The following is a 72,089-nucleotide window of genomic DNA, read 5'->3' as shown; positions in this document are numbered from 1 at the left end:
GTTTGCAGGGGATTTACCTACATGTTGCTGCCTTTTGCAGCCCTCTAGCTCTTTCCTGGGCTGTTTTACAGCCTTTTTAGTGCCGAAAAGTTCGGGTCCCCATTGACTTCAATGGGGTTCGGGTTCGGGACGAAGTTCGGATCGGGTTCGGATCCCGAACCCGAACATTTCCGGGATGTTCGGCCGAACTTCTCGAACCCGAACATCCAGGTGTTCGCTCAACTCTACTAGGAATTTTAATAAACAGCAAACTAAGCTGAAAAAAACAGTGTCAGGCAGCTGCTGCCAAGGCAAATAAGATAATGGGTTGCATCAAAAGGGGCATAGATGCCCGTGATGAGAACATAGTCCTACCACCTTACAAATCATTAGTCAGACCACACATGAAGTACTGTGTACAGTTCTGGGCTCCAGTGAACAAAGCAGACATAGCAGAGCTGGAGAGGGTCCAGAGGAGGGCAACTAAAGTAATAACTGGAATGGGGCAACTACAGTACCCTGAAAGATTATCAAAATTAGGGTTATTCACTTTAGAAAAAAGACGACTGAGAGGAGATCTAATTAATATGTATAAATATATCAGGGGTCAGTACAGAGATCTATCCCATCATCTGTTTATTCCCAGGACGGTGACTGTGACGAGGGGACATCCTCTGCGTCTGGAGGAAAGAAGGTTTCTACACAAACATAGAAGAAGATTCTTTACGGTAAGAGCAGTGAGACTATGGAACTCTCTGTCTGAGGAGGTGGTGATGGTGAGTACAATAACGGAATTCAAAAGGGGCCTGGATGTATTTCTGGAGCATAACAATATTACAGGCTATAGCTACTAGAGAGGGGTCGTTGATCCAGGGATTTATTCTGATTGCCTGATTGGAGTCGGGAAGGAATTTTTATTCCCCTAAAGTGAGGAAAATTGGCTTCTACCTCACAGGTTTTTTTTGCCTTCCTCTGGATCAACTTGCAGGATGACAGGCCGAACTGGATGGACAAATGTCTTTTTACGGCCTTATGTACTATGTTACTATGTTAATCCTTGCTCTGCTACTGGAAAAAATGGATTAAAGTGTAAAATCTGCCCAAAAAGTTAAATTCTGAAATTTCATCTCCATTTTCCATTAATTCTTGTGGAACACCTAATGGGTTAACAAAGTTTGTAAAATCTGTTTTGTATACCTAGTTTCTAAAGTGGGGTCATTTTTGGGTGGTTTCTATTATGTAAGCCTCACAAAGTGACTTTAGACCTGAACTGGTCCTTAAAAAGTGGGTTTTTGAAATTTTCTAAAAAATTTCAAGATTTGCTTCTAAACTTCTAAGCCTTCTAACGTCCCCAAAAAATAAAATGTAATTTTCAAAATGATACAAACATGTAGTAGACATATGGGAAATGTAAAGTAATAACTATTATATGAGGTATCACTATCTATTATAAAAGTAGAGAAATTGAAATTTGAAAATTTGGGAATTTCTCAAAGTTTTGGGTAAATTTGGGATTTTTTCACAAATAAAGGTGAAATATATTGACTCAGGTTTATGACTATCATGAAGTACAATGTGTCAAGAGAAAACAATCTCAGAATGGCTTGGATAAGTAAAAGTGCTCCAAAGCTATTAACACATAAAGTAACACATGTCAGATTTGCAAAAAATGGCCTGGGCAGGAAGGTGAAAACAGGCCCGGGGTTGAAGGGGTTAATCTTAGGTCGCTAACAGAACAGAGAGCACGAGTAGGGTGGTAGATGGAAGATGAGGGAGGAGATATATGGAGGTGCAGAGCTTTGTGGGCGAGGGTGAGAAGTTTGAACTGTATTCTGTGGTGGATGGGCAACCAGAGAAGTGACTGGCACAGACTAGAAGCATCAGTGTAGCGGTTGGATGGATAGATGAGCCTGGCTGCAGCATTTAGGACAGACTGAAGGGGGGAGAGTTTAGAGAGAGGGAGACCGATTAGTAATGCATTGCAGTAGTCGAGACGGGAATGAATCAAGTCAACAACAAGAGTTTTTGCCATTTCCACCGTAAGAAAAGGACGGATTCTGGAGATATTCTTGAGGTGCAGACGACAAGAGCGTGTGATTGAATATGGGGAACAAAGGAAAGATCAGAGTCAAATGTGGCCCCAAGACATTGCACAGGAGATATGATAGTGATGCAGCGTCCCACATATGTGTGTAAATGGGACGCTTTAAACTACTGTAATTGTAATGTATGGTATTCTTTATTTTCTGGCTGGTAATGTCATTACATCCATTCGCCCCGAGGTGATGCTGGCACAGGTGATGGGGTGTCTCTAGCTGAAAGAGTTTAGAAAGTAGTTAGTGAGAGGTGGAGAAGCAAGTTTATGAGATATGAAATTAAGTTAACATGATTTATAGAATACATTAGAGATAGTTTGATTATGGTTTAGTACGCCCATAACTTAATTACATTTAATTAGGCTTTCACCTTCTTGACTCTTCACATTAAATGTAATTGAGACACATACAGTGTGACCGTGCTCCCCCCCCCCCCCCCCCCCTTTTTTGATAGGAGATACAGCCTTTTTGGACAGCAAATTAAATGATATACAGTATCAATGGCCCTAATAGTTATGATTGTATGAGTTAAAAAGACCAGAGGACATCATGTTGTGGTGGTAATAAATAATGCATAATTGTTATGATCGTGAACATGATGAATAAATGATCAATAAATATATAAATCATGAACATATAAACAAATAAATAACTTAATTTAATTTAAATTAATGTTAGTTGCAATATAGTGGCATGTATTATGGATTTATATAGGGACTTTGGGAAGCATCATTACTGTGGGGGGCGTCCTGGCGCAGTATCAGCTCAATTAGTACAATTATTTTTAGGGGACACTATGTTTATGGCACTATTAGTGTCAGGGGCCCTATTTGCTGGGTGCAGTTATTTTTTAGGGCACTGTTGGTCAATAACTATGGAAGGGGCCAGTATCTGTGTGGTACTAGTATTTCCAGGGGGACTGTTTCTGCAGTATAGTATTGGGGAGCACAGCGGGCACAGTATTGGGGGTGCAGGATGGGGTGTTCACGAGATGGGAGTATGATGGAAAAGTAAGAAACTAAGATGTCTGTTTGTTAAACTCTGCAGAGACAAGAGATGGCTGAAAGAAATCATCATGGCGGTCTGGCCTGAAAGAAGATGAGGAAAGAGAACATCTACAGCAAAGGAAACATCAATGTGGTGTTGTACTGTATTACCCTGTATGTTTTGTAGTAATCTTTTCCAAGTATGTCTTTAAGGTAGGGCTATAGGAAGAGGTTAGCTTGAGAATTTGAATTTGGCATGGGGAAGGGGCTGTTTTTCAATTTTCTTTTTAGGCAGCAGAAAGGATAGATGCACCCCTGGCCCTTGCCACCATGCACTAAGGGTAGGCGGCCCAAGCTGAACTCTTGCACCACGAGCGTTGAGGTGGGGGAGGGGGCAAACTGGGCAATTGCCTAGGGCCTCCATCACCTAAGGGGCCCCCTGCTTCAGTGCTACTGTTCAGCTGAACGTCAGTGGAAGAAAACGGGTGGACAGCTGAACAGCTGCACTTTACAATGCAGGGTAAGATCCCCTCCCTCACATATAAAAGAAATCATTATCATTAGTGCTGACAGCTCGGGACACCAGCAGCCGTCTTTTACTGGAGCTGTAGGCCCTGTGATGATGTCAGATGCAGGAGGGTAATCGCTAAATACTATATTCGGTAAGGGCCTGACGACGTCACAACATCACGTGGCACTCCAAGATCACGTGGATCGGAAACAGGAGAGCTGTGCTCTTTTTCACAAGGATTATAGAGATCGCAAGTGAAGCAACTTGGGAAGTGAACTAAACTCCTGAGATGTGGGAGCCGCTGTGTGATGCTCGTGGTTAGGAAAATGGCGCGCTGTGTAGCACACGTGCGCTTTTTTAGTGTAATTTTCTACTGTGAACGTGCTGTGAGGGATTGTACACTGAGATGGGAGAGCTGTGTGTATGCAGAGGGAAGGGGGTATCTGGTTGTATTTTTTTTGGGGTGGGGGGCTGTGTAGTAGGGTGGTGTCTCTGGGTTGTATGTGAGGGATTGTACACTGAGATGGGGGGGTGGGCAGCTGGTTATATGGGGGGGCTATGTTTGATTGTATGCTGAGAAGGGAGACTGTGTAGTAGGGTGGTGTATGTCAGAGGGACTATGTGGGATTGTACACTGAGCTGGTAGGGGGGAGGTTGTGGATGCAGAGGGAGGGGGTATCTGGTTGAATGTGGGGGTTCTGTGTCACATTGTATGCTGGGGGGTGGGCGCACACTGTGTAGTAGGGTGGTGTCTCTGGTTTGTATGTTAGGGGGCTGTGAGGGATTGTACACCGATATGGTGGGGGTTGGTTATGGATGCTGAAGGAGGGTGTATTTGGTTGTATGGGGGTCTGTATTGCGTTTTATGCTGAGACTGGGGGTCTGTGTTCTAGAGCGGTGTCTGGGTTGTATATGGGGAGCTGTGAGGGAGTATTCACTGGGATGCTGGGGGGCTGTGTGGATGCGGAGGGAGGGGGTATCTGGTTGTGTGGGGAGGGCTATGTTTGATTGTATGTTGTGGGGGGGCTATTTTTGATTGTATGCTGAAAAGGGAGGCTGTGTAGTAGGGTGGTGTCTGGTTTGTATGTGAGGGGGACTGTGTGAGGTTGCACACTGAGGTGGTAGGGTGGTTATGGGTGAAGGAGGGGGTATCTGGTTATATTGGGGGGTGAGCTGTGTTCTAAGGAGGTGTCTGGGTTGTATATTGGGGACTGTGTTGCATTGTATGCTGAGGGGGGGGGCTGTGTAGTAGGGTGATGTCTGTAGGTTGTATGTGAGGAGGCTATGAGGCATTATAGACTGAGATGGTCGGGGGCTGGTTGTGGATGCTAACAAAAGGGGATCTGGTTGTATAGGGGGGGCTGTGTTGCATTTTATGCTGTGACGGAGGTGTCTGGGTTGTATATAGGGGGGCTGTGTTGGAGGGAGGGGGTTGTGTTGGATTGTATGCTGAGACGGGGTTGTGTTGAAGGGTGCTGCCTGTGGGTTGTATGTGAAGGGGGCTGTGTGATGGGTGCAGCTGTGTGTATGCTGAGGTGGTGTCTTGTGTGGGATTGTATGTTGTTGGTAGTGTGTGTTAAGGCTGTATTACATAGGTAGATTTTACAGGCAGTAAGGCAGGAATCGCCTGTTCGCTTGCTGAGGAGACGGCTCCTATTACATGCAGAGATCTTGTCCACAGTATGGGGAGGAGCGATCGTTATACCGTCGCTTGTCTCCATGCTGCACAGTTATTTGCCAGCGGCGATCTGCCGTTTGCTTGTTCATGGGGTAATTACCGTCAGTATTACACTGTATTGATGATATAGGAATGTTGGGATGACTTCAGACCAGAGGTCGCCTGTCCAAGCATCATAGATGCCTGTGCAAAGAGCAGGACCGAGGTATGCACTCTAACGCCAAAATATGCAATGGCTGGGTCAGGTGTAGGTGGTAGTTTATAGTTTTGTTTGTGACGCCAATTGCAGCGTGTGCAGGGTACAGTCACAGGGCCCTTATAACTCACGACCCAGGTTAGGAATGCCAGAGTGGTGTAATGTCTCTGTATGTTAGTGGTAATAGTGTCAATGGTGTCTCCTACCTGGGTACGGCTGGACTCCTGGCTCACTTGCAATAAAATGAGTGTAGTGCTAGTAGAAGTAATAGAGGAATTTGCAGCAGAAATTGAGATCCAGACCTTGGGTAAAGCTTAAACTTGTCTTTACTGGTTGTAGCTTTCATCCAAGCAAGGTACAGCTTTAGTCTTAGGTCCCAGCAGGTATTGGCAATGGTTGGCAGTAATTTATCTTCTGCTCTATCAACCTGGAGCTTGCAGGAAAAGACATCTGCTTTGTTAGCTCTATACTGTGGCAGGAATTTGGCTTCTGCACTTTATATCTTCTGCTGTATGGGGACTGACTAGCTGAGGAGAAATATGGCTTCTCCTGGGTCTCTGGACTCTACCCACAGTTAACTTCACAGGGTATGCTTCTTCCTGGAACTGGAGTTGTCTGCTTGCTTCTACCAGCTGAGACTGCAAGGTTTAGGCTGAAGATGATGATCAAGGTCTCAGCCGAGACAAGATCCTGGCTTGATTCCCTTTATCTGGGAGATCCTAACATGCACACCCTACTCCTAGCAGGGGTGGGGGGGTTACACTGACTCTAACTTCCTTCCCTCCCCATGAGGCAGGATATGGGCACTTTGCTTACAGAGGGGGGAGCTGAACTGGAATGAACTGGTCAGAAACACTAAACTGAACTTAACTCCCTGGCAGAAAATTGCTGCCACCTACTGGTGAACATGAAGAATGACAACAATATACATTTAACAAGGCTTTCAATGCACAGTTCTGAGGATATAAGGTAAAATTACATTTGATGACAATATTAATGCTATTAACAGATTGTAGCGGGGTAGCAGAGTTTAGTAACACAATTCTGGGGTGTTACATTCCCCCTTACTTCGAGTTAAGCCGCCCTCGGCTTATGCTTAGGAGGGGAGGAACTAGCTCTGGGGTACCCAATTAAATACAGAGTGCTGCATGTAATACACATAACGACATACAAAGACAAAACATATAACTGCTACCGGAGGTTCCTGCCCGCATGAGTAGGGTGTCCTAAGTAACAGTTTCCCTCTCGGTATAACCAGTGAACCAAAGGTCTGCACAAAGCAATCACTACTGATTAACTTTGAAGTGTTCTGGATCCTCTAAACACCAAAGAAAGCATGGGGGTGTCTTTACTCTGTAGTCCTGCCATTATGTAATGAAATACTTGCAAATGGAAGGGGGGCTTTATCCTGTATTCCCTTCCCTGCACCAAAGTCAAAATATATGACTTATAGCACGATCACTATGGTGACTATGGGTAGCTAAATGGCACTAAGGTTTGAGGTGCCATACCTTAGGCAAAGGCACAGAAGGGAAAGAATTATCGTCTCCATGCACTTCTGGCAGTCACAGGAGGAGGGTATGATAATCCTATGAAACTCCTGGAAGACACCTCAGGATGGAAGCAATCCTAAACACATAACAAATGGGAAGGAGGGGTCAAAAACTCCTCTATCCCTGGGTACCCGGGATATATGACTCTAGATATAGGCCATTAGTATTAAGCGTCCGTATAGGCAGTCCGTATAAAGAGGGGAGAACAAGAGCTGTAAAGTAAGGCACATTGTAAGTGCAATTTCACAATAAGTGCATGAGGTCACATTGCGGCACCTAAAAGAGAATACACACAATGGGCATATTATAATTGAACGTTGCATAACCTGTAAACTGGTAATTAAATTAGTGCAAAAACATTATGCAAATATCAGTGCAATCAATATTATCATAATATGACTTGAGTCCTTTTTCCTTTGAAGTACTGATGTAGAATCTTCTGGAAACAGGCAAAAGTCAATTGTAATCCACAGGAACAATAAAAGTTACTTGTAATCCAAACAAGGTAGTGGGTAATTGCTACAATGGTTAGTTTTTCTCACAGGAAAGTCTGGAAATCTTCCTCCTGGATCCCATATTTGAGGACGCAAAAATTCTTCCTTAAACTGTGTGCTCTCAGCAGCTGTAGTGGTGCGCCACTGCCCTCTTGTGGTGTCTTTTGGAATTGGCTGAGCAGTAAGCCTGGTGAATGTAGCTGTGACATGCTGCAAGCCGGGATCCCTAGCCAGTGCAGAGGTGGACAAAACCTCCGGCTGAAGGGGCTCTGGTCGGCAAACTGAGGGTGCTTGGGACAGCTTCCATGGCAGTACGTAGGGTTGCACTCTGGGATTGAAAGTCAGGCCAGAGTTATTTATTTGCCCCACCTGTAGAGTTGGAGCCTCAGGGAGTTCAGGGATCACTATGGGGACCTCAGGATTTAGACGTCCCCCTCTGGAGGTTAATGGTTCTGGGCGGCGGAGTGGAAACTCCGGCCACCTCCGCCGCACCAGTACGTGTGCGTGGCGGAGCTGACTTGGGCCTACCAGGGGTATTGAAGTCCACTGGACCTGATGCAGGGGCAGCTTCGGACCGGGCCTGGGCCTCAGGGAGCGCGACTGCTCCTACCTGATGTTGCGGCCGAGTGGCCGGTTCCGGTGCCTCCTGGTGGTCATCTGGGGCTTCAGTTGCCGTCAGCGGTGCAGACTGGTCCAAGGCCTGGGCGATTTTGTCGGCGGTGTCTTCCGCAGGAGCAGGCTTGTCGCTGGCGGTCATCTTGGGGGACGTCTTGTTGGTGCATCCAGCCATTGTGGAGGGATCCACAGCCTCCAGGGTCTGGACTGTAGACGCAATGTCCTCTTCCGCGGGAGTGGGTTCAGGAACGGCGGCCATCTTTGTTAGAGCAGCGGCGGCCGTCTCGCCACCAGTTGAGGCCAGCTCTCTTCACAAGCTGGGAGACCCGAATCTCCGGTGGGTCAGCCTCGTACACTGGTTCTTCTGGTATAGCCATCTGGTCCCACTTTGGCTTTGGGGCTGTGCCATCTTCCTTGGCTTCTCTGTCACAATCAGTGCAGGAAATGGGGGTGGAGCCCAGAGGGAGGAGTCTGCACTCCCTTGGCTCGTATTGCAAAGTTCTTGGTGGGCAGGCTTGAGAGTTCCCGCTTCTAGGGGTGCGTAGTCATCATTTTCGCGCTCTTAAAAGCCATGAAGACACTGAGCCATGAAGGGAAAAAGGCTGATTAACCCTTGCAGTGCTGACGTGCACAATACAGCGTTTTCTGATCCCACAACAAAAGTAATAAAGTCCATTTTCAGGGTTTTGGCACAATTCCCAGATCTTGCAGTACTGTTAAAAATGCAATTTGATCCTGTTGACACACAATTGGATCCGGTTATGTTGGCATAGGCACACAATTCAATCTGATCATGTTTGTGACGCCAAAAATGCAAAGAGCAGGACCGAGGTATGCACTCTAATGCCAAAATATGAAATGGATGGGTCAGGTGTAGGTGGTAGTTTATAGTTTTTTTCGCGACGCCAATTGCAGCGTGCGCAGGGTACAGTCACAGGGCCCTCCAAGGTGTTATAGCTCACGTACCAGGTGAGGAATGCCAGAGTGGTGTAATGTCTCTGTATGGTAGTGGCAATAGTGTTAATGGTGTTTCCTACCTGGGTACGGCTGGACTACTGGATCCTGGCTCACTTGCAATAAAAATGAGTGTAGTGCTAGTAGAAGTAATAGAGGAACTTGCAGCAGAAATTGAGATCCAGACCTTGGGTAAAGTTCAAACTTGTCTTTACTGGTTGTAGCTTTCATCCAAGCAAGGTACAGCTTTAGTCTTAGGTCCCAGCAGGTATTAGCAATGGTTGGCAGGAATTTATCTTCTGCTCTATCAACCTAGAGCTTGCTGGAAAATACGTCTGCTTTGTTAGCTCTATACTGTGGCAGGAATTTGGCTTCTGAACTTTCTGCAGGATAGGAAAGCATAGTGTATCACTGTTGCAGTTTTCCATCCTGAAAAAAAAAAAAAAGTATAGGCATTTTTACACTATGGTACTATATGCTGATGGATGCCACAGTATGGCATCTGTCTGAGGCACCTGTTAACATATATACATTTTTTGGCGTACATTAAAGCGAACCTTTCACCTCAATTTCACTTAATAAACTAGCAACAGTACCTTATAGATCATCTTCAGTGTGTTCTTATACATCCTTGTGCCGCTTTCATGCGCTGTATATGCCTGAAAAAAACGTCTCATAAAGTAATCATTTCCTGCTCCAACAGTCACGCTAGAAGTCAAGGGGGTAGCCCTTCCCTCACTCCAGGCTGTAATTCCCCTGCCCTAACCCCGCCTCTATGCACTGTAATTGACAACCGGCTCAGTCGCCGGGACCGCGCTTGTACAGGCTGCGCATGCGCCGTCCTCCTCATTCGCCGCGCGATCCCGTCTATCACGCGGACTCAAGCGCAATCCTGTAACTGAGGAGGACGGCGAATGAGGAGGACGGCGCCTGTACAAGCGCGGTCCCGGCGACTGAGCCGGGTGTCAATTAGACTGCATAGAGGCGGGGTTAGGGCGGGGGAGGTACAGCCTGAAGTGAGGGAAGGGCTACCCCCTTGACTTCTAGCGTGACTGTTGGAGCAGGAAATGATTACTTTATAACACGTTTTTTTCAGGCATATACAGCGCATGAAAGCGGCACAAGGATGTATAAGAACACACTGAAGATGATCTATAAGGTACTGTTGCTTTTTAAAAAAGTCGCAATGATAAATCTAGAGTGAAACTCATTAACATAGCTAACCACACCCACTTTTCCATCCATATTACAAAACTGGAGTGAGTTGTGTAAAAATTCAAAAAGTCACAAAATTTGGCGCAATTGAGGGCAGAATTCTGGAGTGAAGTTCTGGTAAGTGTCCATTTACACGTCCGCATGAATGGGTCCGGATCCGTTCCGCAATTATGTGGAACGGGTGCAAACCCATTCATATTCAATGGGGCCTCAAAAGATGCGGACAGCACACTGTGTGCTGTCCGCATCCGCACTTCCGTCCCCGAAAAAAATTGAACATGTCCTATTCTTGTCCACAACTGCGGACAAGAAAAGTCATTTTCTATTATAGTGCCGGCGATGTGCGGTCTGCAAAATGCGGAATGCACATTGCTGGTGTCCATGTCTTGCGGACTGCAAAACACATGCGGATGTGTGAATGGACCCCAGACATACACTACAAGGGAGCAGCATCTACTGCTACAAGGGGACTCCCTGCATTGTACAATGCTTTAATCATGTGTCACAGAAAATAAAGATTTTAATGCTTACCTACCCTAACAATGTTCCTAACTGTTTGCGCGATCCTTCCTAGTCCGCAGTCACTCCGTAATGAAGTGCTGAGGCAGTGGGGTCAAAATGACTAACTAGTGACAGATCGGCCAAAATCAAGTAAAAACAAAGCGGAAACAGACGAGCCAGGTCAAGCCAGGACAGACAGAAACACATGGAACCAGCAGACACAAATCAATAACTAAATTCCACCAGTCAATACCAGGAGAGAGACACAAGATATTTCCACTGTCACTCCTGCAGTTTCACTCCACAGTGTGCCCGGCAGGGTCACAGCATCCATTTGCACAGGCTGTTGCATCACTGACTGGACCGCATCACATTCACAAATTCTCACACAATCTATCTGTGCAAAAGAAAACGGACACTGTACTGACTGTGAACTCTTTATTTACTGCAGAACCAGCCAAAATTGGCATTTATTTTTCTTAACCACTTCCCATCTGGGCCATCTCCCTTCCTGACAGAGCCTAATTTTGCAGATCTGACATGTGTCACTGTATGTGGTAATAACTTTAGAACGCTTTTACTTATCCAAGCCATTCTGAGATTGTTTTCTCGTGACACATTGTACTTCATGACAGTGGTAAATTTGAGTTGATATATTTCACTTTTATTTATAAAATAATCCAAAACTTACAAAAAAAATTAAAAATTCGCAATTTTCAAAATTTATATTTCTCTGCTTTTAAAACAGAAAGTGATACCTCATAACATATTTATTACTTAACATTCCCCATATGTCTACTTTATGTTGGCATCATTTTGGAAATGTAATTCTTAAAATTTTTAAGAAACTTTCCAAAACCCACTTTTTAAGGACCAGTTCAGGTCTGAGGTAACTTTGTGGGGCTTACATAGTAGAAACCCACCATAAATGACCCCATTGTAGAAACTACACCCCTCAAGTTACTCAAAACTGATTTTACAAACTTTGTTAACCCTTTAGGTGTTCCACAAGAATTAAAGGAAAATGGAGATGACATTTCTAAATTTCACTTTTTGGGCAGATTTTCCATTTTAATCAATTTTTTTCTTTAACAGATAGAGGGTTACCAGCCAAACAAAACTCAATATTTATTACCCCGATTCTGTGGTTTACAGAAACACCCCACAAATGGTCGTAAACTGACGAAGGGCACGCGGCAGGGCGTAGAAGAAAAGGAGCGCCGTATGGTTTTTGTAAGGCAGATTTACCTGAACTGGTTTTTAGATGCCATGCCCCATTTGAAGCCCTCCCGATGCACCCTTACAGTAGAAACTCCCAAAAAGAGACCCCATTTTGGAAACTAGGGGATAAGGTGCCAGTTTTATTGGTACTATTTTGGGGTACATATAATTTTTCATTGTTCCACATTACATTTTTTGTGAGGCAATGTAACCCAAAATTTTTTGGCACTGTTTTTATTTTCTATTTTTTACAACATTCATCTGACAGGGTAGATCATGTGCTATTTTTATAGACCAAGTAGTTACGGACGGAATGATATCAAATATTTCTACTTTCTTTGTTTGTTATAGTTTTACATAGCAGTTTTGGAAAAAAAATTATGTTTTTGTGTCTCCATTTTCTGAACGCCATATTTTTTATATTTTTCTGCCGATCGTCTGGTGCAGGGGCTCGTTTTTTGCAGGAAGAGTTGACGTTTGATATTGGTACCATTTTTGGGTACATATGATTTTTTGATCATTATTACACTTTATGGGGCAAGGTGACCAAAATATTGGTTGTTTTAGCACAGCATTTATTTATTTTTACAGCATTCACCTGAGGGGTGAGGTCGTAGTGACATTTTTATAGAGAAGATCGTTACGGATGTGGAAATACCTAATATGTATACTTTTTCTTATTTAATTTAAGTTTTACACAATAATAGCATTTTTGAAACCAAAAAAATGATGTTTTAGTGTCTCCATAGACTGAGAGCCATAGCTTTTTTATTTTTTGACCGATTGTCTTAGGTAGGGTCTCTTTTTTTGCAGGATGAGGTGACGGTTTTATTGCTACTATTTTGGGGGGCATACGCCTTTTTTATCGCTTGGTGTTGCACTTTATGTGATGTTAGGTGATGTGATATTTGTGATATTTTTATAGAGCAGGTTGTTATGGACACGGACAATACCTAATATGTCTACTTTTTTTTTATTTATTTCACTTTAACACAATAATAGCAGTTTTGAAGAAAAAAAACATATTTTAGTGTCTCCATTGTCTGAGAGTCATATTTTTATTTATTGGCAGATTGTCTTAGGTAGAGTCTAATTTTTTTGCGGGATGAGGTGACTGTTTAAGTGGTACTATTTTGGGGGGCATACGCCCTCTTTGATCGCTTGGTGTTGCACTTTATGTGATGTTAGGTGACCAAAAAAATTTTGGGGGGGCACTTTTTTTTTTTTTTTCAATGGTGTTCATCTGAGGGGTTAGGTCATGTGATATTTTTATATAGCAGGTAGTTACGGATGAGGCTATAACTAATATGTATACTTTTTTATTTATTTCACTTTAAAACAATAATAGCATTTTTGAAACAAAAAAATTATGTTTTAATGTCTCCATGTTCTGAAAGCTATGTTTTTTTTATTTATTTTTTAGCGATTTTCTTATGTAGGGGCTCATTTTATCTATTTATCTCTCTATCTATCTTTACTGGCTGGCATGGGGGCAGATTATGGCAGGGGGGTGGGGGTTGCGGGGGACTTGGGCAGATGGCACAGAGGTGGGGCTGATGGCATGTGGGGGTGGAAGGGTAAGAGGCACTGTTGGGGGCTCATGAAATATGGGGCCATGGGTGTAGGAACCCCAAAAAATCTGCGGGGGACAGCATTTTTGCTCACTGGGTATATTCTTATTCAGTAAACTGCGAGTTGTTTATATCGTAAAATTTTAAGTGTGTGTGTGTGAAAAATCCCACAACAAAAAAAATATGCAAAAGGAACAGTTCTTTGTTTATCAGGTCCCAGAAATTAACCAAACGTTTGGCATATATTTCAGTTATTCCACTTAAAACTAGTGGTAATAATACTTTAAGTAATGCACTTTGCCTGATTTTAACAAAACAAAAGATCTTGTATAAATACAATTAAATACTATAGCTATATAAATAGAAACAATTTTCTAACTGCAGACAGCGTGAGACCCTCCAAGCACCACAACCACTGCAGCGTACTTCAGCTAACTAGGTGCAAGATAGCTGTTCCTGTAAATGTGTGCCTGCCACAGCCAGCTCACACACTAAAGCTACAGGAGATGTGTGGTAAGTGTGCACACATTCACACAAGGCTGTTCCCTATCCAGCTCAGTACACGGTACTCTGAGCGGAACAGGGAACTGTGCTGTTTACACTGACAGACCAGCTCCTGCAAGTAGTGGAAGCTGAGGTGAATGGCGTGAGCATGCAGGCTTTCCCATATGATGTCAGTGAGCAGGAAGCTTAGGTGGAGGAATTAAAATTATACTTACAGGAACATTGCCCTAGCACCATAAGAACTAATGTAGGCTGTAATGGTTATAGTGCTGTATGAGAAGCATTAGATATGACTGGACATCATTAATCATGATCTCAGCGAGGGTGGATTGTGCTGCAACAATTAGACTGTCTTGGTGATGGAAAAGGTTGAGTTTATTTTATTAATAAATCAATTTATTTGTAATGGTTTAGTAGTGTTTTTTTTATGGAACAAATAAGTACCCTCCATAAAGTTTCCTTTAAGCCAAATCTAAAGAAAATGCAAGTTTTTAAAATCCAAAAACTTTTTTGCAGCGATCACAACACATTGCAAATTCCTTTGTTATGGCTTCGATGTCTACATTATGTCTCTATGGATGTTGCGTATAGCAACATGGTTCAAACGTTTCTGGGTCATTGTGAACCTCAACCAGGTTTTTAATCCACGCAGTGCACTAAAACTTCTCTCAGCTTCGCAGGAAGAAGCAGGAATAGTTAATAGGATTCTGACCATTTTTTCTACTTGAGAGAAAAAGCATCTTTCTCTGGCAGGCATCTTTCGCAAAATATCTACAACCTCAGAGACTGAAGTGTACCTATAAACACTTGATAGGGTGGTTATCTGGGCAGAGAGAAGATGATATTCAATCTCTGGATACTGGAGAAGAACTTCACTAGCTTGTCCTGTCAACAGATAATGTTCCAGTATTTCATATACAAGTAAGCCCTCTTGGTCAAAGCGCTGCATTAACTGTGTCAATATAATATCCATTGTTTGGAAATACTGAGGACAATAGTATTCCTTCACGGTCTTTGCATGAAATTGTTCAGTTGACCCATGTTGAAGACATGTGAAATATTAGGTTGCCTTGGTACAGTAACCTCTTTTAGCTGGTATTTTTCCACTAAATTAATACTGGTAGCAAGAACTCTTTCAAAAGACGTGTCACAACGTAACTTTTGTATAGCATCATGGGTCCATTGTACACTTGCTAAAAGTCCTGATATGGTTTGTTCTCTGTCTTGCAAGGCTACATTCAGGCATTCTAAGATCTCCATGGTGCTAAGAGAGATTTAAAGAGACCTAGTAGAGTTTTCCCTTGCCTAAATTGTTGTAGTAGGCCACGTGCACGTGGATTTATATCTCCGCTACTTCTGGTATTTTCAATTTCTTCAAGTGTTTCCAAAATCAGCTGGTAATTATCCAGAATTTTTTCCACAGGCTTCACTCTAACAGTCCAGCGTGTTGGGCACAATGGTTTAATATGCAAGACTTTAAGAGGCCCTTCAGCTTCATGATGCACAATTTCTGAAAGTGTGGTTCTGCATTTCATAGATTGCCCAAAGAGTTTGCCAAGATTTTGCACACACATAAGTGCATCTTCCATTATTGGACATTGATGTGCTGCGGCCTGCATAACTAAATTTGTGCAATGTGCACCGCAATGGACATAAATGGCAAGTGGATGTTCCTGCTTGATTAATGCCTGGGCACCATGATATTTACCAGCCATATTTGAAGCTCCATCATATGTTTGCCCTCGCAACATTGACATACAAAGCCCATTACGGCATAAAGCATCCTTGACAATCTGTGCGATTGCAGATCCACTTGTTTCATCAACTTGATATAAGCCTATAAAGTCCTCATGTGGGTACAAGTCTTCATCAACATAGCGGATACAGAAACTTTCTTGTTCTTGACCAGATATATCTTGTGTGCCATCAACAATAATTGCAAAAGCATTATTCCCAATCGGTTTCCGAATAAGGCGTAATACAGTGGGAGACAATAACTTCAAAATCTCATTTTGAATGTCGGGACTCATGTATTCTGCCTTGTGTGATATCCAATTTTTTTGATAAGACACATCATCTGCTCGTGCAAACAGAAACTGTTTAAAATTGCTATCATTGTCTTCATGGCCACGAAGAGGGAAACCTTGTTTTGCCAACAGGGCTATTGTTTCTACTATCTTGATGAGACACAGCCATGCATCATTCTGTTGCTGTTGAATTTGTAGCGAAAGCTGAGCATTAATGCGTTGCGAATCTTTATGATGCAATAGTTGCTTTATAGAATACAGTGGGATGCTAAAGTTTAGGCAACCTTGTTAATCGTCATGATTTTCCTGTATAAATCGTTGGTTGTTACGATAAAAAAATGTCAGTTAAATATATCATATAGGAGACACACACAGTGATATTTGAGAAGTGAAATGAAGTTTATTGGATTTACAGAAAGTGTGCTATAATTGTTTAAACAAAATTAGGCAGGTGCATAAATTTGGGCACTGTTGTCATTTTATTGAGTCCAAAACCTTTCAAACTAATTATTGGAACTCAAATTGGCTTGGTAAGCTCAGTGACCCCTGACCTACATACACAGGTGAATCCAATTATGAGAAAGAGTATTTAAGGGGGTCAATTGTAAGTTTCCCTCCTCTTTTAATTTTCTCTGAAGAGTAGCAACATGGGGGTCTCAAAACAACTCAAATGACCTGCAGACAAAGATTGTTCACCATCATGGTTTAGGGGAAGGATACAGAAAGCGGTCTCAGAGATTTCAGCTGTCTGTTTCCACAGTTAGGAACATATTAAGGAAATGGAAGACCACAGGCTCAGTTCAAGTTAAGGTTCGAAGTGGCAGACCAAGAAAAATCTCGGATAGACAGAAGCGACGAATTCGGCGCACTTTACACAAGGAGATGCTGTATGCGAGAGTGATGCAGAGAAAGCCTTTTCTCCGCCCACAGCACAAAAAGTGCCGCTTGAGGTGGGCTAAAGCACATTTGGACAAGCCAGCTTCATTTTGGAATAAGGTGCTGTGGACTGATGAAACTAAAATTGAGTTATTTGGCCACAACAAGGGGCGTTCTGCATGGAGGAAAAAGAACACAGCATTCCAAGAAAAACACTTGCTACCTACAGTAAAATATGGTGGTGGTTCCATCATGCTGTGGGGCGGTGTGGCCAGTGCAGGGACTGGGAATCTTCTCAAAGTTGAGGGACGCACAGATTCCACTCAGTATCAGCAGATTCTGGAGACCAATGTCCAGGAATCAGTGACAAAGTTGAAGCTGCGCCGGGGCTGGATCTTTCAACAAGACAACGACCCTAAACACTGCTCAAAATCCACTAAGGCATTTATGCAGAGGAACAAGTACAACGTTCTGGAATGACCATCTCAGTCCCCAGACCTGAATATAATTGAAAATCTGTGGTGTGACTTAAAGAGAGCTGTCCATGCTAGGAAGCCATCAAACCTGAATGAACTAAAGATGTTTTGTAAAGAGGAATGGTCCAAAATACCTTCAACCAGAATCCAGACTCTCATTGGAACCTACAGGAAGCGTTTAGAGGCTGTTATTTCTGCAAAAGGAGGATCTACTCAATATTGATTTCATTTATTTTTTGTGGTGCCCAAATTTATGCACCTGCCTAATTTTGTTTAAACAATTATAGCACACTTTCTGTAAATCCAATAAACTTCATTTCACTTCTCAAATATCACAGTGTGTGTCTCCTATATGATATATTTAACTGACATTTTTCATCGTAACAACCAACGATTTATACAGGAAAATCATGATGGTTAACAAGGTTGCCCAAACTTTCGCATCCCACTGTATGTATGAGCAGAACAACTCTGATGTTTTTTAAACTTTTCAATAGCTTTTTTCCAATTTTTTAAGCCTACACACACAAATGCTGGCTCAGTGTTCTTTTCGAGTTGAGTCAGATTCAGGACACTGCTTTAGCACAGTAGAAACATAGCACCCCTTCAAGAGTAAAACTATAGTGCAGCCATGGAAAGCTTTGGAACCAGCACTCTTGAAAATGTAGAACACGCTTCTTTGCCTTTTGCGTTACAATGGTCTGAGCTGGAATTGTTTTGTAGTCTGGTTGATTTCGTACCACTGCCGTTCGTAATGTTTTCTCATCATCAGCTGGAAGAGAAATGCATTTTCCTTTCATGTATGTTTTAGATTTACTATGAACATCTTCTACAGTTTTGATTGCAGGACCACAAGCATGGTCTTCCTCACCATCACTACTTGAGTCACTCATGAGGCCAACTGCTTCTAAAGACACTATCTCAGCATATTCCTTTTCTGGCTCAACAAAATGATGCCTGACTGGTGATTCGGTGATCTCTTTTTGTTGACATGCTTCTGAGCTTGATGAGGATGTATTTGCTTTACTAGGCTTTGTAAAAAACTTGCGGATATCCATTCTGACTTTCTTCACTCAAACTGACTTTTAAGGTTCCAGAAAAGACAAAATTTAAAGAAGAATGATAATACTGAATGATAACAAAAGATTTAGACCCCCCCCCCCAGTAATAACAGGGCCCCCCCAATCATGTCCCAGTAATAACGGCCCCCCCAATCATGTGCAAGTAATAACAGCCCCCCCCCAATCATGTGCCAGTAATAACAGCCCCCCCATCATGTGCCAGTAATAACATGGCCCCCCAATCATGTGCCAGTAATAACATGGCCCCCCCAATCATGTGCCAGTAATAACAGCCCCCCCAATCATGTGCCAGTAATAACAGCCCCCCCCCCCATTCATGAGCCAGTAATAACAGGGCCCCTCCCCAATCATGTGCCAGTAATAACAGGGCCCCCCCAATCATGTCCCAGTAATAACAGCCCCCCCCAATCATGTGCAAGTAATAACAGCCCCCCCCAATCATGTGCCAGTAATAACAGGGCCCCCCCATTCATGTGCCAGTAATAACAGGGCCCCCCCAATCATGTGCCAGTAATAACAGCCCCCCAATCATGTGCCAGTAATAACAGCCCCCCAATCATGTGCCAGTAATAACAGCCCCCCCAATCATGTGCCAGTAATAACAGGCCCTCCCCCCCATTATGTGCCAGTAATAACAGGGCCCGGCCCCCCCAATCATGTTCCAGTAAAACTAAGTATTTTATACTTTTTTTTTTTTAATTAACACTTATACTTACCTCTTTGGAGCGATACGATGCAGGCCTCTTCCGGCCTGTGTCCAGACTCCAGCGCTGTACGGCTCAGGCGGCGCGATGACGTCATCGCGCCGCCTACGCCAGCCTCTGATAGGCTGCCGACACACCTCTCCCCTGCTCCTCCGCACAGCCTTCTGTTTGTATCGCTGTCTGAGGATGGCGATACAAACAGATCACTATGGAGATGAGCGGTTCCACAATGGAAGCGCTCATCTCAGTGCCTGCCCCGCCTCCGCCGCACACATTGCCCCGCTGCCGCTTGGGGGGATTTGACCATACCTGTCCCCCCCCCCGCATTATTTCCTGGGGGGATCCGTCATCCCCGTCGTCGTCCCCCCGCTTCCTACGCCCATGTATGGGGAAGATTATAGCACTGGGAGGGGGGGGGCATATGGTACTGGTGGAGGCAGATGGCAATGTGGGCAGCAGATGGCACTGGGGGGGCTGTTGGCATGTGGGCAGATTATGGTATGGGGGGAGTTGATGGCACTGGGAGGGGTGCAGATGGCATGTGGGCAGAATATGGTATGGGGAGTTGATGGCACTGGGAGGGGTGCAGATGGCATGTGGGCAGAATATGGTATGGGGGAGTTGATGGCACTGGGAGGGGGGGCAGATGGTAATGGTGGTGTCAGATGACAATGTGGGGCGGCATATGGCATTGGGGGGGGCTGTTGGCAATAATAATAAAGTAATTTTCACGCAGCCCCATTCATTTCTATGGGGCCTGCGTTGCGTGAAAACCATCGCTCATGTACACAGCCCCACTGAAATGAATGGATCAGGATTCACCTAACGCATTGCACCCGAGTGGAAAACTCGACCATGTGAAAGGGATTGGAGTAGATTTTCACTCCAGGCGCATGGACTGCTGTCATTTATGCCGTGACACACGCCATGTCATAAATTAAACTAATCCTCTGACAGCACAGTTGGAAATCACAGACGGGCGTAAAAAAAACGCCAATTTCAGGGATCATTTACTAACATTTTTACGCCAGTTTGAGGGTGGGGCTAGGACATCGCCCCCAACAAATTTACTGGGAAGAGGTGTAAATGTTAGCGAACGTGACTCCAGTGGCTGGAATAGTTTTTACACCAGACTCATGGACTACCAAAGGTGCACCTGATTTATGACAAGGCTCACTCTTCGTCATAAATTAGCTGCATCCTTCGGCAGTGCAAGGGGAATCAAAGACAGACATAAAATGTCGGTCTTTGTAAATGCCGCCCGTTGTCTACAGTTCACACAGGTGGGTTTTTCCTATTTATTTGCAGCTGGTTACCCTAGGTCGGAGGCAGGTGTTTTCTATATATATCCAGTATGAAGCAGGATATATACACCCACACTGCATGTGTCTGTACTTGTGTTGATGTAGAGAGTTACCTAATGTCTAAGGAGGGACTGATACAATTAATGTTTATTAGTAAACGGTGACAATGACACAGGTACATTGCATTACAGTAATAAATCAATGGCTACAATTCCTGGCAGTAACATGTCTCTGGGAGGCATATACTATAAGATGGCTTTTTGCATTGGTTTTTGTTGTCCCTCTGCGCTGCTGGAGTATACAGCTAATTTATGATGAGCCGTGCGCCTTGTCATAAATTACGCGCATATATTGCAGTCCGTGCGCCTGTCTGAAAAACCATGCCAGCCCTTGACTGCTGTAAAAGTAGTAAAGTTGCTGGAGTTGAAGTTCGGGGTTTGGCACAGCCCCCACTGCGCCCCCCATCCAGCCTATCTATATTACTTTTGTCACACAAGTGTTAAGTATTCACAAAAATGTCCTTTGCAACTATTTTTACCCCAGATAATAAATGACCCCTTACACTTGAATAGCAGCACACAATGGGGCACATTTACTAAAGAGTCTCATCCAGTTTTCACGAGTAAAAAGCCTGTTTACAACTGTCTTATTTTTTAAGTCTAATTTACCAACTGTTTATGTGGCAGTTTTGGAGGCATTTGCGATTAGTCTGATACCAGTACGCCTTGTCTAAGGGTACTTTCACATTAACGTTATTCTTTCCCAGCATTGAGTTCCGTCACAGGGGCTCAATACCGGAAAATAACGGATCAGGTATATCCACATGCATTCTGAATGGAGAGCAATCCGTTCAGGATGCATCAGGATGTCTTCAGTTCAGTCTTTTTGCCATTTCAGGACAGAGATAATACCGCAGCATGCTGCGGTTTTATCTCCGTCCAAAATTCCGGAACACTTGCCGGAATGCCGAATCCGGGATTTTTTGCCATTGACATGCATTATTGCCGAATCCGGCCCCAAGTGTTCCGGCAAAACAGATCAGTTGCAAACAGAATAAATGCCGGATCCGTTTTTCCGGATGACACCGGAGAGACGGATCCAGCATTTCAATGCATTTGTCAGACGGATCAGGATCCTGATCCGTCTGACAAATGCCATCGGTTTCCATACGTTTTGACGGAACTCCCTGTCGGAATCCTCTGCCGCAAGTGTGAAAGTACCCTATTTCATCAACTGCTGTGCGACTTTTAGGGATGTTTCACACGAGCAGGAACATAAAGCTGTGAGTATGATTCTGTAGAAGTAAGGTCAAGCAGAGGCACACAACATTATAAGGGTCCATTCACACGTCCGTTTTTCCGGGTCCGCATCCGTTCCGCAATTTTGTAGCTGGTTGCTATGAGCAACTAAGCCAGTTCTACTTTACACCAGTTTGATAAATCTCCCCCTATGTCTTGACATGCCATGTTTGATGCAGATTATTGAATAAATCACATGAATCGGAAGAGTGCAGTGGTTTTCCTTTACTATACTGTCTGGGATTCCAAGCCAGGATCCAAGGCTGTGTGCACCAGACTATATCTCATCCCTGGCCCATACCAAGTTTGGAATCACAGCTAAGGCAGTAACCCGTCAGAGGGTAGATATATTCAGGTGGTATGAATCCAAATAGACTATTCACAGAGTACCACCCTAATTAGGGTGGTACTCTGTGAATAGACCATACCAAGTTTGGTAATCCGTGGTGCTGCTTGTTCTTATTCTTCTCTGGTGTTTGTGCAGTTTCATGTGCTCCATAATTTAGATCACGAATGCTCAACCTGCGGTCCTCCAGCTGTTGCAAAACTACAACTCCCATCATTACCGGACGGCCTACAGCTATCATCCCACAGAAGGGCATTGTAGTTTTACAACAGCTGGAGGGCCGCAGGTTGAGCATCCCTGCTTTAGATGTTTCTGCAGACTTCCATTTCAGAAAAGAGAAGGTTTATCGCATACGTTCTTTGAGGTTTTTATGTTTTATAGCGTCCAACACATTTCTTCACAGATCTCCAGATGGAAATCTGTCTGCCCCATATGGGTCCTGTAGAGCATACGTCTGTGCTCTTGTGGTGCAGTGATATTTAGATGCAGGTTTATGGGCGGGTGTACAGAATTATCAGGCGGTTTTCTTGTATCTCGGGTTTGAGGAGTGGCCCAATATACTGTTATCAGAAATGTCTGGAACTGTCACATTGTCAGGGACAAGCAGAACTGGTTTTATTTCACACCGTGCAAAGGTCGCATACATACACCTCCCCCAGCCAGCCCTGAGCGGAGATGTGTACACCTGTTCCACAACTCCCTGCTGAGATCTAAGGAGCGCACAGGTACAGGTGAGAGCTCATGCATACACCTTCTTCTCATCAATGCTTTTTTGTATTCCTGGATCTTCTTGCTCCCATTCAGGAATCACAAAAACTTTCCAGTCACTCAGATGAATTTTTTGAGTCTGGTTATTCTCTTTTATGCAACTTTCACAAATAACTTGCTGTGTTTCTGTCACTTTTCATTCTTTGCCTATGTAACTTACTGATGACGTGAGGTTAATAATTAGTTCTTCAGGGTGGGGTACAGGACTTACTGTGAGGGGTGGAGTAGCATTGTAGGCAGAGGACCGCAGTGTTGACAATGGGGGAAGGTGAATAGTCGTGGAGATTATCACAGCTTGTAGCATATGGAAAATATTTGGCTGGTTTCATACACAATGGGGGTCATTTATGAAGTGCCCGTTTTAGGTGTAACACTATTTTGCCACTTTAACCCCTTAGTGACCAGCCTGTTTTGGGTCTTACTGACCGAGCATTTTCTTCCTTTTTTCATCGTCGCATTCCAAGAGCTATAACTTTTTTATTTTTCCATCTATATAGCTTTATGAGCGTTTGTGTTTGCGTGACAAGTTGTAGTTTTTAATGGCACCATTTTGGGGTACACATCTTTCTGATTAACTTTTATTAACTCTTTGTGGGAGGGAGATGGGAAAAAGCAGCAATACTGCCACTGCGTTTTTACGCTATAAATTTTACGTCGTTCATTTTTTGGTATAAATAACATAATATCTTTATTCTTTGGGTTGGGTCAGTACAGTTACAGTAATACCAAATACATATAGTTTTTTTTTTTTACGTTTTACTACTTTTTAGCAATAAACCCCTTTCTTTAAGACAAAAATGTTTTTACATTGCCACTTCCCAAGACCCATAACTTTTTTATCTTTCTTTATATGGAGTTGTATGAGAGCTTGATTTTTTGGGGGGATGACTTCTATTTTTCATTCGTATCATTTTGGAGTAAATGGTACTTTTTGATCGCTTGTTATTATGTTTTTTTGGTGGCAACTAAGAATAAATTAGCAATTCTGCCTTTTTTTAATTTATTTTCTACGGCGTTTACCGTAGGGGATAATATGAGTGATATTTATGTAGTCCGGGTCGTTACGGACGCAGCAATACGAAACATATAGAGAAGATTTTATTTTTTTTTGCAATTTTTTCATTGAAAAGCGTATTTTCAATGGAAATCAAAGCGTAATTTTTTTATGGTATTTTTTTATTGAATACATTTTTTTTTTTTAACTATAACAGACAGCTTTTTGATTGCTTTTAAAATCCAATGCTCTATCCCTATAGTGCATTGCATTTTAATGGCAAAGCTATTCTGACATTGACCAGCAGGCTGCACCAGAGAGATTTCAAATACTGACGGAAATTATACGCTCCATTAATTAACATTAGCAACGGATTCAGGGACATAAAATCCGGACTATATACGTATTGCAAATAGGCTCGTCTGAAAGCGGCCATAAGATTCTGATAATTTATGACCGTGTGTGCACTTTGTTATAAATTAGATAAATCTATGGCAGTCTGTGTGCCTCCGGGCTGGAGTAGTTTTTCCCCCAACATTTAAGCCTGTTCCCTTTTTTCACCGGCCGTATGACAAAGGAAATTGCAACTATTTTTAAGACTAAAATAATTGCAAGTCCCCTCGAAAACAGGAAAACTGTCTTAGTTGCCCATAGCAACCAATCAGGGCTCACCTTTCATTTTAAAAGTGTTCTGAAAAAATTAAAGGTGACCTCTGGTTGCTATGGGCAACTAAGACAGTTTTCCTGTTAGACAGTTTTGACAAATGAGGCCCAATAGGGGAGATTTATCAAACTGGTGTAAAGGAAAACTGGCTGAGTTGCCCATAGCAACTAATCAGATTCAAATCTTTCATTTTCCAATGGAGCTCTGAAAAATGAAAGGTGGCGTCTGATTGGTTGCCTTGGGCTACTAAGCCAATTTTTCTGGCTTAGTAGCCCACGGCAACTGCAAACAGAGTTCACACGTCCAGGTCCCGTGCATTGTGGACCTCGTGTTGCGGTCCGCAGCACAGGGTTCTTACGCTCGTGGGCATGAGCCCTTGAGGAGCAGAAACTGTTTATGGTGCCAATACGGGCACTGAGCGCTTACACTATTGCAGAGCTGCTCTTTGCCGGCCGCAATATGGGCACTGGCCAACAACAGATGAAAATCCACATGTAATCTGCAATGTGTGCAGGTACCCTAAAGAGGTAGTTTCAGGAGGAAACTGGACAACACTTTGGATCTGCCTGCAATAAACAATTGAGCACTACCTACCTGGTTCCACGATGTCGCTCTGGATCACCCACCTAAGCTCTGTTTATCCAGCTGAAGCTGTGATGTCACATGGATAACACCTCTACAGCTAATCACTGCTCTCAGCAATGCATTGCCATTTAGGTGGAGGATGACATCAGAGGCTAAAGGGCAAACGACGTTCATGGTGAAGCAGTGCTCCGAGGGCCTAGGCCCATCCCTTGGTGCTCTGAACACCTCATTAGCTGAGATAGGCCTCATGCACGTGGACGTTTTTTTTTTGCGGTCCGCAAAAACGGTTTCCGTTGTTCCGTGATCCGTGTCCGTTTTTTCTTCCGTTGGTCTTCCTTGATTTTTGGAGGATCCACGGACATGAAAAATGAAAAAAAGTCAAGTCAAGTTTGCCTTTGAAAATGATATGAAAAAACGGACACGGATCACGGACGCGGATGACAATCTTGTGTGCATCCGTGATTTTTCACGGACCCATTGACTTGAATGGGTCCGTGAACCGTTGTCCGTGAAAAAAATAGGACAGGTCATATTTTTTTCACAGACTGGAAACACGGATGCCAAACGGTGCATTTTCCGATTTTTCCACGGACCCATTGAAAGTCAATGGGTCTGCGGAAATAAACGGAAAACGGAACAACGGCTACGGATGCACACAACGGTCGTGTGCATGAGGCCATAAAAGTTTCTCACAAATGGGGCTACGGATTTTAATAAGAGAGGGGGCGTTTTACTCGGCATGATCAATCCTAACAGTGTGCCTGGCTTAATAACAGGCGATCATGATGACAGATGCTCTTTTAGGGCTCATTCATATGATGTATCTGTTTTTGTTGTCCGCAAATTGCAGAGCCGCAAAACACGGATAACGGCCGTGTGCGTTCCCCATTTTGCAGAACGGCAAGCCCCATGATAGAAATGCCTATTCTTGTCTGCAAATATAGACAAGAATAGGATGTTCTATCTCTTTTTGTGAGGACGCAGAACGGACATACCGATGCGGACAGTGCTATCCACATTGAAATGAATATGTCCCCATCCATTCCGCAAAACTGCAGAACGGATGCGGTTGTCTGAATGGGCCCTAAGGAGCAGAATCTGGCAGAATAAAACTTCATGTTCACACTACTTCTGATGAGAAAAGCTACACAATGTACAGTATGTTTGTACTGCTCTGGCCAGCCCCTCGCTAGTGCTGTCAGCAGTTTAGCAAGGTCAAATCTTTTCACTATATGTTATAGAGAAAATAACATCAACCCAGAGGACTGATCGGAGCTCACACATGTAACTTCTGCAGACATGAAAGTCACTGATTCTCAACAGCAATGTTTTGAAGGAGAAATTTTCTGTATGCTCCCCTATAAGCAATGAATAGATGCGGACATTAGACATCACAACATTATAGCTCCTCTCCCTAGTGCTGACAAATGCAGCTTACATATCACTTGTCACATTAAATGTTATGCAGATTCCAGTTGTGAGACGTTGCATGGTTTCCAGTGGTAGTTGTCATTTGGGGCGTCATTCGCAACATACTCAACATTCGCACAGATTCCTGGGGAGGAGCATGGATTTTAGGCGAGTTAGTCCCAATATTAAAAAGAAGTAAAATGGGCACTCATATATCTAGATCACAAGGTAGGCAAAGCGACTCAAATAATATATTAATTTATTAATAGCGATAAGTTGAACAAATTTATATGAGCAATACACAATAATAATGTACCCTAAATAGAACTAATTTCCCGAAAACAACTTAAAATGATAAAACTGATAAAATAAGCATACAACTGTCCTCTGTTATAGCTGATAAAATCCAAGTATCCAATCCAGTGTTAATAGGTCCAGTCTGACATTAGCAGATGTAACACAGTACTTTTGTCTTCTATTATCTACAACAGTGGTTTACAGCAAATATATCTCCAGAAAAAGGATAAATAAATAAATAAATCAGTGAGTGAATAAATAAATAAATAGTAAGTGCACAGTGACTAATGGTGACTAGAGTTGAGCGAACACCTGGATGTTCGGGTTCGAGAAGTTCGGCCGAACATCCCGGAAATGTTCGGGTTCGGGATCCGAACCCGATCCGAACTTCGTCCCGAACCCGAACCCCATTGAAGTCAATGGGGACCCGAACTTTTCGGCACTAAAAAGGCTGTAAAACAGCCCAGGAAAGAGCTAGAGGGCTGCAAAAGGCAGCAACATGTAGGTAAATCCCCTGCAAACAAATGTGGATAGGGAAATGAATTAAAATAAAAATTAAATAAATAAAAATTAACCAAAATCAATTGGAGAGAGGTTCCATAGCAGAGAATCTGGCTTCCCGTCACCCACCACTGGAACAGTCCATTCTCAGATATTTAGGCCCCGGCACCCAGGCAGAGGAGAGAGGTCCCGTAACAGAGAATCTGTCTTCATGTCAGCAGAGAATTAGTCTGCATGTCATAGCAGAGAATGAGGCTTCACGTCAGCCACCACTGCAACAGTCCATTGGCATATATTTAGGCCCAGCACCCAGGCAGAGGAGGGAGGTCCCGTAACAGAGAATCTGTCTTCATGTCAGCAGAGAATTAGTCTGCATGTCATAGCAGAGAATGAGGCTTCACGTCAGCCACCACTGCAACAGTCCATTGGCATATATTTAGGCCCAGCACACACACAGGCAGAGGAGAGAGGTCCCGTAACAGAGAATCTGTCTTCATGTCAGCAGAGAATTAGTCTGCATGTCATAGCAGAGAATGAGGCTTCACGTCAGCCACCACTGCAACAGTCCATTGGCATATATTTAGGCCCAGCACACACACAGGCAGAGGAGAGAGGTCCCGTAACAGAGAATCTGGCTTCATGTCAGCAGAGAATCAGTCTGCATGTCATAGCAGAGAATGAGGCTTCACGTCAGCCACCACTGCAACAGTCCATTGGCATATATTTAGGCCCAGCACACACACAGGCAGAGGAGAGAGGTCCCGTAACAGAGGATCTGGCTTCATGTCAGCAGAGAATCAGTCTGCATGTCATAGCAGAGAATCAGGCTTCACGTCAGCCACCACTGCAACAGTCCATTGTCATAAATTTAGGCCCAGCACCCAGGCAGAGGAGAGAGGTCCCGTAACAGACAATCTGGCTTCATGTCAGCAGAGAATTAGTCTGCATGTCATAGCAGAGAATCAGGCTTCACGTCAGCCACCACTGCAACAGTCCATTGGCATATATTTAGGCCTAGCACACAGGCAGAGGAGAGAGGTCCCGTAACAGACAATCTGGCTTCATGTCAGCAGAGAATCAGTCTGCATGTCATAGCAGAGAATGAGGCTTCACGTCACCCACCACTGCAACAGTCCATTGGCATATATTTAGGCCTAGCACACAGGCAGAGCAGAGAGGTCCCGTAACAGACAATCTGGCTTCATGACAGCAGAGAATCAGTCTGCATGTCATAGCAGAGAATGAGGCTTCACGTCACCCACCACTGCAACAGTCCATTGGCATATATTTAGGCCTAGCACACAGGCAGAGCAGAGAGGTCCCGTAACAGACGATCTGGCTTCATGTCAGCAGAGAATCAGTCTGCATGTCATAGCAGAGAATGAGGCTTCACGTCAGCCACCACTGCAACAGTCCATTGGCATATATTTAGGCCCAGCACCCAGGCAGAGGAGGGAGGTCCCGTAACAGAGAATCTGTCTTCATGTCAGCAGAGAATTAGTCTGCATGTCATAGCAGAGAATGAGGCTTCACGTCAGCCACCACTGCAACAGTCCATTGGCATATATTTAGGCCCAGCACACACACAGGCAGAGGAGAGAGGTCCCGTAACAGAGAATCTGTCTTCATGTCAGCAGAGAATTAGTCTGCATGTCATAGCAGAGAATGAGGCTTCACGTCAGCCACCACTGCAACAGTCCATTGGCATATATTTAGGCCCAGCACACACACAGGCAGAGGAGAGAGGTCCCGTAACAGACAATCTGGCTTCATGTCAGCAGAGAATTAGTCTGCATGTCATAGCAGAGAATGAGGCTTCACGTCACCCACCACTGCAACAGTCCATTGGCATATATTTAGGCCCAGCACCCAGGCAGAGGAGGGAGGTCCCGTAACAGAGAATCTGTCTTCATGTCAGCAGAGAATTAGTCTGCATGTCATAGCAGAGAATGAGGCTTCACGTCAGCCACCACTGCAACAGTCCATTGGCATATATTTAGGCCCAGCACACACACAGGCAGAGGAGAGAGGTCCCGTAACAGAGGATCTGGCTTCATGTCAGCAGAGAATCAGTCTGCATGTCATAGCAGAGAATCAGGCTTCACGTCAGCCACCACTGCAACAGTCCATTGTCATAAATTTAGGCCCAGCACCCAGGCAGAGGAGAGAGGTCCCGTAACAGAGAATCTGGCTTCATGTCAGCAGAGAATCAGTCTTCATATCATAGCAGAGAATCAGGCTTCACGTCACCCACCACTGTAAGAGTCAATTTTCATAAATTTAGGCCCAGAACCCAGGCAGAGGAGAAAGGTCCCGTAACAGACAATCTGGCTTCATGTCAGCAGAGAATCAGTCTTCATATCATAGCAGAGAATCAGGCTTCACGTCACCCACCACTGTAAGAGTCAATTTTCATAAATTTAGGCCCAGAACCCAGGCAGAGGAGAAAGGTCCCGTAACAGACAATCTGGCTTCATGTCAGCAGAGAATCAGTCTTCATATCATAGCAGAGAATCAGGCTTCACGTCACCCACCACTGTAAGAGTCAATTTTCATAAATTTAGGCCCAGAACCCAGGCAGAGGAGAAAGGTCCCGTAACAGACAATCTGGCTTCATGTCAGCAGAGAATCAGTCTTCATATCATAGCAGAGAATCAGGCTTCACGTCACCCACCACTGTAAGAGTCAATTTTCATAAATTTAGGCCCAGAACCCAGGCAGAGGAGAAAGGTCCCGTAACAGACAATCTGGCTTCATGTCAGCAGAGAATCAGTCTTCATATCATAGCAGAGAATCAGGCTTCACGTCACCCACCACTGTAAGAGTCAATTTTCATAAATTTAGGCCCAGAACCCAGGCAGAGGAGAAAGGTCTCGTAACAGACAATCTGGCTTCATGTCAGCAGAGAATCAGTCTTCATATCATAGCAGAGAATCAGGCTTCACGTCACCCACCACTGCAACAGTCCATTGGCATATATTTAGGCCTAGCACACAGGCAGAGCAGAGAGGTCCCGTAACAGACAATCTGGCTTCATGTCAGCAGAGAATCAGTCTGCATGTCATAGCAGAGAATGAGGCTTCACGTCACCCACCACTGCAACAGTCCATTGGCATATATTTAGGCCCAGAACCCAGGCAGAGGAGAAAGGTCCCGTAACAGACAATCTGGCTTCATGTCAGCAGAGAATCAGTCTTCATATCATAGCAGAGAATCAGGCTTCACGTCACCCACCACTGTAAGAGTCAATTTTCATAAATTTAGGCCCAGAACCCAGGCAGAGGAGAAAGGTCCCGTAACAGACAATCTGGCTTCATGTCAGCAGAGAATCAGTCTTCATATCATAGCAGAGAATCAGGCTTCACGTCACCCACCACTGTAAGAGTCAATTTTCATAAATTTAGGCCCAGAACCCAGGCAGAGGAGAAAGGTCCCGTAACAGACAATCTGGCTTCATGTCAGCAGAGAATCAGTCTTCATATCATAGCAGAGAATCAGGCTTCACGTCACCCACCACTGCAACAGTCCATTGGCATATATTTAGGCCTAGCACACAGGCAGAGCAGAGAGGTCCCGTAACAGACAATCTGGCTTCATGTCAGCAGAGAATCAGTCTGCATGTCATAGCAGAGAATGAGGCTTCACGTCACCCACCACTGCAACAGTCCATTGGCATATATTTAGGCCCAGAACCCAGGCAGAGGAGAAAGGTCCCGTAACAGACAATCTGGCTTCATGTCAGCAGAGAATCAGTCTTCATATCATAGCAGAGAATCAGGCTTCACGTCACCCACCACTGCAACAGTCCATTGGCATATATTTAGGCCTAGCACACAGGCAGAGCAGAGAGGTCCCGTAACAGACAATCTGGCTTCATGACAGCAGAGAATCAGTCTGCATGTCATAGCAGAGAATCAGGCTTCACGTCAGCCACCACTGCAACAGTCCATTGTCATAAATTTAGGCCCAGCACCCAGGCAGAGGAGAGAGGTCCCGTAACAGACAATCTGGCTTCATGTCAGCAGAGAATTAGTCTGCATGTCATAGCAGAGAATCAGGCTTCATGTCAGCCACCACTGCAACAGTCCATTGGCATATATTTAGGCCTAGCACACAGGCAGAGGAGAGGTTCATTCAACTTTGGGTAGCATCGCAATATAATGGTAAAATGAAAATAAAAATAGGATTGAATGAGGAAGTGCCCTGGAGTCCAATAATATATGGTTATGGGGAGGTAGTTAATGTCTAATCTGGACAAGGGACGGACAGGTCCTGTGGGATCCATGCCTGGTTCATTTTTATGAACGTCAGCTTGTCCACATTGGCTGTAGACAGGCGGCTGCGTTTGTCTGTAATGACGCCCCCTGCCGTGCTGAATACACGTTCAGACAAAACGCTGGCTGCCGGGCAGGCCAGCACCTCCAAGGCATAAAAGGCTAGCTCTGGCCACGTGGACAATTTAGAGACCCAGAAGTTGAATGGGGCCGAACCATCAGTCAGTACGTGGAGGGGTGTGCACACGTACTGTTCCACCATGTTAGTGAAATGTTGCCTCCTGCTAACACGTTGCGTATCAGGTGGTGGTGCAGTTAGCTGTGGCGTGTTGACAAAAGTTTTCCACATCTCTGCCATGCTAACCCTGCCCTCAGAGGAGCTGGCCGTGACACAGCTGCCTTGGCGACCTCTTGCTCCTCCTCTGCCTTGGCCTTGGGCTTCCACTTGTTCCCCTGTGACATTTGGGAATGCTCTCAGTAGCGCGTCTACCAACGTGCGCTTGTACTCGCGCATCTTCCTATCACGCTCCAGTGCAGGAAGTAAGGTGGGCACATTGTCTTTGTAGCGTGGATCCAGCAGGGTGGCAACCCAGTAGTCCGCACAGGTTAAAATGTGGGCAACTCTGCTGTCGTTGCGCAGGCACTGCAGCATGTAGTCGCTCATGTGTGCCAGGCTGCCCAGGGATAAGGACAAGCTGTCCTCTGTGGGAGGCGTATCGTCATCGTCCTGCCTTTCCCCCCAGCCACGCACCAGTGATGGACCCGAGCTGCGTTGGGTGCCACCCCGCTGTGACCATGCTTCATCCTCATCCTCCTCCACCTCCTCCTCATCCTCGTCCTCCTCGTCCTCCAGTAGTGGGCCCTGGCTGGCCACATTTGTACCTGGCCTCTGCTGTTGCCAAAAACCTCCCTCTGAGTCACTTCGAAGAGACTGGCCTGAAAGTGCTAAAAATGACCCCTCTTCCTCCTCCTCCTCCTCCTCCTCCTGGGCCACCTCCTCTTCCATCATCGCCCTAAGTGTTTTCTCAAGGAGACATAGAAGTGGTATTGTAACGCTGATAACGGTGTCATCGCCACTGGCCATGTTGGTGGAGTACTCGAAACAGCGCAACAGGGCACACAGGTCTCGCATGGAGGCCCAGTCATTGGTGGTGAAGTGGTGCTGTTCTGTAGTGCGACTGACCCGTGCGTGCTGCAGCTGAAACTCCACTATGGCCTGCTGCTGCTCGCACAGTCTGTCCAGCATGTGCAAGGTGGAGTTCCACCTGGTGGGCACGTCGCATATGAGGCGGTGAGCGGGAAGGCCGAAGTTACGCTGTAGCGCAGACAGGCGAGCAGCAGCAGGATGTGAACGCCGGAAGCGCGAACAGACGGCCCGCACTTTATGCAGCAGCTCTGACATGTCGGGGTAGTTGTGAATGAACTTCTGCACCACCAAATTCAGCACATGCGCCAAGCAAGGGATGTGCGTCAAATTGGCTAGTCCCAGAGCTGCAACGAGATTTCGCCCATTATCACACACCACCAGGCCGGGCTTGAGGCTCACCGGCAGCAACCACTCGTCGGTCTGTTGTTCTATACCCCGCCACAACTCCTGTGCGGTGTGGGGCCTGTCCCCCAAACATATGAGTTTCAGAATGGCCTGCTGACGTTTACCCCGGGCTGTGCTGAAGTTGGTGGTGAAGGTGTGTGGCTGACTGGATGAGCAGGTGGAAGAAGAGGAGGAGGAAGCCGAGAAGGAGGAGGTGGCAACAGGAGGCAAAGAATGTTGCCCTGCGATCCTTGGCGGCGGAAGGACGTGCGCCAAACAGCTCTCCGCCTGGGGCCCAGCTGCCACTACATTTACCCAGTGTGCAGTTAGGGAGATATAGCGTCCCTGGCCGTGCTTACTGGTCCACGTATCTGTGGTTAGGTGGACCTTGCCACAGATGGCGTTGCGCAGTGCACACTTGATTTTATCGGATACTTGGTTGTGCAGGGAAGGCACGGCTCTCTTGGAGAAGTAGTGCCGGCTGGGAACAACATACTGTGGGACAGCAAGCGACATGAGCTGTTTGAAGCTGTCTGTGTCCACCAGCCTAAATGACAGCATTTCATAGGCCAGTAGTTTAGAAATGCTGGCATTCAGGGCCAGGGATCGAGGGTGGCTAGGTGGGAATTTACGCTTTCTATCAAATGTTTGTGAGATGGAGAGCTGAACGCTGGCGTGTGACATGGTTGAGACGCTTGGTGACGGAGGTGGTGGTGGTGGTGTTGGTGGTACATCCCCTGTTTGCTGGGCGGCAGGTGCCAACGTTCCTCCAGAGGCGGAGGAAGAGGCCGAGGCGGCAGCAGCAGAATAGGCCGAGGCGGCAGCAGCAGAAGAGGTAGCAGGGGGAGCCTGAGTGACTTCCTTGGTTTTAAGGTGTTTACTCCACTGCAGTTCATGCTTTGCATGCAGGTGCCTGGTCATGCAGGTTGTGCTCAGGTTCAGAACGTTAATGCCTCGCTTCAGGCTCTGATGGCACAGCGTGCAAACCACTCGGGTCTTGTCGTCAGCACATTGTTTGAAGAAGTGCCATGCCAGGGAACTCCTTGAAGCTGCCTTTGGGGTGCTCGGTCCCAGATGGCGGCGGTCAGTAGCAGGCGGAGTCTCTTGGCGGCGGGTGTTCTGCTTTTGCCCACTGCTCCCTCTTTTGCTACGCTGTTGGCTCGGTCTCACCACTGCCTCTTCCTCCGAACTGTGAAAGTCAGTGGCACGACCTTCATTCCATGTGGGGTCTAGGACCTCATCGTCCCCTGCATCGTCTTCCACCCAGTCTTGATCCCTGACCTCCTGTTCAGTCTGCACACTGCAGAAAGACGCAGCAGTTGGCACCTGTGTTTCGTCATCATCAGAGACATGCTGAGGTGGTATTCCCATGTCCTCATCATCAGGAAACATAAGTGGTTGTGCGTCAGTGCATTCTATGTCTTTCACCGCTGGGGAAGGGCTAGGTGGATGCCCTTGGGAAACCCTGCCAGCGGAGTCTTCAAACAGCATAAGAGACTGCTGCATAACTTGAGGCTGAGACAGTTTCCCTGGTATGCATGGGGGTGATGTGACAGACTGATGGGGTTGGTTTTCAGGCGCCATCTGTGCGCTTTCTGCAGAAGACTGGGTGGGAGATAATGTGAACGTGCTGGATCCACTGTCGGCCACCCAATTGACTAATGCCTGTACCTGCTCAGGCCTTACCATCCTTAGAACGGCATTGGGCCCCACCATATATCGCTGTAAATTCTGGCGGCTACTGGGACCTGAGGTAGTTGGTACACTAGGACGTGTGGATGTGGCAGAACGGCCACGTCCTCTCCCAGCACCAGAGGGTCCACTAACACCACCACGACCATGTCCACGTCCGCGTCCCTTACTAGATGTTTTTCTCATTGTTATGGTTCACCACAACAACAAATATATTATTTGGCCCAATGTATTGTATTCAAATTCAGCGGGATATAAATTTGAGGCCTAGTATTTAGGCGCTGGGTGACCGGTATGGATTTAGTGACAGAATTAGACTTGGAAATGCACAGAAGCGTGTGTGTGAAGTTATTCTGAATGACCCTATGTGCACCTTCAATATGATCTACCCTTTTAGGGATAGATTTCAAATAGCTCTGATATAGCAGAAACGACTAAATTATGAAATTGCTAAATTGGGAATTGTATTTCAACCCAGAACAAAAAATGTGCTTGAACGGACACTAAATAACTCGCCCAGCTACAGCACTAAGGACAGATTTAGCGGGATATAAATTTGAGGCCTAGTATTTAGGCGCTGGGTGACAGGTATGGGTTTAGTGCCAGAATTAGACTTGGAAATACACAGTAGCGGGTGTGTGTGAAGTTATTCTGAATGACCCAATGTGCACCTTGAATATTATATACCCTTTTAGGGATAGATTTCAAATAGCTCTGATATAGCAGAAACCACTAAATTATGAAATTGCTAAATTGGGAATTGTATTTCAACCCAGAACAAGAAATGTGCTTGAACGGACACTAAATAACTCGCCCAGCTACAGCACTAGGGACAGATTTAGCGGGATATAAATTTGAGGCCTAGTATTTAGGCGCTGCGTGACAGGTATGGGTTTAGTGACAGAATTAGACTTGGAAATACACAGTAGCGGGTGTGTGTGAAGTTATTCTGAATGACCCAATGTGCACCTTGAATATTATATACCCTTTTAGGGATAGATTTCAAATAGCTCTGATATAGCAGAAACCACTAAATTATGAAATTGCTAAATTGGGAATTGTATTTCAACCCAGAACAAGAAATGTGCTTGAACGGACACTAAATAACTCGCCCAGCTACAGCACTAGGGACAGATTTAGCGGGATATAAATTTGAGGCCTAGTATTTAGGCGCTGGGTGACAGGTATGGGTTTAGTGCCAGAATTAGACTTGGAAATACACAGTAGCGGGTGTGTGTGAAGTTATTCTGAATGACCCAATGTGCACCTTGAATATTATATACCCTTTTAGGGATAGATTTCAAATAGCTCTGATATAGCAGAAACCACTAAATTATGAAATTGCTAAATTGGGAATTGTATTTCAACCCAGAACAAGAAATGTGCTTGAACGGACACTAAATAACTCGCCCAGCTACAGCACTAGGGACAGATTTAGCGGGATATAAATTTGAGGCCTAGTATTTAGGCGCTGGGTGACAGGTATGGGTTTAGTGACAGAATTAGACTTGGAAATACACAGTAGCGGGTGTGTGTGAAGTTATTCTGAATGACCCAATGTGCACCTTGAATATTATATACCCTTTTAGGGATAGATTTCAAATAGCTCTGATATAGCAGAAACCACTAAATTATGAAATTGCTAAATTGGGAATTGTATTTCAACCCAGAACAAGAAATGTGCTTGAACGGACACTAAATAACTCGCCCAGCTACAGCACTAAGGACAGATTTAGCGGGATATAAATTTGAGGCCTAGTATTTAGGCGCTGGGTGACAGGTATGGGTTTAGTGACAGAATTAGACTTGGAAATACACAGTAGCGGGTGTGTGTGAAGTTATTCTGAATGACCCAATGTGCACCTTGAATATTATATACCCTTTTAGGGATAGATTTCAAATAGCTCTGATATAGCAGAAACCACTAAATTATGAAATTGCTAAATTGGGAATTGTATTTCAACCCAGAACAAGAAATGTGCTTGAACGGACACTAAATAACTCGCCCAGCTACAGCACTAAGGACAGATTTAGCGGGATATAAATTTGAGGCCTAGTATTTAGGCGCTGGGTGACAGGTATGGGTTTAGTGCCAGAATTAGACTTGGAAATACACAGTAGCGGGTGTGTGTGAAGTTATTCTGAATGACCCAATGTGCACCTTGAATATTATATACCCTTTTAGGGATAGATTTCAAATAGCTCTGATATAGCAGAAACCACTAAATTATGAAATTGCTAAATTGGGAATTGTATTTCAACCCAGAACAAGAAATGTGCTTGAACGGACACTAAATAACTCGCCCAGCTACAGCACTAAGGACAGATTTAGCGGGATATAAATTTGAGGCCTAGTATTTAGGCGCTGGGTGACAGGTATGGGTTTAGTGCCAGAATTAGACTTGGAAATACACAGTAGCGGGTGTGTGTGAAGTTATTCTGAATGACCCAATGTGCACCTTGAATATTATATACCCTTTTAGGGATAGATTTCAAATAGCTCTGATATAGCAGAAACCACTAAATTATGAAATTGCTAAATTGGGAATTGTATTTCAACCCAGAACAAGAAATGTGCTTGAACGGACACTAAATAACTCGCCCAGCTACAGCACTAGGGACAGATTTAGCGGGATATAAATTTGAGGCCTAGTATTTAGGCGCTGCGTGACAGGTATGGGTTTAGTGACAGAATTAGACTTGGAAATACACAGTAGCGGGTGTGTGTGAAGTTATTCTGAATGACCCAATGTGCACCTTGAATATTATATACCCTTTTAGGGATAGATTTCAAATAGCTCTGATATAGCAGAAACCACTAAATTATGAAATTGCTAAATTGGGAATTGTATTTCAACCCAGAACAAGAAATGTGCTTGAACGGACACTAAATAACTCGCCCAGCTACAGCACTAGGGACAGATTTAGCTGGATATAAATTTGAGGCCTAGTATTTAGGCGCTGGGTGACCGGTATGGATTTAGTGACAGAATTAGACTGGGATATGGCCAAAAAATAAACAGACTATTGCTGGTTAAATGCACTTGGTGTGACAGCTTCACCCTGATGTAGGCTTTAGCCAAAAAACAACCACACCATTGAGGGTTAAATGCACTTGGTGACAGGCGCAGCTTGCCCCTGATTTAGTATATGGCCAAAAAATGAACAGACTATTGCTGGTTAAATGCACTTGGTGTGACAGCTTCACCCTGATGTAGGCTTTAGCCAAAAAACAACCACACCATTGAGGGTTAAATGCACTTGGTGACAGGCGCAGCTTGCCCCTGATTTTGTATATGGCCAAAAAATGAACAGACTATTGCTGGTTAAATGCACTTGGTGTGACAGCTTCACCCTGATGTAGGCTTTAGCCAAAAAACAACCACACCATTGAGGGTTAAATGCACTTGGTCGCAGCTTGTGCTGGCGCACCACAAGACACAAAATGGCCGCCGATCACCCCAGAAAAATGTGACTGACAAACGGTCTGTGCAGCCTAAAAACAGTGAGCAATTGAGGATCAGCAGCTCAATGATCCACAGCTGCAGATCGATCAGTTAATCAAGTCCTTTGGAGGAGTTAATCTGCCTAATCTCGCCCTACTGTCGCAGCCGCAACCTCTCCCTACGCTAATCAGAGCAGAGTGACGGGCGGCGCTATGTGACTCCAGCTTAAATAGAGGCTGGGTCACATGGTGCTCTGGCCAATCACAGCCATGCCAATAGTAGGCATGGCTGTGATGGCCTCTTGGGGCAAGTAGTATGACGCTTGTTGATTGGCTGCTTTGCAGCCTTTCAAAAAGCGCCAAGAAAGCGTCACAAAAGCGCGAAGAAAGCGACGAACACCGAACCCGAACCCGGACTTTTACGAAAATGTCCGGGTTCGGGTCCGTGTCACGGACACCCCAAAATTCGGTACGAACCCGAACTATACAGTTCGAGTTCGCTCATCCCTAATGGTGACCAATGGGTAAAATGCAGCATAAAATGTTACATAAAATCCACTGGATCAACAATATATAGTAGAAAAACAATTAGTGAGATATTGTGTATGAATAAATAAGTATATTTCTGAAGAGTCAATAAAGTGGCTGTATACCACTGATGCCGCAATGTTTCTTTAGTGGTAGAACATGTGGCCTAAAATCCTGGTTTGGTCCGTACAATTGTCCACAAATATATTCAATTTAAGCAGATATCTGCCTGAATAGGCTGTATATTTGAACAACCGCAATATATGCGGCAAGGTACTTGAGCAATGGTATAGATATGTCCAGCAATATTACGCAATATTCAAACAGCAGATCAAACTGTTTGGGCAGCAATATACATATATCCAGCAGTATTATGGAGCTGAATGGCTCTTACTCACATATCGTCCTATTCCCACCGTGGCGTCCCATGTGGTGTAGATGCAAACAGGACTTGCCTTTGGATAACACAGCTGAATTAGCTGCTAACGATGCTGTATCCACCCGGCTGTGAGCAGAAGTGCTGGCTGTGTCACGCTGCAGATACACGTCCAATGTCTTTGCTTGAGGTAGATAGATATTCTGCCTCTTTGGATCGATGATAATAGTCCTTTTAGAAAGCGCTTTCAATCCAATACCGTACAAAGTTGTTTGCCGGTGTATTGTCAGATCCAATTGCTCCTTGCCAGACGCGTTTCAAAGGCTACCTGCCTTCTTCCTCAGTGGCTAGTTTGGGTCTGACTAACTTGCCGGCTTTTTATCCTCCCAAGAGCTCTTTAATAAACCTGAAATGGACCCAAAGGATCTGGATCCAATTTCCTTATATTGCGATAATCCTGCGAAAATTTGCGGTATTTTTGCGCACATGCGATTTTTTATGTGCGATAATCCTGCGATAAATCTGCGGTTTTTATGCGCACATGCGTTTTTCTATTTTGTGTATTCCTAAACCAACCAGACTCATTATACATATCAAATTTTGCATAACAAATTGTACAATAGCTAGTTACAATTGGGACCGATGTAAATAATAACATTCCATATCAAACATTCTTCTAAAATAGAATAAATATACAACTTATAAATCTTTAATGATCTTATATTAAAAATGTATTAAATAGTAGGGAATTTCTGTATAGGGTCTAAAATATAAAAATATAAAAAATTTATTTATAAAAGATTATCAGGTATTATATTCTGTAGGGAACTCATATATATTTTCTTGTTAAATATAATTCAATAGACAATATTCCATGGGGCTCATTGGGAGTTAGTCCCAATGTCAGACAAATACTTAAGGGTTTACTTATAGCTGCCACTGTCTTTCTTATTTGTGTAGCTGTAGTCATAGTAGAGGTTGTCTCTGTTTGTACTAGATAATGGATAAAGAGACTTTAAAAAAAAACGGGCCTGACTCAACTGATCTGGACTCAACTGGAATTCACTATGGGACATGTCACACTATAAGGCCTAGTTCACACGAACGCATGGCTTTTATAGTTTTTTGCGGTCCATTTTTCACGGATATGTTGTTCCGTTTTTGAGTTTCGTTGTGTTTCCTTTACGTTTTTCCATTCCGTTTTTCCGTATGCCATGTACAGTATACCATAATTACATAGAAAAAATTGGGCTGGGCATAACATTTTCAATAGATGGTTCAGAAAAAACGGAACGGATACGGAGGACATACGGATGCATTTCCGTATGTGTTCCGTTTTTTTTGCGGACCCATTGACTTGAATGGAGCCACGGAACGTGATTTGCAGGCAATAATAGGACATGTTTTATCTTTCAACAGAACGGAAAAACGGAAATACGGAAACGAAATGCTTACGGAACACATTCCGTTTTTTTATGCGGAACCATTGAAATGAATGGTTCTGTATACGGAACACAAAAAAACGGCCCGTACACTCGCAAAAAAAAAAACGTTCTAGTGAACTAGGCCTAAGGCCTCTTTCACACAAACGTATTTTTTATTTTTTAGTTTCTGTTCCGTTTTTGCAGTTCCCATTTGTGGTCTGATTCATTTCAATGGTTCAGCAAAAAAAAAAAACTGAATGCACTCCGTGTGCATCCCGTTTCTGTAGATCCGTTTCACTGAAAGATAGAACTTGTCCTATTATTGTCTGCAAATAACGTTCCGTCGCTCCATTCAAGTCAATGGGCCCACAAAAAAACACGGAATGTATACGGAACACATCCATATGTCATCCATTTTTTGCGGCTCTATGCCCACTTTGCCCATTTGTTTACTGTTTACAAACATTACAGTAATGATTACACATTTTCTGTTTCCGTTTGTGATTCACAAAAAACAGATCGGAAACCATACGGGGAATCAAAAAATGGAACAACGCATCAGTGAAAAACGGACCGCTAAATTCATACGGTCGTGTGAAAGAGGCCTTATCCTCTGCAAGTATAAATCTTGAGTGATCCTGGTCTTGGGGAAAGCTGGGTGACAGACAATATTCACAAAAATTGCAACATAAACTACAACATGTCCTTGATGCATAAATAAACCCTAAGGGTAATGGCACATGAAGTGAATTACGTGCGGTTTTTCTGTGTGCATGTTCATGCGTGGAAACCACAAGGTAATAGATGCTAATGGCAACCTTTAGGCTAGGTCTACACGACGACATGTGTCGCGCGACAGGGCACAACTACACTGCAACATTTGTCACGCAACAATTTTTATAATGATAGTCTATGGTGTCGCAATGCGACATGCTGCAACCGCGATGTGACAGTCACAGAAAAATCCCTCTCAAATTGATTTTTTTTAAACTGTCGCAGTGCGACACCATAGACTATCATTATAAAAATTGTCGCAGAGCAAATGTCATTGTGTAGACCTAGCCTTAAAGAGGACCTTTCATGGGTCCAAAGAATATGAACTAAGTAGCAGGCTACATAGAGCGGCGCCCAGGGATCTAAGTACACTTACTTTTATTCCTGGGCACCGCTCTGTTCGCCCGCTGTGGCCCCCGGTATTTTCTCAACATTCAGTGCAAGTAGGAGGAGACGCCAGTGTCTCTCCTTCTCCCTGACAGCAGCGCTGTCCAATCGCAGCGCAGAGCTCAGAGCCAGGGAGAAAAAAAACTCCCTGGCTCTGAGCTATGCGCTGCGATTGGACAGTTTGTTTCCCTGTGGCGGTATTTTGCATTATCTTGGCGATTTTTTTATTTGTTGGCCCTCCTGAATCTGATGTTTGTTCTGATTTGCTGTTTGGTTTTTTAGACATATGTAGTAGTTTTGGTATTCCGGTTGCTGAAGAAAAAACGGTTTCTCCTTGTTCATGCTTAGAATTTTTTCAGGAATCATTATAGATGCTAAATATAGGTTATAGAAAATTTAGTTAGATACAATTAGGGTGTCTATAGTCTCCTTGTTGAGAAAAAAGAAATGTATGTTAAGAGATGCAGTCTGTTTTAGGGTTGCTTAACTTTGCCAGTAGAAAAATACCAATGGGGAGAGTTTCTTCAAAGCGCCTTTGCTACCAGAGGTTTAAAGTCTCCTAGTTCCCAAATCCGTCTTACAAATTGTTTACAAGATGATTTGGTTTGAAGTTTTGCATAATTTTAATGGCGCTAGTTGTTGGCAAGAAGAATATGTGGATTCTGTTGCGCTGGGCGGCTGGTAGTTGCGGTGTGTTCTGGATTGGCAGCTGGTCGGCGGAACAATGGCCTCACTCATGGGTGAATTCTGGAGTGACAAGTAATATTGTGCTGAATTCGGAAATAAAAGGATTTTATTTCACACCGATAATAAAGGAGTTATTTTTGCTATTTACACTTTGTCATCTAAATCTGAGCTAGTAGTGAAGTTACAGAGACGTTTGATGCTTTTTTGCAGGCAATGTAATATTTGGATTAAAGGGAACCTGCCATGTGGATATTGATTATAATCTAACTGTACCTTAGATGTATTCACTTACGCTGGGTTCACACCTGAGCGTACTCTGTATGCGCGATTTTATCGGGCGTTTACATACGCGGCTCCGGAAACAAGCAAACGCCCATTGTCGCGCGTTCCCGGAAGTCTATGTGCGGGAACGAGCGACATTACGCCCCAAAGAAGCTCTTGTACTTCTTGGGGTGTTTTACAGCGCGTTCGTACGCGCTGTAAAACGCTCAGGTGAGAACCATGCCCATAGGGAATCATTGGTTCTTGCCTGTTGAGTGTTTTACAGCGCGTAGGAACGCGCTGTAAAATGCTCAGGTGTGAACCCAGCCTTACTGGTGTGACAGATGGTTACCTCATGATATACACACAAAGATGCCGCATGCTAATGAGCTGATTTGAGTCCAGCGTGATGTCACTGAGTCCAGCGTTTATTTAATTCAGAGGTATAGCCACTCCCCTGCCCACCTGCTGCTGATTCATATGGAAAAAAACTGTCAATCAGCAGCAGGTAGGCGGGGAGAGTCAGGAGCTCATAAATATTCATGACTCATCATTATCAGCTGGAACTTTTCAATACAAGATGTTGGCAGATTGACTGGGTAAAGAAAGTGACCCAGCATTTTTCTAAGAGAATCAGTCACTTATTTATGTTGCCCGTAGTTAGGACACCATAAAACTGGTGACAGGTTCCCTTTAAGGCTAAGTATGTTGTAGGTGCATCTAATAGCTTAGATGATTCTTTATCTCGTTTTCAGCTTGCGAAATTGCGGTAACTTGCTCCGGAAGCAGAGCTGGAAGGGATCCCATGCCCTCGTCATCTTTGGCACCTTATTTGGGATTAATATCTGAAAATATAAAAAGTTCACTGGCACCTAGAAGGTGGGCTAATTATGCAGCTGCATGGCGTGATTGGTTATTATTCAATGAGTCGACTTCTGTTGATGGCAATTGCGATTCATTTAGTAAGGGCTTATTATTTATTGCTAGCCTATGTGAAAGGAATCTGTCTTTTTCTGCAGTTTCTAAAACGGTTTCCAGTGTTTCCTTTTTTCAGAAGTTATATGGCAAAAAGCCTTTATCCTCTTGTTTTCAAATTAAGCAGATGTTGTTAACAGAAGGCCCATATCTATTCAGTTGTTACAGGATTTGTATAATGTTTTGCCTGAAGTTTGTTTTGATTCTTTCGAATTTTTTCTTTTTCGTACGGCTTTTATCATTGTGTTTTTTGCTGCGCTAAGAATCAATGAATTGGTAGCAGTTCATCGTGTGGTTTGCTCTGGAGACACAGTTCCGACCACCTCCCAGCTGGGAAATAGCAGAGCACTCTGGTGGTCTGCTGTTTCGGTAGCTCTCATTGCCGTGCATGACGGCTACTGAAACCGCGTAGCACAACAAGCTATGCTGTTTCTGATTTAGGGAGAACCCATATCTTGTTGTGCTACGCTGTTTGAGTAGCTGTCATGCATGGCAATGAGAGCTACCGAAACAGCAGAGCACCAGAGCGCTCTGCTGTTTCCTGGCTGAGAGGTGATCAAAACTGTATCTGGTAACAGGAAAGTAGCAGAATTATGAATGAAGCTCTGGAGGTGACTGGACTATAATACATAAGTGAAGCAGAGGATTTGATTGTTTCTCCCATTACTGCTGCTGTCCGTTGATGTCTTTGGTAAATATATCATATCCCTTTAATAAAAAGGTAGGACATTATAAGGTATCGCCAAGCTCTGCTCCACCTTGTACCTGGATATTGGAGCTTTTGCTCAGTTTTCTTCTTCTGGTTAATTTCACTGTACATTCCCTGTGTTGTCAGCATCGCTTCTGTCCCAAGGGGAAGGGTGGATTACAACTGCAACTCTTATCATTTTACTGATTACATTATTGTTTCAGGGAAATAAATGGCGAATTTCAAAGGTCACGCGCTGCCAGGCAGCTTCTTCCTGGTGTTCGGCCTGTGGTGGTCGATAAAGTATCCACTCACGTACCTCAATGGCAGAATCAAGGGAAAACGCAGCAGCAACAAGTGTCACAAGCGTCTGGAGCTCATCGAAGGGGTGATGAAGGTCGTATTCACTATTATAGGTAAAGACTTGGGGGTCATTTATTAAGGGACCTGAGACTATTTTAGGGTTAAAAATAGACACAAAAATAACTTACAAAAACCTCCCAGTCAAATCAGACAGCATCTAAACCCACAGAAAAATTCCATCAGCACTGAAGGTCCAAAAGGTCCATTTAGATTTCCATATATCAACAAGATTTTAATATACTCACAAAGGTATAAAATCAACAGGCATTGAACAATCAGCAGGTCATCCAAGGGCAATCTTGTGAACACGGATGACCTGCTGATTGTTCAATGCCTGCTGATTTTATACCTTTGTGAGTATATTAAAATCTTGTTGATATATGGAAAGCTAAATGGACCTTCACTATGTGCTCCAAACTCTAAAATCCACAGAAGGGTCGTTTTTGGCAAAGATCATCCTCTGTTAGAATCCAGTTGTTCGGCTGCAGTAGAAGAGACTGTCATATCCTCACCTACACTCTGAAGTTACAGCCTATACGTGGCAGTGCGACCACCTTTTTGAGTAAACCACTGTTTGGTGTGAATTGAGCAGAGGTCTGCGACACAGATAGAAGATCTTAATAACGCAGTGATGAACTTTCATTTATTTTATTTTATTTGTTTTTATTGTTTTTATTTATTTTAAGAAATTTTACACTGGGAAAAAGAATATATAATTAGTACCGCAGCACTGCAGATGCATAAAATATACCAAAAGTTTACCTATAATGCACCTTCTAGAAAAAAAGATGTACCCTGTGACATGGTTCACTTATATGTAAAGTGAAATGGCCGGCACTGCTCAGTGAAGTTGCTCGGCGGTGCACGTGTCAACGGGCAGGCATCCCAATGTTACAGCTGTAAAGGAAGGACCGGCACTCGCACTGGTTTCTTTATGCAGAATTTAATTTCAGTCACTTATTCATTCATAGTGACGCGGCGTTTCAGCACTAACATGTGCTTTCATCAGACTATACAAACTGGTTCACTTATAATCAGGATTGCCGTCCTGAGCACAAGTACCTCGACGCTCGTTTCACCCTTCGTCAGGAGGTAATAGATATAGACAGTACAGGGTGTATTTATAGGGAATGCAATGGGAGTATACCTGATAATAATAAATATAAAAATAGACACAAATCCCTTTTGTGACCAGCCGTGCAACAATATTTAGTTGCATGGCTGGTTTCACGCCATGTTGGGCAGGATGGGGGTGTGTTGGGGGCCAAGCTGGGGCCTGGAAAGAGGTGTAAATATTGACAAAAAACTATGCCAGGTGTAAGGACTGCCATAGATGCACCTAATTTATGACGAGGGACACGGCTTGTCATAAATTAGCCATCTACTATGGTAGTGCAGGTGGGAAACTAAGACCTGCTCAAAAAGCCAGTCTTAGTAAATGTGCCCCAACAGGTGGTCCAAGTGTCACTGAACCTTCCTGCCCATGCCTGCAGTGAGCTAGCCACTGGTGTGTGGTTGTGGTGGGGGTTGGGGGGGGTTACCTGCTTTATTAAAAGGGAATCTGTCACCTTTCCTGACATATACCTTTTAGTAATTAATTATAATTCCCCATGAAATAACAATTCTGGAACATTTTGTTCTTAGAGCTCTCCATTGTGGTGTTTCTCTGTTCTTCCTCCTAGAATATTGTGAATTAATTGATTGCTGGGTGTGTACCACTTCACATCCTGACAGTGTGCAATCAGTGATGACAGTGCCAGACGCACCCCTTTGCCATTGTTAATGGTAACACCCATCTATTATTAATATTATTTATTATTAAAGCACCATTCATTCCATAGCGCTGGACATATGATAATACATAATACAGACACAAAGCATAAACAAGACGAGTTACAAACTGGTACAGAAGGAGGGAGGGCCCTGCCCGTGAGGGCTTACAATCTACATGGTATGGGAGAAGGACACAGTAGGTGCGGGTGAAGTTGGTCATGGCGGTATAGAGGCAGCAGGGTCACTGGTTGTAGGCTTGTCTGAAGAGGTGGGTTTTCAGGTTCCTTTTGAAGGATTCCACTGTAGGTGAGAGTCTGATATGTTGGGGTAGCGAGTTCCAGAGTGTGGGGGATGCACGGGAGAAATCTGGGAGGCGATTGTGGGAAGAGGTGATAAGAGGAGAGAAAGAGGTCTTGTGAGGATCAGAGAGTGCGTGTGGGGATGTATCGGGAAAGTAGCTCAGAGACGTAGGGAGGGGACAGGTTGTGGACGGCCTTGTATGTATTTGTTAGTACTTTGAACTGAATTCGCTGGGCAATGGGGAGCCAGTGAAGGGATTGGCAGAGGGGAGAGGCAGAGGAGTAATAGGGTGGGAGGTGGATTAGTCAGGCAGCAGAGTTGAGGAAAGATTGGAGGGGTGCAAGAGTGCTAGATGGAAGGCCACAGAGGAGAGTGTTGCAGTAGTCTAGGCGGGAGATGATGAGGGTATGTACAAGCATTTTTGCAGATTCAAAGTTAAGGAAAGCACGGAAAGCCAATTTATTCATACGTTTGCAAGGAATACCAGAGGAATAGCATAAAACAGAGTTATAAGCAAAGATGAACCAGGATTGTTATTTCTTGGGAAATACAAGGAGTTACTAAAACAAGCATGTCAGGAGAGGTGACAGGTCCGATTTATAAGGGATTGTGTACTGGGGCATCTGCTCTACTGTACATCTGTCCTTGTTATGAATCCTGGACCATGGCTACACTATATCAGCAGTTGATGGAAGTGAGGCAAATCCTGTCACGTTCCTCATTCTTGGAGGGTTCATTGATTTCTGTCTCCATGTAGGGATGCTGGCCGAGCAGTTTGTCCCAGACGGTCCTCACCTGCACCTTGTCAGTGGTGATGAGCACGGCTGGGTGAAGTTAATGAACTGGCAACACACCACAATGTACTTCTTCTATGGTCTGTCCGGAGTGGTGGACATCCTGACATACTTTCCATTGAACTTTCCACGAGGGCTGGACCGTCTGTCCTTAGCTTTGGCAGTTTTCATTGAAGGTAAGAAAGTTATATAAAGATATAAGATAAGATGCCTTTATTGTCACTGTACAATACAATGTACAATACAATGAAATGTTGTTTGGAGCAATCCTAGATGCCATGGACAGAGGAACAAGAACTGACATTTAAACTAAAGCATTACACTAGAAAAAAAAACATTGCACTAGAAAGCATTACTATTCACAGTTCACAGTATGATATGTGTCACAAATGAAGTCTCCTTAATCCGTCCACAGTTTCTCTGGGACCCTCAACTATCAAAAGAACTGGGGGTCCCCTGGCCTCCATCCTCAAGTCAAAGCAGCTGCTTTTCCCATTGAAATCAAAGAAAAGATGTGGCAGGATAGTAGTTACAGAGCGGCAGAGCAAAAGACTGGGGGAGATTTATAAAACTGGTGTAAAGGAGAACTGGCTTAGTTGCCCATAGCAACCAATCAGATTCCACTTTTCATTTTCCAAAGGAGCTCGGAAAAATGAAAGGTGGATGATTGGTTGCTATGGGCAACTAAACCAGTTTTATTTTACACCAGTTAGATTATTTAGATTAGGTTAGATTAGATTAGGTATTAGGTTACATTATTTCCTCCACATAATATAATAATACACGTAAAAACTATTTAAAAATTGTTATTTAATGTAGAGGTTCCCTTTAAAGAGGTATTATGTAAGGTAAAGCTGAGAGGTGCATCCAGTGTCATCCTTAGTCTACATTCACACGATTCACACAATTTTGCGGAGCGGGTGTGGACCCATTCATTTTGTCCGCATCTGTAGTTCCCTTCCGCTACTCCCTTAAAAAATAGAGCAATTGCGGACAAGAATAGGCATTTTCTATGATAGCGGTGGCATATGCGGTCCGCAAATTGCGGGAAGCACATGGGCCTGTATGCATGTTTTGGTTATACCATGTCTCAGGTGAAGCACCTGACACCTGGCGCCTCCTCTGCTGTTTGTGATTGGCCAATTTCACACAAGAGTATTCAGTGAAAGAACTACACTCTGTCAGTACAAATGAAAAAATCTCAGTATAATGGCTTGCTCCCACGGCCGTTGCCCCTCTGTTGCCGTATCGCGGCCCACATACCGCAGGTCTGCAATACACGAGGCACTGTGTGCATTCCGCATCACTTGAATGGGTCCGCAAATCCGTAGATGCGGTGCGGAACGGAACCCTACGGAAGCACTACGGAGTGCTTTTGTGGGTTCCGTTGTGTGCCCCCGCACCGCAAAAAGATAGAACTTGGTGTATCTTTTTGCAGAACGGACGGATCGCGAACCCATTCAAGAGAATGGGTCTGCGATCCGCATGTGGCTGCCCCACGGTCAGTGCCCATGCATTCCGGACCGCAATTTGCAGGACACGGACGGGCAGCACATGTTTTTGCGGATTCCGTTTGCGGACACAATAAAAAATGGATCCGTCCTCCATTGACTTTCAATGGAGTTCATGAAGGCTCCGTCTTGGCTGTGTTAAAGATAATACAACCGGATCCGTTCATAACAGACGGAGGTGGTTGTATTATCAGTAACGGAAGCGTTTTTGCTGAACCCTGCCGGATCCAGCAAAAACGCTAGTGTGAAAGTAGCCTTAGGGTACTTTCACACTTGCGTTAAACTTTTTGAGTTCTGTCCTAATGCATTCTGAATGGAGAACAATCCGTTCAGGATGTCTTCAGTTCAGTCACTGTACGTTTTTTGGACAGAGAAAATACCGCAGCATGCTGCAGTATTTTCTCTGTCCAAAATTCCGGAACACTTGCCAGAATGCTGTATTCGGCATTACTTTCCATTGAAATGCATTATTGCCGGATCCGGCCCCGGCCCCAAGTGTTCCGGACAAAAGGATCCAGTTTTGAGGTCTGCACATGCACAGACCTTCAAAAATGTGAAAAAGATAAATACCGGATCCGTTTTTCCGGATGACAACCGGAGAGACAGATCCGGTATTGCAATGCATTTGTGAGACGGATCCACATCTGGATCCGTCTACAAATGGTATCCGTTTGCATACAGATTGTCAGTTCTGGCGACGGAACTGCCTGCCGGAATCCAACAACTCAAGTGTGAAAGTGCCCTTACATTGATTTTCATGTCTGATAGGGTTTGTTCTATTTTGCAAACCAGACACAAAAACACTGCTCGCAGCCCCAAAACGCAACTGAACTGCACTGATGTATCCTCATTGACAATGAATGGGGACAAAACTTTCAAATCCTCTGCCTGTTCTCAAAACCTGACACAGATGTGAATGTAGCCTTAGCATTCAGGACAGGAAATACCCCTGACACACTGGGGGTCATTTACAAGGACCAGCGATTCCCCCGGTCTTTGATCTCTTTCCACAATTTACCCCCCCGATGCCAGAGGATTCCGCTAATTTATGATGAGGCATGTCCCTTGTCATAAATTAGGCACACCACTGTGCCTGGAGTAAAAACGTAAAAACTACTCAAGCCCCTGATTTCAGGCATAAATGATAGTAAATTTGTCAGAGTCTGGTCCTGGATCTGCTCCCACCACTCCCGAGAGGAGAGGACGTCATAAAAATATTGTTGCACAGGCCTTCAAAAAGAAGCAAAAACTGGTTTGTACATTACCCCTACTGAGTGTATTTTTTGCATTGCATACCCTCGACAGAAATTTGCCATTTACTAATGCCCAAGTAGATGCTGAATTAAAGGGTCATGTTCACTCTGCACCTCCTTTTTTCTTGCAGGCCTCCTCTTCTACTTTCACGTACACAATCGTCCACCTCTTGACCAGCACATCCATTCCCTGCTTCTCATCGCCATATTTGGAGGTTCAATAAGTATTATGATTGAAGTGTTTTTGAGGGACAACATTGTCTTGGAAATGTTCCGCTCCAGCCTGGCAATACTCCAGGGGACCTGGTTCTGGCAGGTTGGTTTCACCACATACTGATGTTTCCAGTCATGATGCGATTCAGACAAATGTATTTTTCCTGAGCACTGAAGAAATGGTGCTGGAGGATCCTCTCATTCTTCATTCATTCTCCTCTCCTTGTAGATTGGATTTGTGCTATACCCCCTTGGACATGCCCCTGAGTGGGACCAGAGCGATCATGAGAATATAATGTTCATAACCATGTGCTTCTGCTGGCACTACGCCGTGTCCCTGATTATTATATCTGTAAATTATGGGTTGGTGTACTGGTAAGTGTGAAGAGATTATATTTTCATATTTATTTTATGTTATCATATTCTACAGCTATGTACAGAGAATATATCACTCCCTAACCCCAATGAGTTTCTCATAAAGGAAAAAAATTACGGTATTTTATTTATTGCTGATTAACCAGTATAATCAGGGATAGTCTCCATGTTGGATATTCGCAGTACAGTGATATCTCCGACAGCCGTAAAGAGTTGAATATAGCGGTAGTGCATGAGATCAATCACCGCTCCATTCACGCAGGGGATTCTGATGCCCCCATTTTTTTAGATTGATGGGGGACCCATCCTGCTGATATGTGACAAGTTTCAGTATTGGGCCACCCTGCAGCCATTACCAAACATCTGTGATTCCACTAATGGAAGCTCCACTTGTATTTCAGGTGTTTGAAAAGAAATAAGGGTCTGGCTGGAGATGTGACCATCGGTATTAGGAAATTAAACTCCAATAACCAGGGCGAGATGCAGACTGCTCTGCTCGCAGCCTCCGATGAGGAGTAAGTATTAGAAAGGGAATGAATGAGGACAAAGGATGATGGCCGCCATTTGGACCCTGAACTAAGCCTCTGCAATACATGGTGAAGCCTAGAAGATGATCTCTTCACTGTTCTTCATGTCACTTGGGTAGTGCTCACCTCATGGAGACCTCTACTCTGTACTCTGGAAGGAAGGATTCATTACACACGAGCTCTGGGTGTGGATACTTCTAGAGTTGAACTCTGAACACTGAACCAGCACTGTCCTGACACGCTATCTCCATATTACACCCCAGGGCAGAGTTCATCGTGGAGTGACATAACTTGTAGATTGTAATTTATTGAACAGACTACGTATGCTCTCCATCTGTGTAGCTTCTACATTCAGGGAATGGAAATGTGGTAATTTCTGTGGATATTTTATAACTTTTGAAGATAAAATAAATTACACTGGTGTCAAGCTGTGTCTAACGTCTAGCACATTCCCTCTGAACTATGTACCAAAAACTCTTGGAAACAAAGGTGACCAGCTGTTTATTACCCATCAGACTCCAAACATCAGATCCACCCGATTACTTTAATAATTATACAGTCTAGAGATCAGATTGTGTGTGTGTATATGTATGTGTGTGTATATATATATATATATATATATATATATATATATTTATTTATTTCATTATAGTCTTAGACAATCCCTGAAGGATGAATTCAAATTGTAGTTGAGGAGGAACTGAGCAGATATACTGAATAATTTCCCACAAAACGATATAACTTTTATAGGTGTCGCTACAGGGGGGCAATTGCCCTCCCCTAGGTTATTCCTTGCCAAGCCTATATAGTGTACTGTCGTGTATTATATAGGCATCACACCCACTAGATCTTCAAGAACAAAGTGGGTCTGGGTAAAAAAAATTAGGAAAAAAAAGTTTAAAAAAAAAAGTAAAAAAAAAAAAAAATTATTTCTTCTTATAGCCGCACATTTATCACTGATGAAAAAAAAAAAAAATTAAATACACTACACATGTTTGATATCACCGCGTCCGCAACTACCTGATCTCTGAAAGGGTCATGTTACTTTCCCCGCACGGTGAACGCAAAAAAAAAAAAGAAAAAAATATGATGAAATTAAAATTTTGCCCAACTCACTTGCCAAAAAAGGTAATAAAAGTGATCAAAAAAAGTTGTATGTATGCCAAAATGGTACCAATCAAACTGTCACCTCATCCCGCAAAAAATTAGCCCCTACATGAGACAATCACCTAAAAAAAATAAAAAAAATATGGCTCAGACTATGGAGACGCTAAAACATGTTTTTATTTTTTTTCTCAAATGCTATTATTGTGTTAAAGTAAAATAAATTAAAAAAAGTAGACATATTGGGTATCGCCGCGTAAGAATCTGCTCTATAAAAATATCACATGATTTAACCCCTCAGGTGAACACCATAAAAATATTAAAATAAAAACTGCCAAAAAAGCCATCATCTCATACCAAAAAAATGTATTCGGTTAGTACAATAAAAAGGTATCCCTGCATACCGCAATACTCAAATATTTTGTAATGTTATTTATATATACTTACCTTATTTTTCACCCTATAAGACGCACTTCCCCCCACCCCCAAAAGTGGGGGGAAAATAGTAGTGCGTCTTATGGGGCAAATGCTGCATTTTGCTGAATTTTCAATGATATGCCACGCCGCAATGCCACGCGGCGGGTGTATCAGCTGAGAGGGAGGAGGGGCTGGGGGCCGGCATCTGGTTTTATAATGACAGCGGGTCCTGTGCAGTGACTGTATTCTACTACACGGGCCCCGCTCACCGTATATATTCGTATCTGTAATTGTAGGCATTGTTAATGTATAAAAAATCTGGGTAATCAGCCCCTGTATTACGGTACTTACAGGCGCTCGGTAGTAGAGAGAAGGGAGGAGGCAGGCATGGGCACATGACGTAGTGACTCGCGCTGCCAGCGCCTGTCCCCCCGGCCTGCCTCCATCCTCCTCTCTGCTACCGAGCGCTTGTAAGTACCGTAATACAGGCGCTGATTACCCCGAATTTTTATACATTAACAATGTTTGCAATTACAGATACGAATATATACAGTGAGCGTGGCCCGTGTAGTAGAATACAGTCACTGCACAGGACCCGCTGTCATTATAAAACCAGATGCGACCCCCACCCCCTGTATTGGGGGTCATTCACACTACAGGGACACTGTTATGGAGGGGATCTGTGGATGACACATTGCATAAGATGCTATATATGTGTCATCCACAGATCCCCCCCCCCATAACAGTGCCATCCAGAGACCCCAATAAGAGCGATCCAGAGATCCCCCATAACAGTGTCACCCACAGATCCCCCATAACAGTGTCACCCACAGATCCCCCATAACAGTGTCACCCACAGACCACCATTAGTTCAAAATCAAAACCCACCAAAAGCACACCTTTTGGTTCAAAAAATTTTTTTCTTATTTTCCTCCTCAAAAACCTAGGTGCGTCTTATGGGCAGGTGCATCTTATAGGGCGAAAAATACGGGTATTTCGTTTTTTTCAGTAGTATGGTTAAGTGGTGACAATTATTAGTGCCCCCCCATTTTTGACTGTGGTATCTTATGTGCCCCCCACCTATATATTGTTCCTAGAGTCGCCATGCTTTTAGTTCATTAATTTACATCTCTGCTCATTTTGGGTTTTGAAGTTAAGGAGACGGTCCTATCAGTGACTGACAACCTTCCATCTATGACTGTGTATACACAGACAGCTGTCACTCACTGATAGGACCGTCTCCTTGACTTTAAAGCCCAGAATGAGCACAGATTAAAACTAATAAAATAGAAGTTTTACAGAATATTTTTTAACAGAGCTATGCGTATATCCAGCTGCTCAGCTCCTCCTGCTCTATTACAGGCTGCCTTCAGCTCAGACAGCATGTTCAATGTGACAGGCTCCCTTTAACTTCTTCCCACACTGAATCATATATGTACGGCACAGTAGGCAGGTAGTGACCCGTAATATAATGCATCACAGGTAGCCATTGGATAGGCATGGCAGCAGGGGACCTAATGAAGGTCACCAGGTCTTCCACATTTTGTATATCTATTGCTAGAAACAGGGTGAAATTGGATGGCTGTCATTTGTATTGCAGTGTATTATATCAACAATCAGATCACTAGAAGACTGAAAGAAAAGTAAAAAAAAAAAATAAAATGTATAAAATCTTTACACATATTTTAACCCTCTATTGGCATTTTGGGCCTTAGTGACCAAGCAATCTTTTTTTCATTTTTTGATCATCGCATTCCAAGAGCACAGTCACGAATGGGTTAAAGCCCGCTAGGTACAACTAGACAGAGACAGGTTAATAAGCAGTAATGATCAATCAATTAACCAATCACCGTTGCCCCTATAAGGCTGAGTTCACATGGGCGTGACGGATTTGTTCAGGATGCGTCCCGAGTGTACTGCGGCAAACCCGTGCGAGTAGGTACCCAATTGTAGTCAGTTTTGACTGCGATTGCATTCCGTTGTTCAGTTTTTATCGCGCGGGTGCAATGTGTTTTGCACGCACATGATAAAACCTGAATGTGGTACCGAGACCCGAACTTCTTCACTGAAGTTCAGGTTTGGGTTCGGTGGTGTGTAGATGTAATTATTTTCCCTTTTAACATGGTTATAAGGAAAAATAATAGCATTTTTTAATACAGAATGCTTAGTAGAAGGTCAATTGAGGGTTAAAAAAATAAATAAAAATTAACTCGCCTCCTCCAATTGATCGTGTAGCTGCCGGTCTCCTGTTCTTTCTTCAGGACTTGTGGTGACGTCACTGAGAAAATCACATGGTCCATCACCACGGTGATGGACCATGTGATTGGACCATGTGATGTGACGTCACCACAGGTCCTTTAGCCGGCAGCTGATGATTAAAGAAGTAAGAAGAGATTGGCAACTACGCGATCAAGAGGAGGAGGTGAGTACATTTTTTTTATTTTTTAACCCTCAATTGACCTTCTACTAAGCATTATGTATTAAAGAATGCTATTATTTTCCCTTATAACCATGTTATAAGGGGAAATAATACAGTGAATAGCATCTTAGCAACCATGTGTGAAAATCGCACCGCATCCGCACTTGCTTGCGGATGCTTGTGATTTTCACTCAGCCACATTCACTTCTATGGGGCCTGCGTTGCGTGATAAACGCACAATATAGAGCATGCTGCAATTTTCACGCAACGCATAAGTGATGCGTGAAAATCGCCGCTCATGTGCACAGCCCCATAGAAATGAATGGGTCCGGATTCAGTGCGGGTGCAATGCGTTCACCTCACGCATTGCACCCGTGCAGAAAACTCGCCCGTGTGAACTCAGCCTAAAGCTGAGCAGGAGGAAGGAGCCAGTGTATTTTATTTTTCCCTAGGTCATGATGGAGGTAAGGTCTTACAACATTGTGCCTTACAAACCCTTCTCCAACACTCTCTCAAAGCCTTTCGTGCTTCATGTCTCTATGCCATCAGTGGCGTGCCGAGGTGGGGCAGCATGGGTGCGGTCCATCATGGGTGCCAGCTGTCAGAAGGTTGCCGGATGCAAAGAGCGTTTCCATTAATAACGATATGCTATAGTGTCGGGGAGCTGGTGGTCCTTTCACTTACTCATCGATCAGTTCCCCATGCTCCTTCCCTACTTCAGGCTGTCTGCTCCCTGCTTCAGCATTAATCCCTGTAGTGCAGGCACAGATCGTGCTCCCGCACTGTGTAGGAGGAGCGCGGGAGTCTGCCTGTGCACTCCTCCCACACAGTGTTGCAGCACGATCTGTGCCTCCAGGGGAGTGCTGAAGGTGATATGATCAGGAACAGGACAGGTTGAGTTCTTACATTACTACACGTGAGGGGCCACAGAAAGGACATAACTACAGTGAAGGGGCACAATGGGGGCATAACTACTGTGAGGGGAGGCATAGTGAGGGCATAACTACTGAGGGGGCATAATATGGCCATGACTATTGTGAATGGGGAAAAATGTGGGCATACCTACTGTGAAGGGGAACAATGTGGGCATAACTACTGTAAAGGGGCACAGTGTGGGCATAACTACTGTGAACGGGTGCAATCAGGGCATAATTACCGTGAGGGGGTGCAGTGTGGGCATAACTACTCTGAAGGGGGCACAGAGAGGACATAACTACTGCGAGGGAGGCACAATGAGGGCATAACTACTGTGAAGGGGGAACAATGAAGGGATAACTACTGAGAAAAAACACAATGTGGGCATAACTACTCTGAAGAAGGCACAGAGAAGGCATAATTACTGTGAGGGAGGCACAATGAGGGCATAACTACTGTGAGGGCGGCACAATGTCGACATGACTACGGTGAAATCGCACAATGAATGGATAACTACTGTGAGGTGAGGAACAGAGAGGGCATCTACTGTGAAAGGGCACAATTAGGACAGAACTACTGTGAGAGGGGTGCAATGTGGGCATAACTACTGTGAAAGGGCTCAATGTGGGTATAACTACTGTGAAGGGGTGCAGTGAGGACATAACTAATGTAAGGAGGCACAGTGTGGGCATAACTACTCTGAAGGGGACATAACTACCGTGGGTGCACAATGAGGACATAACTACTGTGAAGGGGCACAGAGGGCATAACTACTGTGAGTGTGGCAAAATGAAGGGGTAACTAATGTGAGGGGGCGCAAAGAAGGGATAATTACTGTGAGTGGGGGCACAATATGGGCATAATTACTGTGAGATGGACATAGTGTGGGCATAACTACTGTGAGGGAGCACAATGAGGGCATAATTACTCTGAAAGGGGCACAGGGAGGGCATGACTACTGTGAGGAGGCACGAGAGAATAAATACTATGAAGTGGCACAGAGAGGGCATAACTACTGTGAGAAGGGTACAATGAGGGCATAACTACTGTGAAGGAGGCTCAATGAAAGGATAACTACTGTGAGGGGGCACAGTGTAGGCATAACTACTGTGAGGGGGCACAATGTGGGCATAACTACTGTGAGGGGACACAATGAATGGATAACTACTGTGAGGGGGCAAATGTGGGTAAAACTACTGTGAAGGGGGCACAATGAAGGGAAAATCACTGTGAGTGGGGGCACAATGTGGGAATAACTACTGTGAGAGTGGCACAGTGTGCGCATAACTACTTTGAATGGTCATAATTAGGGCATAACTACTGTAAGGAGGCACAGTGTGGACATAACTACTCTGAAGGGGCACAGAGGGGGAATAACTACTGTGAGGGGCACAGTGTGGGCATAACTACTGTAAAGGGGTGCAATGAGGGCATAACTATTGTGAGGGGGCATAGTTCGGGCATAACTATTCTGAAGGTGCCACAGGGAGGGCATAACTACTGTGAGGGGGGATACAATGAATGGATAACTACTGTGAGGGGGCACAATATGGGTATAAATACTATGAAGGGGGCACAATGAAGGGAAAATTACTGAGTGGGGGCACAATGTGAACATAACTACTGTGAGAGAGGCACAATTTGGGCATAACTACTGTTAAGGGGCACAATGTGGGCATAACTACTGAGAAGGGGCACAGAGAGGCATAAATACTGTAAGGTGGCACAGTGGGGGCATAACTACTCTGAAGGGGAACAGAGGGGGCATAACTATTGTGGGGGCACAATGAGGGCATAACTACTGTGAGGGGGCCCAATAAAGGGATAACTACTGTGAGGGGGCACAGTGTGGTCATAACTACTATGAAAGGGGCACAATGAAGGGATAACTTCTGTGAAGGGGCAAAATATGGGCATAACTACTGTGAAGAGGGCACAATGTGGGCGTAACTACTGTGAAGAGGGCACAATGTGGGCATAACTACTGTGAAGAGGGCACAATGCAGGGATAATTACTGTAAAGAGGCGAACAGTGTAGGCATAAGTACTGTGAGGGGGTTCAATGTGGGCATAAATACTGTGAGAGGGGTACAATGTAGGCATAACTACTGTGGGGGCGCAGTGTGGGCATAACTACTGTGGTGGGGAGCAATGAGGGCATAACTACTGTGAGAGGGTGAAGTGTGGGCATAACTACTATGAAGAAGGCACAGAGAGTGCATAACTACTGTGATGGGGTACAATGAGGGCATAACTACTGTGAAGGGGGCACAATAAGGGGAAAACTACTGTGAGGGGGGCACAATGAATTGATAACTACTGTGAGAGGGGCACAATGTGGGCATAACTACTGTGAGATGGGCATAATGTGGGCATAACTACTGTGAATAGACACATAGAGGGCATAACTACTGTGAGGGAGCACAATAAGGGATAATTACTCTGAAGGGGGTACATGGAGGGCATAACTACTGTGAGGAGGCACAATGAGAGAATAAATACTATGAAGTGGCACAGAGAGGGCATAACTACTGTGAGAAGGGTACAATGAGGGCATAACTACTGTGAAGGAGGCTCAATGAAAGGATAACTACTGTGAGGGGGCACAGTGTGGCCATAACTACTCTGAAGGGGCCACAGAGAGGGCATAATTACTGTAAGGGGGCAAAATGAGGGCATAACCAATGTGAGGGGGCACAAAGGGCATAATTACTCTAAAGGGGTCACTGTGTAGGCATAACTACCGTGAGGGGGCACAATGAAGGGAAAACTACTCTGAAGGGGCCACAGAGAGGGCATAACTACTGTAAGGGGGGCACAATGAGGGCATAACTACTGTGAGGGGGGACACAATGAATGGATAACTTCTGTGAGGGGGCACAATGTGGGTATAAATACTATGAAGGGGGCACAATGAAGGGAAAACTACTCCGAAGGGGCCACAGAGAGGGCATAACTACTGTAAGGGGGGCACAATGAGGGCATAACTACTGTGAGGGAGCACATAGATGGCATAACTACTGTGAAGGGGCACAAAGAGGGCATAATTACTCTAAAGGGGGCACAGTGTAGGCATAACTGCCGTGAGGGGGCACAATGTGAGCATAACTACTGTGGTGGGGAGCAATGAGGGCATAACTACTGTGAGAGGTGGAAATGTGGGCATAACTACTATGAAGGAGGCACAGAGAGGGCATAACTACTGTGATGTGGTAAAATGAGGGCATAACTACTGTGAAGGGGGTACAATGAAAGGAAAACTACTGTGAAGAAGGCACAATAATTACTTTGAAGGGGTGAACAATGTAGGCATAAGTACTGTGAGGGGACTCAATTTTGGTATAAATACTGTGAGAGGGGCACAATGTAGGCATAACTACTGTGGGGGCGCAATGTGAGCACAACTATTGTGGTGGGGGCGCAATGAGGGCATAACTACTGTGAGAGGGTGAAGTGTGGGCATAACTACTATGAAGGAGACACAGAGAGGCCATAACTACTGTGATGGGGTACAATGAGGGCATAACTATTATGAAGGGGGTACAACGAAAGGAAAACTACTGTGAGGGGGGCACAATGAATTGATAACTACTGTGAGAAGGGCACAATGTGGGCATATCTACTGTGAAGTGGCACAGTGTGGGCATAACAATTGTGAAGGGGCACTGTATGGGTAGAACTACTGTAAAGGGGTGCAGTGTGGGCATAACTACTCTGAAAGGGGCACCGAGAGGGCACAACTACTGTTAAGGGGCAAAGAGAGGGCATAACTTCTGTGAAGGAGCACAATTAGGGCATAACTAATGTGAGGGGCACAATTACTCTGAAGGAGGCACAATGAGGGCATAACTACTGTGAGAAGGGCACAATGTGGGCATAACTACTGTGAAGCGGCACAGTGTGGGCATAACAATTGTGAGGGGGCACTGTATGGGTAAAACTACTGTGAAGGGGTGCAGTGTGGGCATAACTACTCTGAAAGGGGCACAGAGAGGGCACAACTACTGTTAGGGGGCAAAAAGAGGGCATAACTTCTCTGAAAGAGCACAGAGAGGGCATAACTACTGTGAAGGAGCCCAATTAGGGCATAACTAATGTGAGGGGCACAATTACTCTGAAGGAGGCACAATGAGGGCATAACTACTGTGAGGGGGTCACAATGATAACTAATGTAAAGGGGCACAAAGAGGGCATAATTACTGTGAGGGGGCACAATGAGACCATAACTACTGTGAGGGGGGCACAATGAGGGCATAGCTATTGTAAAGAGGCACAGAGAGTGCATAACTACTGTGATGGGGGCATGATAAGGGCATAACTACGCTGAGGGGGCTCAGTGTGGGCATAACTACTGTGAGTGTATTTGTGATGGTAACGTGGCTTCCATTTCACTATGATGATGCATTTCACCCAGCAAGTAGCCCCTGGCTGGCCTTCCCCAATGAGAATGATGGGGAAACCTTCTCAAGGAGATACAGTGACCCCTCACTTCCTGCTCTTGCCGAACAAGGTGGTATGTTTTGGAAGCCTTGCAGTCCCCCAACCTGCCCTCAGTTTCTTCGCCTCTGGACAGCGGAAAAGTGCAGAGTATCCAGATGCCAGGTCAGTTCACTCTTCAAAACTGCATGTACTCTGAATGAGCCTGGATAACTCAGTCAGTAGAGCATCTGACTCAGTTCAGACGATCAAAGATTCAGGTCGCTGTTGAGTTCACTCATGCTCCAGGTGCTGATGGTGATTTTTTGTTCAGTATGTTGCATACAGCTAGTAATACCACCTTCTCCTTGCCCTAGGTAAGTACGGCAGACATTGTGAGTAGGGATGATCGAATCGACTTCAGATGCTTCATGCAAAATTGATTTGCACAAAACTTTGTTGTAATACTGTAAGGAGCTGGAGCTCCTTACAGTATTAGAATGTATTGGCTCCAATGAGCCGAAGTTATATTCGGTACAGAGTTATATTCGAGTTCGGTTCCAAGGTTTTTTACAGTAATAATTCACTACGTTTTTACACAAAGTCTCGCGAGACTTCGCAAAGTAATAACTTCGGCTCATCGGAGCCAATACATTCTAATACTGTATAGAGCTCCCGCTCCTTACAGTATTACAACAAAGTTTTGTGCAAATCAACTTTGCATGAAGCATCTGAAGTCGATTCGCTCATCCCTAATTGTGTTTTCTGGGAGATGTCTCTGTTCTGGCTATGTTGTGGTCACCTCCAGAGTTCTCATACTATGTTCTCTTCTTAGATGTCTGGCTATCATAGAGACTCCAGGAAGGAGTCTAGGAAAGAGACATTTGCTTCTGGCGCCTGCACTACCTGTTCATCAAAGACTTCATTCTCTGCAAAATGATTCCTGGGAATGTTTTGTTTTTGTGTTAAGATAATTTTCTTTTGTTTCTGCAGCCTCTCAATCCTGCACAGATCCAAGCTGCACAAGCTGAGAGCACGGTGGACTTGAATGCAAAGTAAGCCGTTTGACAATCCATATGGTCTTCAATCACACTACCGATGCAAGGTGTCTTTTACTATTGTTCATGATGAATGTATTATGCACGGCACCTAGCAAATAAGGAAGGATCTACGTTCTGTGTGAACACGGCTGATTGGCGGGCTGCCAATGTACAGTACTATCCAAGACCCATTTCTGTAACCTGCTGCTGCACCCAGGGTCAGACAATTCCTTCCAGATGCCTTTTTTCCCAATGCAATCAAGAATCCAGTTTTTCAGCTCCTCTAGGGATTGTTGAAAAAGGCAGCATTAGGGCTCGTTCACACGACCATATGGCTATTTCAGTGTTTTGCAGGCCGTTTTTAATGGATCCGTTTTTCAGTTTTTTGTTTCAGTAGTGTTTCCGGTTCCGTTCCGTTTTTCCATATGGCATATACAGTATACTGTAATCACATAGAAAAAATTGGGCTGGGCATAACATTTTCTATAGATGGTTCCACAAAAACGAAATGGATACAGAAGTCATACGTACATTCCATATGTGTTCCGTTTTTTTTGCGGACCCATTGACTTGAATGAAGCCACAGAACGTGATTTGCGGGCAATAATAGGACGTGTTCTATCTTTGAACGGAAAAACGGAAACAGAATGCATACGGAGTACATTCCATTTTTTTTTTTTTGAGGAACCATTGAAATGAACACAAAAAAAAGTGCCATCTTCAGAAACCAATTTAAAATGTGGACTATTTGATGTGTTTTGGATGGAAACATTTTTGTGACCAAAATACATCTCTACCTGCACATTCCCATGTTGCCCAGCCACCGGAAATCCCAATTCACTTATTTGCACTTCTGCTTTCTTCTACTCCCAAGGTGTTGCTAAGAGTACAGTGTTTGATAGTCTCCCAAAGGATGCAAGGTGTTGCTGACACCCTATACTTAGATGATTGGTATAATCCAAACATTATTTCCTGATGGATCTGCACACAACCATGCAGGTGTTACAAGCTAATGGCTCCCTAATCAATTACAAGAAGTCACAGTGAGTCAGAAACTTAAATACCTGGTTTCATCAGAAACTCTCTTCAGCTAACAATAAAGTTGTCTTCAGAGAGAAGACATGCAATCCTGACAGTGGTGACTCTAGGAACAATATATTGAGGGGGGGCACATAAGATACCACAGTAAAAAATGGGGGGCACTAATAATTGTCACCAATTAATCATACTACTGAAAAAAACGAAATAAGTATATATAAATAAGATTACAAAATACAAGAGTATTGCAGTATGCAGGGATACCTTTTTATTGTACTCACCTAATACATTTTTTTGTGTATGAGATGACAGTTTGATTGGCACTATTTTAGGGTGCATATGACTTTTTGATCGCTTGGTATTACACTTTTTGTGATGTAAGGTGACAAAAAAATTGCTTTTTTAGCACAGTTTTTATTTTTTATGGTGCTCACCTGAGGGGTTAAGTCATGTGATATTTTTATAGAGCAGGTTCTTACGGACGCGGTGATACCTAATTTGTCTACTTTTTATTTATTTATTTCACTTGAGCACAATAATAGCAGTTTTGAAGCAAAAAAAATCATATTTTAGTATCTCCATTGTCTGAGAGTGATAATTTTTTATTTTTTTGGGGCCGATTGTCTTAGGTAGGGTCAAATTTTTTGCGGGATAAGATGGCGGTTTGATTGGTACTATTTTGGGGAGCATACGCCTTTTTGATCGCTTGGTATTACACTTCTTGTGATGTAAGGTGACAAAAAATGGCTTTTGTTTACACAGTTTTTTTTTTTGTTTTTTTTACGGTGTTCACCTGTGATATTTTTATAGAGCAGGTACTTACAGACGTGGAAATACCTCATATGTCTATTTTTTTATTTTTTTATTTTACTTTAACACAATAAAAGCATTTTAGAAAAAGAAACATGTTTTAGTGTCTCCATAGTCTGAGAGACATTTTTTTAAATATTTTTGGGCGATTGTCTCATGTAGGAGATCATTTTTTGTGGGATGAGGTGACGGTTTGATTGGTACCATTTTGGCGTACATACAAGTTTTTTAATCACTTTTATTACCTTTTCTGGGAACTGAGGTGGGCAAAATTTAAATTTCATCATAGTTTTAACTTTTTTTATATGGCGTTCACCATGCGGGGAAAGTAACATGAACCCTTCAGAGATCAAGTAATTACAGACGCGGTGATATCAAATATATGTGTAGTGCATTTTATTTTTAATCAGCGATAAATGTGTGGCTATAAGAAGAATTTATTAATTTTGTTTAACCTTTTTTCCACTTTTTTTTTTTTTTTTTACCCAGACCCACTTGGTTCTTGAAGATCCTGTGGGTTTGATGCCTGTATAATAAACTACAGTACACTATATATGATCCGGCTTAGCTATACCATGTCAAGCCGGAAGCCTGTGAAAGCGTCCGGTTGCCATGGTAACCATCAGATGCTGCCACAACAGAGCAGCGGCTGATGAGGGAGGGAGGGAGCCCCCTCTCTCTGTGATCCCATAAAGTATCAGGTGTCTGCAATGGCACAGCAGCGCCCGATGGGAGAGGGAGGGAGCTCCCACCGGAGAGGGAGGGAGCTCCCACCCTGTTAACCCGTTCCATACAGTGGTGCCAACACTGATGTTGGTTGTTTCATGCAGAGTGTCAGCTGTGAGACACTCTGAGAAACCGCTCGGCCATCCTGAAAATGGGGGAAGTGTGGGGGGGGATTGCGCGAGGTGGTTCGCCCGCCCATCCATAAAAGGAGGAGGGGGCAAATTGAGGGCTGCGGGGGATATTATATATACATTTGAGAAGGTTCTGATCCCCACAGTCACGGACTGCAGGGATCTGAACCTGTCAGCCGGCATTAGGATTGTCTGATTGGCTAGTCTGTACAGACTAGCCAATCGGAGAGATCGCTGGCCCAGAACCGCCCTCATTGGTCCCAGGCTGGTTAGCTGAGATCCCTGGCTGTGTGTAACAGCCGGGGTCTCAGCACAGACATGGTGACAGTTTAATGCCATGACCCAGCGGAGGGGGTGGGGGCAAGGAATAACCTGGGGGGGTTATTCCTTGCCCCCCTGTAGTGATGCCTATGAATCCTGAAGGGGGCAAGTCAGACTGGCCTTAGCTTACGTCCAACCATAGGCTACTTTCACACTAGCGTTTTTTGGCTTTCCTTTTGCGAGATCCATTCAGGGGTCTCAAAAGCGGTCCAAAATTGATCAGTTTTGCCCTAATGCCTTCTGAATGGAAAAAGATCAGCTCAGAATGCATCAGTTTGCCTCCATTCAGTCACCAATCCACTCTGGAGCGGACACCAAAACGCTGCTTGAAGCGTTTTGATGTCCGCCTGATGAAGCAGAGCCAAACTGATCCGTCCTGGGTCACAATGTAAGTCAATGGGGACGGATCCGTGTTCTCTGACACAATCTGGTACAATAGAAAACTGATCCGTCCCCCATTGAATTTTAAAGGTGTTCAAGACGTATCCGTCATGGCTATAGAAGACATAATACAACCGGATCTGTTCATGACGGATGCATGCGGTTGTATTATTGTAACGGAAGCGTTTTTTCAGATCCATGACGGATCCGCAAAAAATGCTAGTGTGAAAGTAGCCTTACCCTTGCAACCACCAACTGCTTGTTTAGTCAAGCTCATTTACCAAATGATTCATTTCAATAAACAGCCTGCAAGGAGCTTAATCCAGGGGAGTGGAGCCTCAACTCTACAATCTTCTTTTGTATCGTTAAGAAGTAAAGAGAAGGCCAAACAAAACAAAACAAACAAAAAAAAAATGCTCTGGATGCTTAGAGCGACAGAGGAAGAACTAAAATATCCAACTTTGCTTTCTGTATGGCTCTCACCATGTTCTAGTATCAGATGATTTATCAATCAGCTGGAAGGAGAAACTGGTATATGTATATTGCAATAGCTTCTACTTTTGACAAGAGTCTAGAGAAGCAGACAGAAGTCATAGCCATTCTCCCATGAGGGACTCATGTGGTCACTCTCAAAGAACAGTTTCTGGAGTCTGCCAGGCATTTTGGACTTTCTCTTCCAAAAGACGCTCCTTTATCTTCATCTATACAAGCAAGGCCGGCGGTGTGTGGACGGGCAAACTGGGTAATTGCCCATGGCCCCCTGCTTCAGTGCTGCTAAACGTGGGGCGGCAGACTGCTGAACAATTGGGACTCTGTGTTACTGAAGGGTCTGGTCTCTGGTTCCCTGGCTTAAGAGTCCCTGCTCCGACTCCATATATCAGTACCCAAAAAAATATATAAAATGATACCTCTGATATATATATAAATGTATAATAAATGGGAAACTAGTACAAAGGTTTTTAGCCGTAATATACTTTTAGCAGTTTAAGGCTACATGCACACAAACGTTGTTTGTTTCTATGTCCGTTCCATTTTTTTTGAGGATAGGATGCGGGCCCATTCATTTCAATGGGTCCGCAAAAAATGCATACAGCACAGTGTGCTGTCCGCATCAGTATCTCCATTCCGTAGCCCCGCAAAAAAATTGAACATGTCCTATTGTTGTCCGTTTTAGGCATTGTTACAATAGAGCCACAAAAAAAAAAAAAAATGATCTGCAATTTGCGGACCGCAAAACACATACGGCTGTGTGCATGTAGCCTAACATGGAGCTCTATAGCTCAGTGGTTAAGGTTCTTGCCTTTAATGTAGATGGTTGTGAGTTGAAATCCCAGCAGAGACATTTTAAAACCAGAGGCTAAATAAACTCAAATACACAGTGTCTCCCACAGAGAAAAGTTTGATTTTATTGAAAACACAAAATGGAGCAAAACGTAAAATATGATCAAATAACACCCATGCTAATCAGTATTGTTGTAATCAGTATTTTTTGTTGGGAAAGGCGGCAACCTTAACAGCGCTCCCGCTCAGGACCTCTATATGCCCACTCACTGCAGCAAGCCCAGCCTCAGTCAGTGCTCAAAATGCCAGGACTCACTTTTGGAAAAATATTTTTTTTCTTTTCATCGTGATATTCTGACCCCCATTACTTTTTTATAGTTATGTCTACGGAGATGTATGGGGGCTAATTTTTTGTAGGACGATCTGTTATTTTTGACAATACCATTTTGGGGTGTGTATCACTTTTTATTCCATTTTTATGGGAGATAAAGTGATGGAAAAACAGCAAATCGGCATTATTATATTTTAATAATACAGGCGTTTTCACATGACTTAAATTTTTAAGTATTTTTTATATTTTCAAAACTTTTTATTTTTACTTTTTGTTAGGTCCCCAAGTGGACCACAACATGCAATCATCAGATTGCAATTTATACAGAATAATGGAAATTGCTTCATTATTCTGTATAGAAATGACTATCACAGTTAAATGCTGCCACCTAGTGGCCTGAACTGGGTTATACTAATAATGAGCCTGGAAGCCTAATACAGGCTGTGGCTCATTATTCGAACAGGGTATTTTCCCTGATCTCCACTGGGGGAAAGTGCACCGAAACAGGAGCACTGTTGCTGCTGGTTTTTAACACTCTCAGATGCCGTGGTGACATTTGACCATGGCATCAGAGTGGTTATATGTCCAGGTCTTTCAAACATGCAGACTTGTGTGTTCTTTTTACGTCATTGTGCCAATATTGTATGTGAGTGAGCAATTACCGCAGATCGTGGACATTGGCCTTGGGTACCTGCTGTATGAAACAGCAGGTACCCGGTTGCTATGGCACCCACTCCGCTCCAGAGCGGGTACCATCTTTAAAGGGGTTCTCTGGAAAACAAAACTAAATTAAAAAAATAAATATGTCATAGTAAAAACATTCATAAGTACCTTTATTTATCAAAAGAAGCTCGTTTTCCCTAGGGAGTTATCCATTTCCATTATTCTGTATAAATTGGCTCCAGTACACTCACTAGGACGGACTGCGTCAACACCAGCAGCTCGAGACACTGTTCATCTGGAGGTAACAGCTACTTTCTGGTTGAGCTGACTGCTAGTTAGACGTGATCGCGCATATTAGAGCATTCGCACTGTGCTTAGGCAGTTCCCAGTGAAGAGGAAGGGAGAAAACAGTTCTCTAGAGACTGTGTTTGCGATCTGTCTCAGGCACCTGGCAGGGCTCTGAAGCGGCAATTTTAAAAGCAATCTACTCTTATCATAGTTTGTGCTGTGCCCTGTCAGCCTGACAGGAGCGAGGGAGGCCAGCTACATCGTCAGCTGCTGGCTGTGTAAGCTAGTCATTTCTGTTCCCAGTAAAAAATAAATATATAAAAAAGGCTAATTTATTAATTTAAATATATACATATATATTTGCACACAATTTGTGATTTTTTTTTACTTTTTATAGTAAAAAGTCTATTTTCTTTAAATATTATGAACAAATAGATAAAAACCATTTATATTTTTTTATACAATTACACAGATATATACTTTTTTATTCATATCTGAATGTGTGTATGTTACCTTTACCTACGTTGGAGTGCTGCCTCATCCTTTGTTTGTTGGAATCTATATGTGTGTATGACTATATATAATACATTTAATATATACATATAATAGTATACGCTAACAAAGATATATATATATATATATATATAGAAAAGAAAATTGATGGCGGCACTGGAAAAAGCAGATTGGGTGCTAGGTCCAGGGATGTAGCGGCTTACCCCGTCTGATGTAGATGAAGAAACGGACAGCACTCCAAGTAAAAATCAGTGATCTTTTTATTCACCCATGTGGGTAGCAGCAACGTTTCGGCTCATGCAAGAGAAAAAGGCTTGAAAAAGGCTCTTGCATGAGCCGAAACGTTGCTGCTACCCACATGGGTGAATAAAAAGATCACTGATTTTTACTTGGAGTGCTGTCCGTTTCTTCATCTATATATATATATATATATATATAGTGCCTTGCAAAAGTATTCACCCCCCACCCACCCTGACTTTTTTCGTGTTTTGTTACAGCTTTAAATTCAATGTTTGGTTAATCTGAATTTTATGTGATGGATCAGAAAACAATAGTCTAAGCTGGTAAAGTGAAATGAGAAAAAAAAAATATATATAAATAAAACTAAGCTCTGGTACAACTAATTACCTTCAGAAGTCACAATTAGTGAAATGATGTCCACCTGTGTGCAATCTAAGTGTCACATGATCTGTCATTACATATACACACTTATTTTTTTAAAGGCCCCAGAGGCTGCAACACCTAAGCAAGAGGCATCACTAACCAAACACTGCCATAAAGACCAAGGAACTCTCCAAACAAGTAAGGGACAATGTTGTTGAGAAGTCATGGTTAGGTTATAAAATATTATCCAAATCTTTGAGTGTGGCTTAACTTGCCTAGTATTTTTTGTTGGGAAAGGTGGCAACCCTAGCTCATGTAAATACTTAACTTGTACGAGTAGGTAACACAGGATATACTATCCAGTGATAGAGCAATTACTGTGCCTATGGAAACGGGCAATGCGACCGGCTGTGCCGTATCCAGTGGTTATGCAATTACGCCACCCTTAAAGGGAGGTAATGTGACAGGTTGTACAGTATGCAGTGGTCGTACAATTACGCTGCCTATTGAGTGTGTAATGCGACCGGCTGAACAGTATGCAGTGGTAGTGCATTTATACCACCTAAGAGAGAGGGGGCAATGCTAAAGAGTGTGAGGCATCCAGTGGTAATTACTACACCCGAGGAGTGAGCAACACGACAGGATGCACGGTATACGTGGGTAGTGCAATTAGTCCGTCTATGGATGGAAGGACATATGACAGGACGCACGGTATACATTGGTAGTGCCATTACTCCATCTATGGGAGTTGGGGAATATGGATGTACAGATGTACAGCAACCAGTAGTAGTGCAACTACTCCACTTAAAGGGGTTGTCCGGGTTCAGAGCTGAACCCGGACATCCCTCCATTTTCACACCGGCAGCACCCCTGACATGAGCATCGGAGCAGTTCATGCTCCGATGCTCTCCTTTGCCCTGCCCTTTGCCCTGCATTTTTTTTAGATCCGGTGACGTACCGGGGCTCTCCATGGGGCTGCCAGGAACCCCGGTGACGTCCCCGGCACCGATGGGCTGGATTCAGCTCTGCCCTAGCCAGTAAAACAGCTAGGACAGAGCTAAATCCCGCCCCTCAGAGCCGGTGACGTCACCGAACACACTGCCGGGCGGAAGTTTCCGCCTGGCAGTGTGTTATTGTAAATAAAAGATTGCTTGCCCTACGCGATTCTGCGCAGGGCAAGGGAGCAAATCGGAGCATGAGATGCTCCGATGCTAGCCTCAGGGGGGCTGTCTGGGTGAAAATAAGGGTATGTCCGGGTTTAAGGAAGGGGGAATGCAGCACCACACTCGGCACTTGATAGTGCCAGGGTAACTTATTATTTATTTATTTTAATATAAACATATAGACGTGTATTCGAAAACTGGAACCCCTAGCCCTAACTGGAGGCAAGAAGAGGTTAATTTTAAACTACACAGCCATGTAATAAGGAAGCCAGCCTCAGTAAGGTGGCAGGCAAGGAAGGGTTAATAAAAAAAAATAAAAAAAATTCTTGAGGACTGGGGGCAGAAGCTCAGTAGGCTCCTGGGGGAGGGGGACATCAGGGCTGTGAAGATTTTGCGCCCAGGGGGCAGTTCCGGCTCCCCCATACACAGGAATTGAAGTTGCGGTCTAGTAGGCCGCGAAGCCGGGGACTCGCGTAGCAGCGAGCCGACTGGAAGGACTTCGGGTCGGGACGAAGAGCCATGAGATGGGCGAATCCTTTGAATCAAGAGACCTGGGACGGGCATACATGATGCCCGGTAGGCCCGAGCAGCGGGCTGGGAAACGCTATCGGCCGTCCCTGGAGGGAAGGGGGTGGGTAAGGGGGGCCGCAAAGGAGAAAACCCAGGCCGGGAGGTAAAGCAGGCTGAAACGAGCACTTCAGCGAAATGGGGGAGAAAGAGAGGAATGGAGAGGAGGGGTGAGTGACAGAGGGAGGTGGTGGATGGTGGGGGTTTATACTTACCCTGTGTTCACCATACCCACCCCATCTTCCTTCTCTTCACGCCCTCCTTGGGGAACCAGCAGGGTCACCTCCTCAGCCATTAGCACTGAAGTGGCAGTGAGGCTGAAGTGGAGGGGGGTACTGCAGAAATGCAGGTGAACCCATGGCTGGTGGGATGCAGGGGAGCTGGGCTGCCCTGGTTCACTTTGCCTTCTTGGGGGAGGTCGGGCGGTCAGGGGAACTGACACCGGCCTTCCTCCACGGCTAAACAGAGAGGCAAAGCTTCTCTGTTTCCCATACCTAAAGGTGAAGAAAGTAAAATAAGAAAATAAAAAAACGGTAGCAGCAAGGAGGTCTGCCTCCTACAGACAATAAGTAATAAACTAAATAACTTTTTTTTTGCCTAGTGTCGCCTCCTAGTGGCAGCAGCAGCTATACCCATGGTGTCCTGTGTCCCCCAATGATACGAGCAAGAAAATGTATTTACCTGTAATTGACGGAGGTCCAACTCCCGGCACCCCCACTGATCAGCTTTAAAATGGCATTCTTTTCACCGTTTACCTGCTCGGCAATGTTGATGGCGCACAGGTGTAATTACAGCTCCTCCGTCCCATTCACTGGTACAGAGCAATTGTAAATACACTCCATCTCATTCAAGGGTATAGCACGAAGGTGCTGTAATTACACTGCTCACTGCTGCAATTTCAACGATTAGCAGGTAAAATGTGAAGCGAATTCATCACTGCTTTCTCTTAAAACAGCTAATCGTCAGGGGGTGCCGGGAGTTGGACCCCCACCAATCTGGTTCTGATAATCTATGCTGGAGATACGTCATCAACGTAGAGAACCAGACAACCCATTTCAGTGTTCTGTACTGCTCAATTAAGTCCTTTTATTGAATGCTAAGGGGTTAAACTCCCCTTTTAAGCAGGCACAATTATGGCAAGATGCTATTCAGTCACGTTCTAATATTGTGCTAGTGCAAGCAGCTAATTTGTTATGAGCAGATACCTCTAATCGCCGCTTGTTCCCCCGTAGGCTTCATTCACCATCTTAAAAAATGCCAAACTGGAGTGTTTATAGGCATTAAAAACACATATGCGGATTCTGCAGACGGATCCAGGCCCATTCAACTTGAATGGGTCCGTGATCTATCCGCACCGCAAAACAATAGAACATGTTTTTTGCTGTGCGGAGGCACGGAGAGAAAC

The 72,089-nt window shown here is 44.2% G+C and overlaps 1 protein-coding gene across 3 annotated transcripts; it reads left to right on the top strand.

The window, feature by feature from the left end:
* The first annotated feature begins 22,790 nt into the window (after nt 1-22,790).
* Nucleotides 22,791-51,978, top strand: LOC122926743 (transmembrane protein 45B-like). Of its 3 annotated transcripts, none has more exons than XM_044278214.1 (6): nt 22,791-22,918; nt 44,673-44,864; nt 47,642-47,854; nt 50,574-50,758; nt 50,885-51,030; nt 51,432-51,978. In XM_044278214.1, the coding sequence occupies exons 2-6, from the start codon at nt 44,681-44,683 to the stop codon at nt 51,547-51,549; spliced, it is 846 nt and encodes a 281-aa protein (XP_044134149.1). In that variant the 5' UTR covers nt 22,791-22,918; nt 44,673-44,680; the 3' UTR covers nt 51,550-51,978. The 3 variants fall into 3 exon arrangements, with proteins under 3 accessions (XP_044134149.1, XP_044134151.1, XP_044134150.1); XM_044278216.1 differs by having other exon boundaries at nt 22,820-22,912; XM_044278215.1 differs by lacking the exon at nt 22,791-22,918 and adding an exon at nt 43,538-43,664.
* Nucleotides 51,979-72,089: the final 20,111 nt, after the last annotated feature.

This window comes from Bufo gargarizans, chromosome 2 (assembly GCF_014858855.1).
Source record: "Bufo gargarizans isolate SCDJY-AF-19 chromosome 2, ASM1485885v1, whole genome shotgun sequence".
Classification (NCBI taxonomy): Eukaryota; Metazoa; Chordata; class Amphibia; order Anura; family Bufonidae; genus Bufo; species Bufo gargarizans.
This window is presented reverse-complemented; position numbering and strand designations above follow the sequence as displayed.

Bases quoted from the DNA above. Each gene is read 5' to 3' on its own strand.
- LOC122926743 (XM_044278214.1), top strand. From the start codon at position 44,681: ATGGCGAATTTCAAAGGTCACGCGCTGCCAGGCAGCTTCTTCCTGGTG. The intron at 47,855-50,573 runs GTAAGAAAGTTA...TTTTTCTTGCAG, and splicing joins TTTGGCAGTTTTCATTGAAG to GCCTCCTCTTCTACTTTCAC. The intron at 51,031-51,431 runs GTAAGTGTGAAG...CTTGTATTTCAG, and splicing joins AATTATGGGTTGGTGTACTG to GTGTTTGAAAAGAAATAAGG.